We start from the raw sequence: 69,951 nt of genomic DNA on the forward strand, positions 1-69,951 counted from the left end.
GATGCACGTAGAGAGAGAGAGAGAGAGAGAGCCTGACGCAAAAAGAGAGAGAGGAGAGTGAGAGAGGAGGTCTGATATTTTTTTTAAAATGTGTAGTGTATTTGTGTTGATGTATTTATGGGTAATTTTTTAATTTTAATCTTAGGGGCAGTTTGTCATTTAACACAAAAATTGACCATTATTTAATTTTTTTATTTGAGTGGATAAATTTTTAATTTACTATAAAAAATAGGCTAGTTTGATATATTGACTCTTCAATTTATTACGTTTTCCCTTCATTGCACAATTGTTTGTCCTATTTTTGTATAATTTTTTTTTGAGATAAAATATGCAATATTTAATTATGTATGTTAGGTCCCGGGGGTCTCGAATAGGTGTATGGGAGGGGGGGAATACACCTATGGGATATTTTTCTTTTCCTCAAAGTGAGGGATCTCAAGATAGAGATCTAAACGAAACTTTACACGCAAACAGTGACGCCTGTTAACTGAAAACAGTTTTGACCTCACAGGGTTGACGACTGATACTGAAAGCTCTTCAGTAAGGAGTTATCAGTTAAGTTGCTGGAACTTAACTGATGCACTTATGGGCTTCAGTCGAGTTTGCTAAAACAGAGATGATAACACTCTTCCTGACTATCAAAAGATAGATCAGTCAGACTGATATCATACGCAGCGGAAATTAAACTTAGTTTCGCAATAGCCTCGGTTGAGCACGTTGTTGGTCTTAGGTTTCTCTTTGCAGTTATTCAGTATTCAGTTTATCAATTGAAACAACACAAGTAGGAAAGTAAAACTGAAAGCTGTAAACAACACAGAGACTTTTACGTGGTTCGGAAAAAACCCTTTCCTACATCCACGGTCGGTTGATCAGACCAACAATCCACTCCGCAAGTGCTTAACAGGTGCACTGCAAACCAAACCGTGTGCTTGTCGGGTGCACACAACCGTACCACTGAAGAAAACCCTTCTTCAGTACCCACACTTCACTCGTGTCGGATTTCTCTTGCTTAGCACAACCCGCGCTAAGACTCTCAGAGTCAGAGTACCTTCCTGAACTCCGAATCACTCAAACACTCAAATCTTTCTTCTGAAAGGAGGTTTGAACGGATGCCTACTATACTGCAAAGAACAAGTTCTTTGTAGCAAGTTTGACCTTGGCTTCTGGGTAAACAGAGGTTTGCCTAAGGTCTAAGAGACTATGTGTAATCAGCAGTGACTGATTTTGGCTTTGGAATTCTCTTCTTCGATTCAAGCTTTAGGGAGGTTAAGCTTTAGCTGAGTAGCAATTTTGGCAGAGCTTCAGCTTATGTCGTTGAATCGGTGAAGGTTGAAGTGATCCTCGAGCGCTATTTGTAGGAGAACTCTTGAATAGATCCGTTGGTGTAGAACGTCCTCAAGATTTCTTCCGTTGGAGAGCAATTCGAATTTGGGCTGAGGCTTCAATCTTCGAGGTTCCTTGTCTGGTGGAACGGCTCTCTTGAGGGACAAGAGATGTGACGTCTCTGATAAAGTAGCCACCAATTATAGGAATGACCTCTGCAGAGATAAGATCCTTAATGCGGCTGTACTTTTGTGAATACGTGGCTTCCTTTGAACGTTGGAAGATCAGTCCAAGGAAGAATGTTCAACTGATACTTAACTTTAGTATCAGTCCGCTGAGTCCACGTGGCACGCATTAAGTACTCAGTTCCAAACTGATTCTTCAACTGATACTTCAGTTGGTATCTTCAGTCTTCGGTCTTCAGTCCTTCGTCCTTCAGTCTTCAGTCTTCAGAACCGCAAGCTAAACTAGAAACGAACTCTAACACTTGAGTTCAAACAGTTCTAGTCTATTACAATTACGACCTATGAATTTTGGTATCATCAAAACAAGGATTAGGATATTCCACAAGGTTCCCAACAATGTATATAAAACAAAATAAAAGATCATGAATAACCTTTAACTTGATACATGAAAAGTATAAATCAATTTTAAATGAGCAAGTTATGACCATTTAAAATTTGTATATTAATTTTATTTTAATTTTTTAATGATTTTTCTCGAAAATTGACTACTGACGTACTTGAACATCTTTTTAGTGTTTTGTTCTTTTTTTCTTTGTTGTTTTCTTATTCATGACATTTCAATTTTCATAGTACGTACATAGCCCTATTTTTTTACATTGAAAATTTGTTAGTAGGATACAATTTCACTATTATAATTAGATAATATTGTATATTATCATTTATGTCAAGAAGGAAACTATATATGCAGTTGTCAAAGTGAAATAAAGAAGGTTGTGTAAATTTTATACATAAAAAAACATCTAAAAATATGCTGTAAGATATTATTGTTTTCTTAATTTTTATTTTAATTTTCTATATTTATTTCATCATCAAATGAATTAAAATTAAATTCAAGATTAAATAATCCAATTTTTATAGAATCAAAAGTTATAAGAGACAAAGAAAATTATACATGTTTGAATTTGTTCAAAATTATTGTTGCTTTCTAAATATGACAATTTTTTATATTTTTTTATTAATGTATGTATTTTTTGTATCCATACAATTATCTTTGATAGGTATTACGAATATCTTTGCATGCATGTCTATTAATATTTCAAAAATATGTGTTGAGATATGGTCTTTCAAGGACCATATGTTTAATAGGAACTATTTTCATCCCTTGTTAAGATCTTAGTCGTGAAATTATAGCTTTGGTGAATGAATTTTAGGTCTAGAGTTTGAATTAGATAGGTTGATTTTTTTTCTTCTTTTAATTCATCAATTTTCACAATAAATTCATAATGTTACATATACAGAAAATTCATAGACAACTTATTTTATACATAAAACTTTGTATAATTATACAAACTCCCTATATAAGTGATACTATATCTATATATAGACACATTTAATATTTTTGTATAAATTATATTGATTATATTAGAATATTAGATCACTTTACAAATAATAAATTTGGTATCAAATTTTAATTTTATTAATTTATATTAATATTATAAAGCATATAATGCACAACTTAGGTGAATCTAAAATCACATTCATCGCGCATAGCGCGGGAGGTACACTAGTGTGTGTGTATATATATATATATATATATATATATATATATATATATATATATATATGAATGTTATGCTACATACCTTATGTGAGCACCTTATGTTATGCTATATATATATATATATATATATATATATATATATATATGAATCTATCGAAATAAAAAATGAAACTACAGGAACTTGAGAATGAATTTCTCTAAAATGGAGAAACATGTTGTCGAAACTAAGTGAGATATCTATAAATTATTTTTATTTGTATAATACTAATATATTAAAAATATATCTATAATAACCAAATCATATTCACATAACTTTTTTCGTTTATATTTATGTGTAACACAAAATGAAAAGGAAATTATTTTCATCGTGTATAAAATGATAAGATGGAAAAAAAAGTTATGATGAGTAATTACACATTTCTTTTAATTACTATGAGGTTTTAATTTGTGAACTGATAATTGATAAGAATGAGAATAGAAATGGAAAGTTCAGACCCAGCATACCTTTTAATTATTGAATATGAAAAAATAAAGAAATTGATGATGCATGGTTTGCTATCTATTTAGACTATTCAAATATTTTATGTGAAATCACATGATAATTGTCTTTTCTCAATTTTCTTTATTAAATCATGTATAATTTAATAAATTAAAAATTAAATATGATAGCACCACTACAAAAAAAAGTTCCATTAGTGACATGAGGTTTGGTAGCTATTTTGTGTGTCATAAAAATTAGTGACATTTGATGATATGGCTAATCACTAATAGTTACACTTTCAAACACCACTAATTTTTATGACACGAGCTACCAAGCCTTATGTCACTAATGGGAATTTTTTTTGTAGTGCACGGAAAACAATTTAATTGAAAAACTGATTTGCAATGCATACATCAAACGTAGAAGTATATGGCAGCGGAAGATTATTTAGGTCACTAAATTACAATTTGTTGAACTGTCAACAAACATCTTTCCTATCATTAGTAAGGGGGGACGCAAAAAATTAATTTGGAGGGAGGTGAAATTGAATTTTTGCGGGCACAAGGGTTCTAAAAAAAGAATAAATAAAATAAATTATGATAGTGTACAAATTAATTAAAGCTTTATTCTGAGAAAAATTAAGAAGGTGCAAAGTATCAGAGAAAAACGCGAAGCAGCGCGAGACCAACGGCAGCAATGGAGGCAAATGTACCTACACAATACTTGATCAACTCGTATTTCAATGCTTCTATAAGTGCCCTCAATCCATGAGTTTCCTGTCACACATTAATTAGTTGTAAGAATCTGAGATCATCTGCAAATTGTATGAGTTTTTGATCATGAGCACTCACTCGATCTATCTTGCTATTGAGGTTAATAGTTTCTTGATGATGATGGTTGAGCTCATCCCGGATTCGCCTGATCACCCACAAATCATCAGAATTGCAGATGTATCCATACATATATATATATATTCTTTAATTAATTACCCTTTTTCAAGATTAAGATCCAAACGCAAGCCTGCTGTGACTTTGTCGACTTCATATCTGAATATATCAGACATTCAGATTAATTTATAGAAACATGATCGTGATGGAGGTGTAAAAGAATTAGGTAGGCGCGCACCTTAACTCACTGCGGATTTTTTCAATGTCGGACTTCAATTTCTCATTCTCCTGTTGTAGTAAGGATACATGGTGAATCTGCACCAATTTAATTTCTTCATCATCATCTTGGTTTGGATATTAATCAAAATCATAAATGTATGAGATGCATATATACCACAGAACTTTTAACTTCGGTTTCGAATTTGGAGGAGTTGGATTCGAGCATCATCACGCTCTAGAAATTAAAGGGCGAAGAATGAATGAATTTAATATGAAGTAAAAAGAAAAAAGCGAAAAGAAGGTGGAAAAGGGGGCGGGGCAGACTTTCTCCATGTCAACTTTGGAGGCGAAGTTGTGAGAGACATTGTCGTAGCTGTCGTTCTGAACTTCCTTCAACGCCTCCGTGATCGCCTCCGCTTGCTTCGTCGGCAACCCGTTCGCCTCCAATCTCCTCACCTAATTATTAACCAATAAATGCACTTTCTTCTTTTTTCAACAAAAAAAGAAAATGAGAGAAATAATTTACGAGAGCCAAAGTGTCGACGAGGATGAGGCGTCTGCAGTCGGGTCTAACGAGATCGCAGGAGGGTCGGGAGACGTGATCGGAGAAGGTTCTGGATGCGGATACTCTGAATCCGAATCCGACCCGGTTGGCGCCATGCAAGCGGGGGGCCATTAGCAGAGCCCGCCTGCAGTATGCGGCTGCCATTTCAGATGATAATGCGATTAATGCCCGCCGAATTCCGACCAAGAATTAACATATAAGAAGATGGGCTAAACCAAAACAATTACAAAAACTAAAAGGGAGAGAAAGAGAGAGAGCGATCGAGATATATATGTAGATGGGGTAACGAGCAGACAACTAAAATCGGAAGATATTTAGGAAGCCAAAAGTGGAAGATATTTAATGGCTATAATGAGTAGACAACCAAAAATTATGGGGAGCAGTCCAATTGCTCTAATGGAAGATGACTTAATTTCAAAAACAACATTGAAACTAAAAGAAAAAAAATATCGCCCACCGTGGGGCTCGAACCCACGACCACAAGGTTAAGAGCCTTGCGCTCTACCAACTGAGCTAGACGGGCTTATTGTTAGGCATAGGAATAAGTGTTTTCATATAAGATCAAAAATGCTAAATCCATGTAAACACAAGCTTGTTCAAGAATTTTAAAGCACATTTAAGCAACTACTATCAGTTTCGAGATCTGCTTGTTAAGATAACTTACAAAACAGTTAATTCCAAGCAGTCCATATATATATATATAAAAAAAAAATCATTCTTATATAACAAAAATAAAAATTATAAAACTTTTATTTCTTATATGAAATTACATTATTATTCTTATTTTTTCTTTTGTCAATTTTCTCACTTTCTTATCATCTAAGCGGAAATCGACAGTCTTCTAGCAACACATCCTCCAACCCCAATCGAGAGAGAGAGAGGCAACGTGATCGTTCGAAGCTATTGAATTTAAAGTGAAGAGCAGGTAGACATAGAAGAGAGAGAATAAGCAATAGGATTTGAAGGAGGATTTCATTGATTCGAAAACTGATTTACAAATTGAAGATCGAAGCTTTTATACAAGACAAATGAAGCTTCTAGATCTAGGTCCAGCTTAACTAACTTTGACTATTCTATTAACAACTTGAGCTGACAAAACAACTACTTTAACAGAATAAATAACTAATAAGTTTAACATACACCAAAAAAAGTTTCTTCCTTAGCCATTATTGCGAGAGTAAAGTCGGAGCTTATCCCTTAGAAGGCAGAATCGCGGTTCAGCAAGGGGTTTGGTGAAGATGTCGGCAATTTGGTCGAGGGCAGGAATATGGCCAACATCAAGAAAATGATCTTGCACTTTTTCGCGAACAAAGTGAACATCAATTTCTATATGCTTTGTTCGAGCATGGAACATAGGATTTGAGAATAGAGCCACGGCACTTGAATTATCACACCATAATTTGTGCGGTGGAGAGAGTGATAGTCCAAGCTCTTGACATAAAGCATAAAGCCAAGTAATTTCTGTGGTAACATTAGCTAAGGATCTATATTCAGATTTTGTGCTGCTACGTGATACAACATGTTGCTTTTTAGAACTCCAAGTAACAAGATTATCACCATAGTACACACAATGCCCACCAGTTGACCTTTGATCATCCAAGCAACTGTCATAATCAACATTAGAGAATTCAACAAGTTGTTTGGAAGTAGATGAAGTGAAATGAAGAGCTAAATCTGGAGTTTCTTTGAGATATCTCAATAGCCGTTTGCAGGCTGCCCAGTGTTGAACCGTAGGATGATGAAGATATTGACTTAACTTGTTTACACAAAATGAAATGTCTGGCCTTGAATGTGTGAGATATTGCAAAGCACCAATCGTGCTTCTGTAAAGAGTGGGATCATCAAAAGGAGGGCTACCTGACTTAGTGAGCTTGGTGGCTAGAGTCATAGGTGTTGAGTAAGGGTAACATTCACTCATATCGGTTTTCAGTAGAACCTCCTTTAAGTTTTTGGTCTGAGACACAGCAAGTGAAGAGGGAGACCTGGTAACTTCAAAACTAAGAAAGTAATGTCCTTCTCCAAGACTTGTGAGAGAAAATTTATCATGAAGAATGTCAATAAGTTTGAGAACCTTTTCTTGGCTGTCACCAGTAATGAAAATATCATCCACATATATTAGAATAACAATGAGAACACCATTGATACATCTATGAAAGAGAGAGAAGTCAAAAGTAGATCTTTCGAACCCAAGGTCAGATAGGCAGGAATGCAATTTATCATACCAGGCACGTGGGTCCTGCCTTAGACCATAAAGTGACTTCTTGAGCTTACAAATATAATCTGGATGTGAAGAGTCTTCGAAGTCTTTAGGCTGCTGCATGTAAATGGTGTCCTGTAAATCACCATTTAGAAACGCATTATTGATGTCTATTTGCTGTATAGACCAGTTTTTAGAAGTAGCTAAAGAAAATATCAGTCTAATAGTGGAAGACTTAACCACTGGACTGAATATCTCCAGAAAGTCAACCCCCCAGCAAGTTGCTCGAATCCGCGAGCAAGAAGTCTTGCTTTTAGTTTGTCCAGATCACCATTCGCCAAAGTTTTAACACGAAAAACCCATTTATTACTGAGCACCTTATAATCAGAGGAAGGTGGAATAAGCACCCAAGTTCCTTTAATATTCAGAGCTTCAATTTCTTTACTCATGGCTGGAAACCAATCATGATCAGCCAAAGCCTCAGTTTCTGATGTAGGGAGAGGAGGTAGAGACTTACTACTCATCACAGCCAATGCTTCATTATTTGAATCAACAATAGCAATTATTATCTCATGCTCAAACTCTTGGTGAACAATGTAACTCTTAGGTTTGAAATTTTTGTTTTTGGCTCTGGTAACCATGGTGTGGGTGTTGGTGATAAGAGGTGGTGGATGTGGTGGAGGTGATGGAGGGGATGGTGAGGCTGGAGGGGTTGATGTAGAGGATGAGGACTGTTGTGGTGAAGTAGGGATGATAGGAACACTTGAGGAAGAGGAAGACATGGTTGATGGTGAAGAAGATGAGGATGAGTGATGTGTTGTGGGGGCAGATGATAAGGAAGAAAAGAGTAGAGGCTCTGGGAAAGGCAATATAGGGAAAGGCTGATGAGAGATGGGTGAAGGGGAGGATGAAGCTGGGGAAGAGAAGAGTGTGGTGTAGGGAAATTCCCTTTCATTGAAGTCAACTGTATCAGCAAGATATATGCGATTTGAGGGACTAAGGCACTTATATCCCTTGTGACAGTCATTGTAACCCAGAAAGATACACTTAGTGGATCGATATTGAAGTTTGTGTTGATTATATAGCTTTAGGTATGGATAATAGGCACAACCAAATACCCTGAGCATAGTATAATCTGGAGGTTTGTGATATAAAGCTTGAAATGGAGAGGAAAAGTTGAGGCTGGGAGTTGGTAACCTATTGATGAGAAATGTAGCTGCTTGGAAAGCATCCCACCAGTAAGTAAAAAGAAGAGTAGATTGGGCTAATAGTGTAAGTCCAGTATCAACTATATGTTGATGTTTTCTTTCCACTTTGCCATTTTGAGAGTGAAGATACGAGCAAGGGTGTTGGAAGTGTATACCAAGTGAGATGAGATGATTAACTAGAGATCTAGATTCACCCCTCCCCTCCCCCCAATCAGTTTGGAAAGCTTTAATAGTGACTGAAACTAACACCGTATTAAGGTAATGAAGTTTTTGACAGTTTGAGATTTGAGTGACAGAGGATATATCTAGGTAAATCTAGTGAAATCATCAACAAAGATGATGTAGTAAGTATAACCTGCTGTGGAATGAATATAAGTTGGACCCCATAAGTCAAAGTGAACTAATTCAAAGGGAGATTTTGTTTTGATGGGTTGAGATATGTGAGCAGACTGATGCATTTTACCCAATTTGCAAGCTTCACAAAAACTAAGTGAATTTGCTTTAAATGGAATATGAAGTTGAGTACAGACTTTAGCTAATACAAGGGAGCCAAGATGACCCAATGATCTATGTAATGTGTCTAAAGTAGTACAAGTTATATAATTTGGAGAGGCAGCTAGCACACAACTAAGATCAGAGCTAGGCTCATTATTACAGACAGACTTTATAGATGATAGAAAAGCAGCTATAGGGGCTTGAGCTGATCTAGATGATGCAGTCTTGGTGTATAGAGGAGATAGATCAAGCTTGTACAATCCCTTAGATAAGGTGCCCCTCAGAAGTATCTGGTGTGTTTGGTTGTCCTTAACAAAACAGGAAGTTTGGTTAAATTCTATAGTGACTTGATGGTCTTTGGTAAATTGACATATGCTCAGCAAATTCTTTGTGATATTTGGCACATAGAGAATATTATGAAGCAATAAAGGAGTGCCTGAAGAGTGAGAGAAAGGTAGAGTATTTGATCCAACAGAAGTTATGGGGAGAGAGATACCATTGCCAACAACAAGCTTTTCATTCCCACTATAGTCACTGCTCACAACAAGGTTTTGCATGATATTTGTGATATGTGTTGTGGCTCCACTGTCAACATACCAACTTTTATCATGAGTGTTGCTATCTGGAGAGAAGTGTTCTGTAGCAAGAGCCTCTTGATCATTAGCATCTGATAGATAGGCCTGAGGAACAACAGTAGAGTTGATAGAGTTGTCAGTGAAATGGATGTCAAATCGTTTAAAACATTTGATAGCAACATGACCCGTTCTACCACACAGTTGACACACAATTTCTTTTGAGGATCCACCACCACGAGCATTGGTGAAGCCACCTCGATTTCTAGTAGTAGGAACATGATTTAGGCCTCTGCCTTGTGCTTGCCCTCAGTAAGCAACATGCGCTGCATGGTTAAAAATAGCAGTGAAATTTTGTTGTTGAAGGCGAAGTTCATATTCTTAAAACGCATATTGAACTTCTTGGAGATTAGGAGAATCATAACGATGCATCATATTTACCACAAGAGCCTCATACTCGGGGCCAAAACCAGAGAGTAAGTAGTTTACTAGTTCATCATTAGAGATAACCTGACCAACGGCGGTTAATTGATCGGCAAATCTGCGCATTTTGAGGAAGTAATCCTCCACAGACATTGCACATTTCTTTGTGGATTGAAGCAAGAGACGTAGTTGCATAGTTCTGGCCTTGGATTGTGACATGAATAGGCGCTCCAATACTGACCAGAAATCACAAGAAGTTGAGCATCGGACGACGTGACCAAGCATCGATTCACTTACAGAAGAGAGCATCCAACTTAGGAGAAATTGATCTCGTCGCATCCAGACTCCATATGCAGGATTTGGAGTGTTTTGACCGTTTGCCGATGGTGTGGGAAGAAATAATAAAGGTACAACTGCCGTGGAAGAGATGAAGTCTCCGTAGCCATGAGAACGAATGGCTGAAATAGCTTGTGCTCTCCAGAATGAGTAGTTCGAGCGATCCAACTTTAGAATGGATGGAAAGTGGGGAAGGTGCGGTGTAGTGGTTGGTGTTGGTGTTTCCATGGTGGAGAAGTGTTGTAGAGCAGCGGAAGATCGAAGAATTGCCGAAGAAAAACCACAAAGAAACTAGAATCAGAGGAAAAAAAATCTCTAGATTGAAGGAATTTTGCAGAGATGTGGATTAGCGACTGATACCATGTTGAATTTAAAGTGAAGAGCAGTAGACATAGAAGAGAGAGAATAAGCGGTAGAATTTGAAGGAGGATTTCATTGATTCAAAAACTAATTTACAGATTGAAGATCGAAGCTTTTATACAAGACAAATGAAGCTTCTAGATTTAGGTCCAGCTTAACTAACTTTGACTATTTTATTAACAACTTGAGCTGACTCAGCAGAGTCAGCAACTACTTTAACAGAATAACTAACTAATAAGTTTAACAGAAGTTGGAAAGGCCATAGCTACACTATTGTTTATTGTTCAATGTAATTGAATTTGATTTAATCGAGTTTATATTGTTAATGTTTTTGAATTTATAACTAGTTTTGAAATATAGATTGACTGTGAAAACAAGTTTTTAAAGCTAACATTCACAACTCGAATATAAGTTTATTGTGAATTTAAGTTTTTAAAACAAACTTCACAATTATAAATATTTTTACCTGCGAATTCAAATTTTAAAATTTGTATTTATAACCAACTCAAGTAATATACAATAAATACAATTATTTTTATGTTTTGTTATATAAATGAATATCTTTTATTTTTACTATCTCAATTTGGAAGTCCACTCTAATTCCAAATCTTTGTCAGACAATCTACATTAAGAGAGTTACCCAAGATATTTTAAACTAATATTTAAAAATTTCTTCAAACAACTATCTAACATATAATTTGATGGTTCTCAAAAAAAAAAAAAAACATATAATTTGATATTTACAATTAAGGTTCTTCTCTCGAGTAGACTTCTAAACATTAATTATCAATTCCATCACTTTATCTTCTCTCAAATTTTCCACCGAATTTCGTCCACCTTTTTTTTTTTTTTCATTTATAACAAATATACATTCTCAATTTTTCGGTAATGTTGAACACAAATATCATTACTTTGACGGCCCAACTATATAGGCCCGATTTTTTTTCGAAGTCTAAATTCTCATAAATCTACCTTTATGCACTGACCAATGGGCTTATGCCAGCACGACTCGGCCCGGTCCATTTTAGCCCGACTTGACCGGGCCATACTAAGACAAATGGATGGGGCTGGTATAGAGTATTTAAGACATATTGTTTGGGGCTATAGACTAGAAAATACTGGCTGCCTACAAAGATTGTGTGTTTATTACTATTTTCGCCCGTTCATAAAAATTGTGTGTTTTCCTTTTTTAGAAATCTCATTTATACTTTAAACTTCACTCACACTCAATATTTACAAAATACTCAAACTTTAATTTTACAATTTGGTAGGCTCAATACTACCCTTTAACACTAAAATGATATCTTTCAACTTTTTTATTAAAACTCCTGCCCTTCACTCCACCACACACTCTTTGTGGACGGAGGGAGTATTTCATTTGGGGCTAGAAGCTACTTTTTCCGTTCCATTATTTATGGGATGTATTTTTTTTTTTTTTGGTTGTCCTATGTAACATGACTTATTTCTCTTTTGGGCCATGATTAAGACATAATTAAAGTTTTTAAACCTCTAACAAACCCTAATTATCATTTCATCTACTCCCTCCGTAGTCCACTTCACTTTTTCACACATATTTAGAAAATGCAATAAATAGTGCTTGAAAAATTCAAATATAACTTGAAAAATACAAAATATATGTAATTATTCAATTTTGTCCTTATTTATTCTATGTTTGACTGTATATAAATAAGGTTACTTTGGTAAAAAAAAATAAAAAAATTAATGCTAATTTAATTTAGAAAGTGGACTATATTGTGGGACATCTAAAAATGAATAAGGGACTATGAAGGTGGAACGAAATTGAATAATTACATATATTTTTCGATTACTTAAAAATATTTAAAAAAAAAATTGCTACTTTATTTTAATTTTTTAATCAAAATTCTTATGAGCGTGGACAAAATTATTGTCCAAAATGATGATCAATCGTCACGAAATCAAAACATAATGTTTTCTAGACTAAATGAGATTTTCAGCGGTAGTAATCCACCATCGTCAGACCTACGTTTAAAAGTTAGCTAAGTTGCAGTAAATTTCTAATGAGATTCCAACCACATCAGTGATCCGATGACGATGGACTAGTTACTATTGAAAATATTAGGCTCTGTGTTTCATGACTATTGATTATCATTTTAGATGTAATGTAATTTCAACAAAGAATAATTACTTCAACAGTTGCGAATTGATTAATGATTATAGCATTAAACAATTAAATAATTTCTCAAATTTTAAGATGTGTATATATATAAAAAATCAAACCGAAGTTACAAACTAAAAATTCGTTGAAAATCATGATATAAACTATAATTAACCCTATATATTTGTTATTAACAAAGTCTATAAACATTTAGTATAGACCATTTAAAAAATCATACTCCATCCGTCCCATAAAAACATGCATAATATAGGAGGACATGAGTTTTAAAAAATGATGTAAAGGCATCATATTTTATGGAATCCTTAATTATTTCATTGAAATTAACAGCCAACACCTTGAATAGCAATTGACATAGGAATTTAAGGCTTCAACCTATTTTTCTTACGGCAACTGCCGGTTATCGTAGCCGTTGAACACAAAATTCCCCAATATTTACAACAAGCATCCAACGTGTTTGAATTTAAGATATCTGATGTTGCACCAAGCGACAATCTAAGCTTCTCGGTTGAAAACTGGGTAATAAGTATCCAACTCGAGCTGTTCTAGGATCTGCTGCGTGCGCCATAGATAAGACGAGTGGCCGTCTATAAACTCTGTTGCGTCCACCTGTGTTAGATCCAAGATTCGTATTGGAATGTATAAACATATCATCAAACATTGAGCAGAGTTGCAGAGCTTTTACATTTTCGATACCGGGGACATCAACAGGCTGAATTCCGGCCAATCCTCTGGTGAGGAGACTGTACAGAAATAATAAGAGAAAATGAGAACGAATCAAAAGCACATATTTCAACTCCTACGAGGGCTGGGATCATACTTGGCACGAAATGCTATTCCCAGCATCCAATCATTTGTCGAATATACATTCACGTATCTCCCGGCTACCACCTGCAGAATATTATGCGGTTTAACTTCAGTCAATAGAGAAATTTTATCCCCATAATAGGTAACAGTCACTACCTTCCGAGTAGCTTCCCAGTTCGTGTCTTTAATCGCTATAGGAGCTCCAAGAAGAACAACTCTTTCCACAAGCCCAGCTGATTAAAATCAAGGAAGTGAATGGTTATTGCAGAAAACCAAACAAAATGAGAAACTAATAATTCCTCAAGTCTAGCCAAGGAGTCTGTTTGGGCTCCAACGTGCACAAAATGCATAAGTTTCAAACCACGACCTCCATGCATTGCAAGATAGCATCTGCCCTCAAACCGCTTACCATTAGTTTCACTTTCAGCCAAAGTCTCAAGGCAACTCATAATTACTCTCGCTCCTAATGAGAAACCCACTAGAGTCACAGGCCTGGAAAATTGTCAACACCAAAGATTAAGAATTTCCAAGGATAGCAAAATTACAACTTTTCTGAATCAAAAAAGTAGCAGGTATACCTGTGCCCTTGCAAACCTTTAAGTAATACTTCTGCCAGCATTTTTCCTGCCTTATCAGATCTACAGAGTAGCAGAATATAACACACATCAGATTCTTTGAAAGGAAAAAAATGGAGAAAGGCAAATTTAGGTCCCCTTACTTTTAGTTCTATAGAATTGGGTAAAATTAAAGTCTCTACTTTTATTCGTGTTAAACTTGAGACCCTTGTACAAGACTTGGGTCCCTATACTTATATTTATGTTAAACTTAGTTCATTGTCCTCACCAAAAACAAAGACTTGATTTTTGCATAGGAGGAAGTTTGGAGACCCGGTCTTTACAAACGAAAGTTTAGAGATGCAACTCAAAAGAAGTGAAGGTACATACAAATAAAAATGCAGGAATACAATTTTAAAAAAAATAAAAACTGGAAGTACTTGACTACATTTTTTTCTTTGCAGTTGAGAGTGGGGAAAATTAGGGATCGAACTCCCGCTTGTGGTAAAACATATTAGGACTTTAGTACAATTTATTCTTAAGAAAATCGCAATGATAGAAGGGAAGTTGTATTGACACATACAACATAGATGAAACCTACAAATAAGGTTTCTTTGGATAATATTTATACACATTAACAGCGATCTAAATAGGCCCAACCGCCCTTCTCACCACCAGCCTCAGCCCACAATTATCAATAATTTCAGCATTATGTGAGTCTAGCAAAAACGTCATCTATTTCTCTTGCCTCAATATGACAAACACAGTATCTGAGTTCTCAATATTTTATGTCATTGTCAAAATTTAAGTGTGAATAAAAACCTGTCAATGGCAATTGTCCATTTGCTGTCAATAAAACTAGTAAGTGAAAGCAATGTTGTTGGCCATGCTAGTGCTGCCATAAGGGTGCTTAGTACAGTCATCATGGCCCCTTGTTTCATCATTTCAGTGGCGATTTCTGCAGAAAAAATGTGATCATGTTTATAACTTAAGAGTAAGTTTCCAATGGCCTTAGCTGATATATGATTTATATTCAGCTTGCATAAACAAAATCCTTTACTTGAAGTAAGCCAGTCTTGAATAGCAGTGCTTACAGCAATTAGATGCTCCGACTCCCACTGCAGTGCGTACCTAAAGAAACAAAAGAGTTCAACAGAATCGTAACAGCATGAAACAGGTCATAAGAAAGTAAGTATGCCATTGCTGCCAGTGAAATCATAAATTCACAGAATAATTAAATCTTGGGTCAAGATTATTTATTCGGATACTACAAGACAAACAAATAGATTGTGTTATAAGGGCCCAAAAAATGAGGCTTGGTCAAAACTATTTGCATTTAACCACCATAGCATGGTAAAATACAGGTAAAAAGAATGTGAGTAATGAGATGTTAAATAATCACGGCAAGCAATAAATAGTAGGAAAAGATGGGTCTACCTTTCCAAGTTTTCATGTTGTGCTTCCCAAGGTCTCGTAAAGTCTTCTTCCTCAAAAACGAATCCTGAAACTAAGATCTCAACAGCTAGTCGCTGATAAGAAAATTTAAGTAAGGAGATAGGATACTAGAAAGAAACAAAGAAGCACCAAATATTTTAGCTATGTATGATGATTGATCACTGCTTCAAATTCCACCAAATAATGTTAACATGACAACAAAAACAAATATGAATACCAAAAGCTATTTTCTTTCCTCTTCTGTTCTCCATTTACAAATTCTGTCAAGCTAAAGAACTCACTCCTTGATTATGGTTGTCACCTATTGCTTTGAACTCAAATTCTTCAACATCACCAATTCTCCTAGCCACTTTGCTCCCTGTAAGTCCAGCTCCAGCCGCTGGGCCAATAGTAAAGTCAGTGAAATATAAATGGGAAGACAAAATCTTTCAGATAGTTGTCAGCTGAAAATGCAGGGGAGCTCACTGAAATGATTTATTTAGCAGCAAGAAAAGAAAAGCAGAAGAAATAGCTAATTTTATGGACAAAAATACTTGGAAAATCTAACAAAGTTGATTGATGATGACAAAGATCACATACCACCAAAGGAAGCTGCAACTGCTACAGAACCTGCAACACTTCCAGCAGCAGTAGCTACTGCAGCAAACCCACTTGCTCCAATAACAGGGACAATGGCCCCTAATGTAGGTGCTAAAGCACCAAACCCAGCTGCAATTGCTGGAGCAGCTAAACCTTCAATGACAAAAACTCGAAAGTCAGTATACCCACCCAACATAAAATTCCAAAATTTGTGAAATCATATTTGCCATCATCCATCAGATATAAAACAATGAAGAGAACACACCTCCAGTAATTGCCATCAAGGTACCTCCTGTTAGTGCAGCAGCACCGATGATGCCTCCGCGTTTCCACTTCTCCCATGAGCTTTCTGAAGATTTGCCTTCTTCCTTGGATTCCTCCTCTTTCAGAATTGCCATTGCAGTACAAGCAACCATAGTTTCAATGGCTTCCTGCAAAAGTACCATCCACTTTTAGTAAATTTATCAGAATCATTTAGTTTAGTGAGAATTAGCTGAGCAAAGACCACCACAGCTGCAAATATCACTCTGAAATGTTGTGAGAACACTTGGAGCTAACAGTAATATACATGAAACAGGTCTGAGACCCTGTAGTCGGATGTTCACTTTCTCCAAGAGGAAGATTATTACACAAAAGACCAGATCCTTCAGGAGAAATCATCGGATAATATATAAAGCAAAGAAAATGATCTACTGCTGCACGGAGATGAATAAATTATTTTTCTACTTTCACTCCTAAGATGCATGCTAAATTTAACGGGACGTTCCAGGGATAATTCCAGTATATCTGAGGATCAAGGAAATAAAAACTTTACACAATGCATTTAAAATGAGCAGTGACCCACAAAGTTCTTTTGGGGAAGAATGTACTCAAGGAGATCCAGAACATAAGTAATTATACCATTATTATCCATTTCACATCAAACCAGGTTGCCAGCAACCTCAAGGCCACACGATGTCTGGAATCATAGCCCTTTCTTCTTTTGGTGGACTTCCCGTTATCTTCAGGCAGATCTGCCAGACAAGCTGAAAGAAGCTCATTAAGAACCGTAACTTTCGTCAGGTAAGTAACCATTGCTGCCTCTTCAATTGGCCTTCCATCTGATTCAATGATATTTTGTCTAACTGCTTGCTCCGATTTAGATGTAGCTACATCTTTTTCCTGCTGTGAAATATCAGATGAATTCCTCTCTTCAGGTTTCGATTCTTGAGTTGCCTCGGGGGTTGAAAACTTCTCCCGACACGCATACTCATACTTTAGTTGTCTTTCCTTTTTGGAGTCATGATCAGCAGGAGATAATTCCAATTTTGAAGACATAGCATCAATAGCGTTGACTAGAGCAGTTCCATTATCAACAGCTTCTGATGACACATCACTACTTCCCTCCGCAAGTAACCTTAGGAACTGGCGACAAAGAAAAAATCAAACCATTAGAAATTTAGAACACACCCACTAATTCCAGCAGATCCTTAGCACCTGACAATATTAGGACAACATGGGAGTTGTACAATTTCTCAAGGGGCATTTATTTTTCATCATTGACAATATACATGATTGAGTATTTTTATCCTCATTAATAAGATGTCTCCAATCCTACTCCTCTCAAATGGATATGAATCAAGCAAATTAGCTCAAATTGTAGAAATTATCAGGTTCTTGGGATATCCCAAAGACCCAATCCATCTTAGTTAACAATGGATTAGCCTATGCTATTTTTATCTATCTAGGTTAATAGTTAATAGTAAACGCCCCCTAATTCTATTATGAGAGGGACTAATATAAACAAGGTGACGAGAATACAATGCAAATCTTAATGCTTCTGGATTACATAAGAGAATACATAAATATTTAGACAAGGGATCGGCAACGACTATAAAGGAATGCTTAACAAGCTTCATTTAACTCCTCACGACCAAAACTGTTTCTCAAAGAAAGAACATCCTTATATTATTCTCCAGGGGCATATACTTTGGGCAATAGTCTAATCCACCACATACTTAGATGGATTGAACAAACTGCGAGCTTGTTTGACCATTCAATCCTTCATATACTCAACCCTATCTATTGTAATCCAGTTCATCAATAAAATTAGTCGCTCCAGAAAAAGATTAAATTTGTGAAGAAATGTTACAATCAAACTCATGCTTATTGGCCAAGAAGCCGCACAACAATCACACTCCGCAGAACAAACAATCACATGTTTAATAGCTGGGAGTAAAATTGCAGTGAAATGAATAAAGTAGCTCACAGCTGCAAGATGATTCTTTGCTGGTGAAGACCCAGCAGTTTCCTCCAGCCCACCCCACGCTCTGCTATCAATTTCAAAAAACCTGAAATCACAAATCAAGACATCAACACTTTTTTCCCAAATGTTTAGTAACCTATACAGTTGTACATTGGCAGACATGATTATGTTTCCCCCCCAAAAAAGGGAAAATGTATTACTTGAAGACAGGTCGAAGGAGTCCGGAGGATTGGTGGGCCCACAGCTGAGGGTCCTCGGAAACAGAATCGGAGCTGCTCCCGCTACTGACGCGTTCCTCCGACGGGGCGCCGTCTTCGGCGGCAGCGGGAAATCCCAGTGGCTGAGTTTGGTGGATTTGGGCCTGGTTCAGAGCCATCGCAAAGAGTGCTGCCGCCGCGTATTTCTGCGGCGGCGTCAGCATCGACTTTGATGATGACATTTCCTTTGCCTTCTTTTGCAGTTCGAATTGGCGCTAAGTGGAATTAAACGTGCAGAATGACATGAAAAAAATTGGAAAAAAAAAAAAAGCAATTGGAGAGAATTTTCGAGTGAAAGAAGAATTTGATCAGATGAAATGATGATGAGCAGTCGGTGTGTTCGTTTTCCGGTATTCCTTTGTTTCCAATTAGTTTTGACGGTTTCCCGAATATCAGTACGACGCCGTATGTCATATTGATTTCTTTTTAGGACACAATATTATACTACTATATTTATTTTTTGAAATTGAATAAAGAACTAAAACTATACAACGGGGAATTCGCGATGGGATATTCATTTCTGAGTGACGAATTAACTCTTCTTAAAAGAAACTTATAATTTTCAAAATAAAATAAAATAAAATAAAATATACAAAATAAAATATCAGGTGTCAATTTCCAATAATTAAATTGACTAATGCATGCAGATACATATTTCAACAAAATCCTGGATATGCAGATTTATAACTTAAGTCAATCTTTGTGATATATATACAGTTCTGATTGTAAGCTTCTAACCTTAAGGCAATATACACAGCAATTCTTGGATAAATTCATTTCAGTCGTGTTCTTGACACTATGAGTCTCATGTAAAATAAGAAATAAAGACTTTATATATTGAACACTTGAACTTTCATTCAATTTTTAAGTCTTAAAAGAATAAGAAGTCTGTTACTAGTTGAAAGAGCCAAAAGAGCTAGCTGCTAATTAATTTTTTCAATATAACTATAGATCATGTATGGACCACTTGGAGTCAAGCTTAAAAGAAGAGTAATACTCAATAAAATATGTAATTTTTTTTTCAATATAACAATAGATTTTTATTTTGCCTCTTCTAGTTTTGGGTTGTAGGCGATCAACCTCTCGCATACTTTAAATGGCCATGAACGATTATGTAGGTATATATGGAAAATGTGCATGCAGCTAGCTCGTAGAAAGTTGTCTAATTTATTACTCCATTCTAAATAGAATTGTGAAAATTTATGCAGTCACATTCACGTGCATAGAAATCTGAATTATGAAACAGTAGCAAGAATACAAAGCAAGTAGAATATTAAAATGATGGTCATAATAAATTGGTGAGCCATTGATGGCCATCAATGAAAGTAAGTGATAAAAATGGTTGAGCCTCTTGCTTGGTGAGCTCCCTCGCCCACTTCACCCTACCTCCGAAACCCGCCCCGGGCCCCCAACACTTGAACTGCCCGTAGAACACCGTCCTACATGCAAATATTAATATTAGAATTAATTTGGTGGAAAGTGTAAAATAAACAATTACTCCTACATTTGCCTGTCCTTGTCGCCCCAGTCGTTCCAGCCTCTAGGAATGATGATCTTATCCATGTAGGTGTAAGCGAAGACAACCCGAGAAAATGTGCCCCATGCCCGCCCCAGATAGAGCGCGCCCGACCCGGTCACCTTGCAATTCACAAACGAGAAGCCCGTTTCCTCCAGCATGCTTCCCCTCTTCTGCGCGGTTAGGGCGCCGTACGTGTGCGCCTTGGCGTGGAGATGGCACCCCTCGTAAAGCGACAGCCCGTTCCCGAATATGAAGTCCACCGACCCTTGGATGTGGCACTTGTTGAAATAGTGCCTGCCCTTGTGGTCGTACAGCGTGTCTTGCGCCCCCACGAATTTGCAGTTTATGAACGCCGCCATGTCCCCCGATATCCGCAGCGCCACCGCCTGCTTCCCGGCCGCTCCCGCTGCCGGAGCCGCCGCCTTGTTCTGTCACCAATAACGACTAATTCATTTTCTTTCTAAAATTGTTTCATTATTGGGAAAATGTGGACAACCTTAAATGTGATGTTCTTTGCAACGAAATGAGGAGCATTGACGGCGAAGGTGGCGGAGCCGTAAGTTCCGAGGGGCTGGCCAGTGGGGCCGAGGTGGTCGGCCGTGTCGTCCCACCGGATTGTGGTCTTGCCGCGGCCGGCTCCTTCCAATGTGAGGTAAGCCATTGTGATAGGAATCTCTATCTTCTCCCTGTATATGGAGTAATTAATATCAAGAATATAAATAAATGTGCATGTATATATGTATGGGAAATTGAGTAATTTTACCTATAGGTCCCTGGAGCAACGGAAATAACTACCCGACATGGATTGAAGAGTGGGAGGGAAGCAATGGCATTCTTGATAGTGGTGAAATCTCCTTTGTTGGGATTCTTGTGAACCTTAATAATCTTGCAAGGATGGACGCTGTTGGTGGCCTCCATTGAAATGGAGTGGTTGCGCCAGCTCATGCGCCTCACCCAATTTAAGTAGTTTTCTTCACTAGTGTTGTGGGAATTTGCAGTGCAATTCATCAAGAACAGCAACATGAAGAGCTTAATTAATGCCATGCTCATTTGAGAAGTGATTAATTAAGGGGGCGGGGCGGGATGTATAATGCAAAACTGCAAGGTCTTCTGGGCTCTATGTTTGTTAGTTATGTGTAATTTCAGTCCCATCACTCACTAACTGTCAAACCCTGTCTTCTAGTAAGGACCAAATTAATTCTCTTGTTCAATTCCCAATTTTGTATTCAACTGCCAAAATTATAAATTTACAATCTTACTATTTTACCACTACTAGTTTCTCAGAAATGCCTAACTGTGTGAACTGCATTTCTCTGCCCTCTTTTCATTACTGTTAATAATGTAAGGTTGCCACTTTTCACTCAATTTGCAATTTCTTTTTTTAAGTATTAAATCATTGCAATTAATTAAGACACTATTTTTGTATTTGTAGCAAAATATACACCTTTTAGTTCTTTTCGACCGTTGATACGTAGATTTACCATGTACAACCAAACAACGAGTATTTAATTAAACTAAATATTCAACAAATAGATTTTGTGGAATTGGACGATTATGTCGTGTATTAGTTTAAAACATCGTCATCAATACACATGCGACATATCTACGTCTCAATTATGTTACTACGTCATTAAAGTAGAAAATATCGTATCAAATTTCAAAGACAGGAGTCTAATTAATTTGCAAGTCAAAAGTAATAGAAATGGCAAAATTAAGCGGAAGGTGGTGCATTATTTGGCAATCAACCATTTTCTATTGTTCACATAATTCTATGTTCATTCAAATTAATTTAAAAAATAGGTCCAGTTCTCCTAGGATGTGTTCTTTTTTATTGATAAATTTATCATAAAAAAATGAGAGATAATATAAATTTATGCCTTTAATTGTCTTCCTTCTTTTCACTTAATTTAAGAAGGAATAATATTATATCATCACACCAAAAATGAAGTGATAATATTATTCCTCCTAAAAGTGAAAAGAAGAAATACAAAACAGCGAAATTCTCTTTTATGGAGTAGAAAATAAGAGAAAAGAAATAAGGCATTTAAAAACACAAATTTTTAATATTCCTTGTTTTTCCATGATAAACTAATTATCAATAAGAAAGAACACACCCTTAGAATATTACAGTGTTAGTAAGAGAGGTGTCTTTATTTAGGTGACGTGTCTTTGATGGGTTGTGGTGATGCAGCCATATGAGCATAATTGCAGAGGTCGAGAGTTGACGAATACATACAAAAAGCTGCGTCGACAGGGGACCATTCAAAAGAAATGAACTTTGGTTTGAAATCCGAGAATCATGCATTGTACCGACGACTTGGGTAAAATAAGTGAAAATTATGTTATGTTTATGATGATGTAGAAAAAGAGAGAAGCTATAGAATAGGAATAGGATGATGCTTTAATTAATGACGTTTCTTTGTATAGTAAGTAAAGCAAAGATTCAAAGTATGTAAAGAAAAGAAGAACAGTTGGGTTCATTTTTGGTAGGAGAATGCATGATGTGTTGCCGGTCATGTTATTGTTCATAATCCAAAGCTTTTAAACTACAAGCACCGTTGTCTTCAACTAGTCTATCACACATAACATGAGATATATATGCTCATCATTCTAAATTAAAATTGGAAATGGAAAAGGTTAATTTATCCGAATTTCTTAGCATGCACACTAACTACATGTTTATACAAACATGGAGAAATAGCAAATAGCCCTCTATCATACAACCCCTAACACATTTATCTTTCTATCTCTTAATTGTGCGCTGTTAGTCCCTCAACATCTCATAAAAAGTGCAAAAAACCCCTTGATCCTGACGGAAGCTTAACATCGTTAAATATTTTTAATTTTTTTTTATTTCTTATTTCATTATAATATTTATTAAGCAAAATACATATTTATTGTCGCTACATATATATTTTGTTGGAAATTAATATGGTTTTTAGACCATTTTTGAAATTAATTATTTAATTAAATATTTGTTATTTAATTGAAATAATTAGTGGATGTTAATCTACGTCTCGAGTAGATGAACGTGGTATACTTGAAGTCTCAAAACCGATTTCCGGTGAGTGAGATATTGTATATCAAAGTTTGGATGTTGAGAAGGGAAATAACACTTGTGAAGTGTTATTGTCCCACATTGGAAAACAAGGGAAGAATACTCTTGTAGTATAAGAATAGCAATGCTCATGGAGCTAATAACTTGTGGGCTTGGATGAAGGCCTTGGCCTCGCGCGCGCCGCCGCCGCCGATCGATCAGACGGGCGGGTCGGGTACGGGCCACGGCCAAGGACTTGGATCTTGGCAATTGGTGCTTTGGGTGGTGTTTGGGTCCAAACTATATAATTTTTTGGATAAAATACTTTTGGGCTTTTTGGATTGTTAATTCTCGGCCCAATTGTATGTGTTTTTCAGCCCAACAGAAGCCCATCCGTTCAGCCCGCCCAAGCCTTGAGCTGTAGCAGCCTCTACCTTTCAGAATTCAAATTGTGTAACATCCAGCAGTTTTTATGTGGATTAATTCCCATAATGCAGACTTAATTTCCCACTTGTTGAGATGCCTATAAATAGAGGACTAGGAGCATGGCATTACACCCCTACGAAAGTCTGCACTTCCTCACTTACTCTCACTGCATATTGCTCAGTTCTTGATCCTAATCTGTTCGCCGGAGCTCGCTGGATTGTGGTGCTACATCCGACGAGACGTCGTCGTTTTACCTTTGGGGAAGATTCGCCAACACCGTGAGCACTATCGGGGCGATAATCTTCTTGCGAGAAGAGTTTCACCTCGACTCGACGCCTTTTATCACGTTTGTTTTATTTTGTTGTAATTTCGTTCTAGCTTCCTTATTACTTCTAATTTGTTTATTTTCTTAGTTCAGTTTCTAGCTTCGATTATTTTAAGTTTTAGTTGTAAAAGTTCACTCGATCGTGTACCCCGTTGTAACATATTTATAGTCATAAAATTATGGTAGTCACTAACATATAGTGACAATAACTATTGACAACAATAAAATTTGTCACTATTACAGTATTTTGTGATGACAAAAATTGGTGTCACAATACAGACGTTTGTAGTGACAAAATATTTATTATCACTCTGATTGTCGTCACAAGAACCTGTTTTTCTTATAGTGTTATTTGGGTTCATTAATTCAAAGTTAGGGTATATAATTTTTTAAAATTTCAATTTTTAGTGATAAATATTAATTAAAGTTCATAATATAATAATATTTTTTATTTTTATAAAAACACAAAATAGATAAATTAAGAGTGGTACACATAAAATATTGGGACAGAAGATCTCATCCAGCTACCTATATGCTGAATCAAAAATACGGTGAGTATTATTCTATACTTTTTCAATTAATTCAATTCAACTCATCGCTCATCAAATCAAATACTAATCTTTTATCGTTTATATATGTGTTCAATTTTAATTAGGATTCATCAATTCAATAAATTAACTATTAATTGTATCTGAAAATATCATATAAACTAGGGAGAAGTAGCAAATAGCATCCTATCATACAACAACCTTCTATAACACATTTACCTTCCTATCTCTTAATTGTGGGCGATTAACCCCTCAATATCTCATAAAGAGTGCAAAGTCCCCCCTGTTCTTGACGAACGCTTAACACCAAACAAAACAAAATTACCTCAATTAATAGTCTAATACCCACAAATTCAGCAAAATACCTTTCGGTCTCTGAAATGGAATGGGATGTGGTGCGAACTGCGACAGCCGACGGTGGTGGCGCAAGGTGGGTTCAGCAGTAGCAGCAGGGTGGGTTTTGTCGCGGCCAGGGTTTGTGCTCCCGTTTCTAATTTCGTTTTATTCATATAAAGAGATTATTTGAAAAAATTGAGGAAAATTTCAGTTTAATGATTGTTCTGTACTATGTTCATATATTCCAGGGTAGAAACATGATTCTTGGGAAAAATATATCCTTAAATGAGACGAGATTTTGTGCAATTAAAAAATCATTTGGACATGAACTCCTGTAATACATCACAATAGATGAGCTGCCTCAGAGAAGAAGATTTGGATGTTCCAAATATTTTAGAAGATATGTGCAAATCTTACTATGTAGTTTTTTCTTTTGTATTTGATTAATTTTGTGAAGTGAGCTGATTTTTGGCTCTAGTGAAGAGGTTTCAGCCTTATATTCTATTGTTATAGTAATTGGGGTTTGGTTGGGATGAAATTTTGTGGATACATACTAGGAATATATGGGTGGTTACAATAATTAGATTTGCAAGTTGTCACTGAGATGTTTTAGTGACGACTTTGGCACATATAGTGATAAAAACTGTCGCCATTAAAAGTTTTTTTTTTTTTTTTGTAGTGTAATCAATTATTAATTCAAATAAATATAAAAAATAATTATAAATCCTAATTGGATGAGTGAACCCTTGTTAATTATATCTTTTTATAATATTAAAGCATAATAAATTAAAATTGAAGAAAATATAATTAAAAATTATAATAAATTAAGAGTGGTACACGGTGATACACACAAAATAATGGGGTCAATTGTGCTGTTAAAATATTCAGAAACTCTTGATTCACAATTTTGATTTTCAATTTATTTTATAAATTATACTGTATAATAACTACACATTTTTTAATTTAATTGTATCAAAAACTAAATATGTCCAAATTTTTACCAAGATAATTATAAACAAAATGACATGGCGTGATTTTTTTCCACACCGCCATATAAAACATACACTCACCACATATCACTAAGGAGACGATATTATATGAGGTCGAAATTAATACTCCAATAGGTTTAATTTGATATTCCCTCCGTCCCACGAATCTTGACACGTTTGATTTCGACACGGGAATTAAGGAATTGTAGATTAGTATTTTAGCTGTATAGATGTCCTATTTCTTTTCGGCACAGAGATTAAGAAATGTGTATAAAGTAGATAAAGTGGGTTTGTGGAAATTATGTAAATATTAAGTATAGAGAGTGAGTGTATTGCCAAAAAAGGAAACAAGACATTTCGTTTGGGACAGCCCAAAAAGGAAAACATGACATTTCGTTTGGGACGGAGAGAGTATAAAAATGATAAAGTAGGAGAGAGAAGTTACCTTATTTGGAAATGTGTCAAGATTCGTGGGACGACCCAAAAAAGAAAACGTGTCAAGATTCGTGGGACGGAGGAAATATATATTAAAAAAATTGTTGTTATTTTAATATTAATTTATAAAAACATGTCCAAAGACAAAATTGAGTTTATGTTTGCGATTCTTTTAGCAATGAATCCTTATATATCTATGCATGAGGAGAAATGACATCGAATCATTAGAATTTTTTTTGGGCATTGGGCATATGGATACTTCAAACTAATATCTTCAATTTCGGAAAATTGTTTCGAATATTTTAGATCATTCCTTCACGCATAGATGTCATATCAATCAACTTGTTAAGTTGAAAAGGTTAATGGTTTCATTGGGAAAGTCAGACGTTAGATTAGAATAAAAATAAAAAATTTAAATATTTGAGCAAATATATTTTTAATTTAAGTTGAAAAAGTTAATAGTTACTGAAAAAGATTGTTGGGTATCTTCGCCTAGTCAGGGTTACACCTCTTGGTTCCTGAACCTCCTGTCTTCCCCACTTCGTGCTCAAGCACTTGGACCTTCTTCTTCTTGAACTCTTCTGCTCTTCCTCTTCTGCCTCTCCTTCTCCTTCTTCAAATCTGTACCTGCAAAAATCAGAGAGCAAAAGCAAGTAAAACAGAAAAAGGAAGAGAAAGAAAAGAAAGCAGGAAGGAACAAATTTGAATCTAGTGGGAAAAGTGTGCCCTTTAAGACACAGAGGCTCAGATTTTCCCACTGAGGCCACACACTCCGGCAGCTCAAAGACCAGCGCTCAAAGATGGAGGAGGAACTCGGATCGGAGCCCAACTCAGTCAGATCCAGCCGCCTAAACTCAGGAATCCGATGGACAGGACTCCGGCGACTCAGCAATATCACCAAACAGGAGACCTTTTCAGGAATCCGGTGATAATGCTCTTGTGTATTCTGTGTGTCGAGCTCTGCTCTGTGTTTGAGCTCTGCTCTGTTCTTGTTGTTTGCCTGTTGTTTGCTCCTGTGTGTTTTCTTTTGTCTCTGCATGTGTGTGTGTTTTGTTGTGTCTGTGAGTCTTCAATGATAACCTTTCAGATTTGAGAATGTGGTGATTTCCCTTGGGTTGGTCTCTGTGGTTTGAGACTGAGTTAAATATGTATAATATTTCTCTCTCCCTCTATTGTCTTGTCTTTGTGATAGGATGATAGTAAAAATGGCTATGATGATAAATTCAGTTGAAGGCGCACACTCCCTGGTGACATAAAGACTATTGTGCCAAAGGTGGATATGTGGATTGTTGGCCCAATACTCTTTATTCCAGCTCAGGCCCATCTACCCGCGTAAGCCCAACACCCCTTAATCTTTTCTTAAGCCCAAGCCCATCCCCTTTTATACCCCAACCCCCTCTCAGCCAAACCCTAAATCCCTCATTTCCCTTGCGCCGCTCTGATCTGCTCTCCCCTCAAACCCTAAGTCTCCCGACCCTTTGCCTCCTTCTCTCCTCGAGCTCCACCACCATTAATGGATTACATCCCTTTCCCAATACCTCTCTTTACCTCCCTGATCCTGCCCCATCCTGAGTATAAAGCCCTCGACTGTGGGAAGTTTTGTTCAAGACGTTCACAACCTTGAAGGCTCTGCTATTCCTTCTGTGTTTTCCGGTCTGATCTCCGGTGTTGTGGTTGTGTGGAGCGGGCTTCCTGCTGTCGAGAGAATTATCACCGGATTCCTGAAAAGGTCTCCTGTTTGGTGATATTGCTGAGTCGCCGGAGTCCTGTCCATCGGATTCCTGAGTTTAGGCGGCTGGATCTGACTGAGTTGGGCTCCGATCCGAGTTCCTCTTCCATCTTTGAGCGCTGGTCTTTGAGCTGCCGGAGTGTGTGGCCTCAGTGGGAAAATCTGAGCCTCTGTGTCCGAAAGGGCACACTTTTCCCACTAGATTCAAATCTGTTCCTTCCTGCTTTATTTTCTTTCTCTTCCTTTTTCTGTTTTACTTGCTTTTGCTCTCTGATTTTTGCAGGTACAGATTTGAAGAAGGAGAATGAGAGGCAGAAGAGGAAGAGCAGAAGAGTTCAAGAAGAAGAAGGTCCAAGTGCTTGAGCACGAAGTGGGGAAGACAGGAGGTTCGGGAACCAAGAGGTGTAACCCTGGCTAGGCGAAGATACCCAACAAAGATCAAACTCATACTATAGAGTAAAAGATTACTAGGAACTCATAGCAATATGACGAACAAAACTATGATTATACAGAAAGCAATAATGATAAGAGCAAACATATACAACTTGATTACCCAGTTCAGCGTAAACACACTTACATGTGGGGCCATGCGTAGGGAAAACTTTCCACTAGCTAAAGATGAGTTAATGAGGACTTACACGGAATTCAATTCCTATGCTCAAGCAACTCCCCAAATATTGACTAGTGGTAAAAGCTAGCAATGCCTAAGCATACACTTGCCTAGGTGTGAGTACCGACACTAACCCATAACCCCTCACGACAAACAGAAATAAATAAAAACTCTCAAAGTTCCAAACGCACAGATTACAACTCAACTAGGAAATACAGAGGAGTAAACCTATCTTTCACAAGCACAAAATATGCGAATGAGAAACAATAAATCTATGCAGCCACATTGTGGCCACCCACGCACTAATATAATAAGGATAATATTGATTTATTTAATTTATTTTTTTAAATAAAAATAGGATTTAGCAATATATACTTAAGGTTATTTGAAGAAACTCCAAATATATTTTCAAAAGAGACGAATAGAAAATCTCGAAGGCTAGAGATATTCCTCACGAACATGCTCCATTAAAGTCAAGATAATCTAAAATGATAGACATGCACACTCCAGAGATCTTGTAATAATTAGTACCAAAAATCCTCATCAAAAGTAACAACTTGGCACAAAGAAAGTTTCGAACAACTTCAATTAAAAATAGTAAAATACTCGCACTATCACTCAACATGCAAAGAAGATCTGTTAAATGACAAGTGCATGCGAAGATACTTGCACTTATAATTTCATTGGAAATAATCAGACATTAGATTAGAATAATAAATACTAAATGACAAGTACCTTCGAAAACACTTGCGCTTACAGTATCATTGGAAAAAAAAAAAGACATTAAATTAGAATAAGAAAAGTTTAAAATATTTTATAAAAAGCATACTCTTAAAAAAAAATTCCGTTGCCGGGACTTGAACCCGGGTCTCTCGGGTGAGAGCCGAGTATCCTAACCAACTAGACTACAACGGATTCACACAAACAAACTCAAAATAAGATATAAAAAATATAAATTCAAGAAACCAACCAAAAACCCTTCTTCCCAGTTCTCACTTCTTACTCTTCTCTCCCCTCTTTTTCCAACTCTTCTATCCACAGCGGCCTGTTCTCTGATTACTTCTCTGCTTCCAGGTACTTCTCTAATTTGCTTCTTTAATATGTTTTGCTGTTCCTTTCATTTTCATTGTCTGACTACATAAGAATTGTACGGGGTTGCATTTGTAGTGCGATTGCTCATTTTATTTGGCTGAAGTTGAGCTAGCACAGGTTCGATTACCCTCTTGTGCAACGCTGATGGAGAAATCGTAAATTCTAGGTTAAATTTGTGTGCGGGAGTCGTGGTTTGTATGTTGTAGCTTTTCACCTTTGGGGGCGACGACATAGGATGTTTGAGCTCCGTTGTTCAACTATACTAGTTTGGGTAATAGTGTTTATTTGCGAAAAAAAGTTGATCAGATGAATCAATTAGTATAAGGAAAGAGCATAGATGTTAATTGATAATAACACAATAGAAATTGAGCTAGGCTTACTGGTTGTGAAAGAGTTTGGGAAGAAACAAGATATTAGCAAGTGTGAGCTTCGCTTTCTGGAACAAAGAGTACATTCTTTATAAGGCTTTACTGTTTTATGGGGAGGAAAAGTTGCAATCTGGGAGAGCTAAAGGTTGTGATTACTGCATTTTCTTGTCAAGATTATAAACAAATAGAATAGCGAATGAATTTTCTATTGATATTGTGGTTAAAGGAGTCAGGATGCAGTGGTATGCATTTTGTGTATTGGGACTTCTTTGCGTAGGGCGATTTCATATGCAATGCAAATGTGTTGGAAGTCATAAAGGAATTTTCAAAGGTGAAGAATATCCATGGCAAGGACCAAATCTGTTGGCAATGGCTAGCAAATTTTCACTTAAATGTTACTTTAGGCACAGTATTTTGATGATTGATGGGGCATCCCTCTGATGCATGTCATGTTAGCGATTTTCCCAACTTGTTTTAATTTGCATTCCTCAGTTTGTCTTACATTTCATTGTTATTGATTGTATTTTACACGTGATATTATTGCCAGTATAAGGGCATGCCCTCTTATTGACAACATGTTTATGTTTTTCCTCTAAGCTGAGTTGGTGCACCTTAGGTTCTTTAATCTATGTTTTGCTTCTCTTGTTTTATTTTTTTCTGGTTGTTCTTTGCAGCCTTTCATTTGTCGCTGAAATTAGCAACAGCTTAAACTTGCCTAAGAGCGATGTCATCTGGGTTAACTTGTAGCCCCTTGAGATATAGCATGGGCTTACCTGCAAGAGGGCTAGGATCACATAAGAAGCAGTTCTCGTTTGTGCCTAGTTTTGGGTTATCTACAAATCTTCTTTTTTTGGAGAGGTAATATGTCTCAATTCGCACATAGATTTTGTATGCATAACTTGTCGTCGCTAATATCTTGTAATTACAATCATGTAGAAATGGTTTGGCTGCATCAACTTGGAGATATAAACAGAGAGTGCCTTCTGTCAAATGTGCAATGGACGCTACCTTTGGAGATTCTAGTAATGACTCAACTGGTAAATTTTATGATATTTTCTTGGCCCGTTATTGTATAATCTTTTTATATATCCTTTTTTATCATGTGCTCCTTGAAAGAGTTTTGTTTGATGCAAATGACTTTTTCTGGAAATTGTTATGAGTTTCTCTGAACTTAGGGCACAAAAGATGGTTAGTGCTTTTACAAGGATTAAGAAAATTATACCAAATTGCATTAATGTATTTGAGCCTCTCATTGAGTCAAGCAGAGGGAAAGATTTATACTTTCTATGCAACTTATGGGTTTAATGTCTATGGTAAATTTGGACTCATGTGCTTATTGCTGGCCCCAAATGTTATATGTGAAAGCATCCCCGAAATTTCTTAAATATTGAATAGAATGCCTATTATACATGCTCTACTGCATTTACAGTATTGTTCCAGCTAGGTTCATTTAAAAAATTGTAAATATTGGATGTGGAGGTCCAGATTGTAATACTTGGCATGCTCTTCAAATTTTTGGTTTCACGAGATGGCTTTTGATCACATGTTTTGCACCTATCTTATTCATTACTGCTTGTTGCACTAGCTATATAGTCACATTAGCATTATCAATACCCCTCAGTCTCCAGCATTATGAATTTTGGATGTGGAAGTTGGTCTTTCTGAATCTTCATTCCATTTTCTCCCTCTTGGTGCAGTTATATTTCCTAGAATTAATGTCAAGGATCCTTACAAGCGACTAGGCATCAGTAAGGAAGCTTCAGAAGATGAAATTCAAGCTGCTCGGAACTTCCTAATACAAACATACGGAGGACACAAGGCCAGTGTGGATGCAATTGAAGCAGCACATGATAAAATCATTATGCAAAAATTTTACGAAAGGAAGAACCCTAAGATCAACGTCAAGAAAAAGGTCAGGGAAGTAACCCAGCATAAATATGTCCAGGCTGTCACGAGCAGGTTTAGAACCCCATCCACTAGGGTCATTGTAAAAACTTCCATAGCTTTCTTGGTACTTGGAGTGCTGAGTGTACTCTTTCCAACGGAAGAAGGCCCAACACTTCAAGTTGCTATCTCTCTGATAGCCACAATGTACTTCATTCATGATCGCCTCAAGAGCAAATTACGTGCTTTTCTCTATGGGTAAGTCCTCACTTTTTCCCATTGAAAGAATGTTATTTTCTTACATCAATTACACAATAGTACTATCATCTGTTTTCAAAGACTGATGTCTTATGATGAAGAAAAAGAAGCATCAAAGCAATAATGAAAACTGTTGTGTAGTTATCAGATAACTATTCGACTTTTGGAAACAAATGCTTGGTTTCTTACTGATAACTGCTCCAATATTTGTTCAGGGCTGGGAGTTTTGCTCTTTCGTGGCTTCTAGGAACGTTCTTGATGGTTTCTGTGATGCCACCAATACTCAAAGGGCCAAGAAGCTTGGAAGTGACGACGTCATTGCTAAGCTACATTATCCTTTGGGTTTCATCTACTTATCTTAGATAATCACTTCTTTTATACATAACCAAAGTTTTTCAGATCAATGGTAGCTTCTTGCAGTAATGGAAGAATCAGATGTGCTCCCAGTTGCTATTCTTACGGTTAAAAAATGTCGGTACAGATTGATGGATAGATTTCTCTGCAATTTGTTTGAATTTATCACGTAGCGAGGACAATTTTCCGTAGATGAGGCTTAGAAGGTTGTTGAGTTTTGTGAAGATGGCTTTACATGAAACCTTGAGACTACTGTTATGAGTTAATCTCACTTGTCACCAAGGGCTAATTCACTGTTTTATTTATATAATTAATAGATAATCTTTTTTCTCAAATAAGAGGATCAATGTTGTTGGACCAGTTTCAGCAAGGAACGTGTCTCCTTTTGTAGGATTATTTGGTTTGAGCATGTTCTGTTGTATCGAAAGAGACAAGAATTCTTGTCTAGTTGCAATGTAACATGTAAATGTTTAATGAGATGATGGAAAATATATTCGTTGGTGAATATTTTTGACAATTATCCCAATTTAAAGGCATGATTTCTGTCCAAATAGTTCAAAATACATTTTAATAATTTTAGTTAAGCAAATAAAAATAAAAAGAAATATCAGTCATCCTGATCTGCGACGCCACTAGAAACGCTGCATGGCTAGTGGCGGCGCCGGGGAGATGAGAGGAGATATGAGCCTCCAGTCATCATGCATTGCAAAATTAGGGATTATGTTGTTTTATTGACCAACTTCTATCCAAAGAAAGTAAATATTTATATAGATATAACTAAAGAGCTTGTCATGTCCTTCCTCTACGTTTTTCTTTAAAATAAATTCTCAAATGAAATGACAAAACTTGATCTAATAGTAATAATTAACCTTTTACTACTAGCTAAATTATTTCGAATAAATGCGGTTAAAAGGTTGGGTAAATTGGTTATATTACATTTGCCTATGTTAACAGAATCGAAAAGATGTACGTGTGTTTTTTGTCGTGGGTTCCAGCATCATATAAAGCTTCGGAATTTATTTCACAATCCGAAAAACCCAATTCCACTGCATTTCCATTGAAATTGAAGACCCTCAAACTCTCTCTGTCTCTAGCCCTCCCTCCCTCCCCTTCCATTTCCACAACGGCTAAGAAGGAGGGGAGTCTGTATCATCAACCTAGTTTCCTAATACCAATAACAATCCAACATTTTATGGAAACAATCGCTTGATCAGATTTTCCTTTCAGGTATATTTGATGAGCCCCACAACCTTAATATTCTCATGATTCATGATATTTCACAATTCATTAATCCAATAAAATTTAGAAATTCATGATAATGCATGAACCGAAAGGAACATGCAAAATATAGGATTGCAAATGGTCACAATGTCATCAATATTGGTTGTTGCAAGATTCACGTCATTTTCATTATTTTCCCTTTTCGGGAAATTAATAACGTTGAAGATTGTGATCAGGAGTTTAGGGGGCAGCTATATATTAGCTATACAATGGAGAGTGGAGGGGAGTTGATCAGAGAGAATGGGGAGAGGATTTTGGTGAGTGTGAGATTGAGGCCGTTGAACGATTCGAGCAACGATGTTTCAGATTGGGAATGCATCAGTAGTGATACTCTTGTTTACAAGAATGTCAGCCATCTTGCTTCTGGGAAGTCCACCTATCCCACTGCCTACACATTTGGTAACAAAATTATACTTGCCTTTCATGTTAAATTTTGCATCAATGAATCATCATCAGAATAATGGTGCATATATTGTTTGTTTAATCTTTGATATATATGTAGATCGCGTATTCAGGAGTGATAGCTCCACCAAAATGGTATACGAGGAAGGAGCCAAGGATGCTGCTATTTCAGTTGTCCATGGAGTAAATTGTGAGTAATATGTTTTGTTTTCTTCTTTTTTGGTCGAATCTGTGTTTGTACTGATGAGTGTTTCCTTAGCAACTATTCTGGCATATGGTGAAACGAGCAGTGGGAAGACGTATACGATGACTGGGATTACTGAGTGTGCTGTAGCAGATATATATGAGTATATACAGAAGGTTCTCTTTTTATGTATGTTGATGTTTGGTTTGCTTATCATTAGCTCTGATAGCTGATGGTTTTCAGCATCCGGAGAGAGAGTTTGTTGTGAAGTTCGCTGCTATGGAGATATATAAGGAATGTGTCCGCGACCTGCTTAGCACAGATAACGCCCCTCTAAAACTCGTAGATGATCCAGAGGTGAGGCCCCCTTTCCCAGATTAGTCTTGTTTTGGACTGTATGCATGACCTAGATTCAATTACACTACCAAATGCTATGTGAATTGTGTTTTGCTGGTTCATCTTGAAATGCATTTTCAATTGTCTAATAGATATGGTTTTCTGTAGAGAGGAACCGTGGTAGAGAATCTCACCGAGGAAATCTTGAAGGACCGAGATCATCTCACCGAGCTGCTTTTTATCTGTCAAGGTAAGGAACATGTTCATTTGCATTATTTCAATCTTCATCTATGACACAAACACCAGCATCATCAAATGTGGAGTACCTTGGCTTCTGAATGTTTCTTTCTGTCTATGGTTGCTGCAGCTCAAGGGCAGAATGGAGACGGATCGCCTAATGAACTGAGCCCGCAATCTCACCAGATTATTAGACTGGTATTACAAGTTTTCTGCATATCCTGATTCATGGAAATAATAATGTATCAAAATGTGTTGGCCTTTTAGTTGCGAACCGTTACCTATTTTTCAGCATGGCATTTGATCACACTATGTCTTAGTTCTTGCAAAAAACATACTGATGATTTCCATAAATGACGACTCTGTTGCTGCAGACGATTGAAAGCTCTCCCCGCGAGTATTTAGGGTGGGACAGCTCCAGCACTCTTGCAGCTGCTGTGGTACACAATATGTGTAAATGAAAACATTAGTAAGGCATTGATTCATTGCTTCCAAGTACAGAATTTCTCATTTGCAACATTCTTGTAGAATTTCGTTGATCTGGCTGGAAGTGAACGAGTATCCCAATCGTCATCTACCGGAACAAGGTTCAAAAAGGGCAGACACGTTGATCGCAGTTTGGTCACTCTGGGAGCTGTGATTAGCAGCCTGGGGTAGGTAGCCAGCCATATTTATGTTTAATCTGTTTAATTGAAGAGCTTAAAAACAAAATGAGGAGCTTAATTCTATTGTTTGCAAACTATACAGCCAGGGAGGAAGTGAACACATACCTTATGAAGACTCCAAGCTAACTCGAATCCTGCAAACATCGCTTGGAGGAAATGCTAGAACTGCCATCATATGCACGATGAACCCTGCTCGTAGCCACGTTGAGCGATCAAGGAACACTCTTCACTTCGCGAGCTGTGCAAAGGACGTACCTACCTATGCACATGTCAATGTAGTTGTGTCCGACAAAGCATTGGTGAAGAATCTGCAGAAGGAGCTAGCAAGGCTAGAGAATGAGATGAGAAGTAGTCCCTCCAAAATCACCCCTCGAAATTTCTCAACATTACTCAGAGAGAAAGATGCACAGATTGAAAAGGTAAAAGAGATGCCATTTCTTGTGACAGATTTCTTGTATCTTACGAATCTCATATATTAAAAACCAAAAAAATTGCAGCTGGAGAAGGAGATCAAAGATCTAATTCTGCAACGAGATATTTTCCAGTCGCAAGTTAAAGAACTAGTGAAAATGGTTGGGGACACTGCAAGTTCAGTCACACAGGTAGGAGTGGGGAACTACCCTCATTTACGAGTGCAACGATCACCGGATGTATACGTCCAAGGCAAAACCAGTTGTAAATTGGATGAACCTCCATACTCCGATGCTGATACCTCTGATGTTCTGAGTCGGAGTAATTCAGAATACCAACCTGTGAAAGTTGCGTTTCTTGATTTTGGGAACAGCAATGCATCTCCAGATATCATATCAAATACTCCAAACTACACTGAGAGTGAACTGTTTTATGGTTGGCACGAGATTGATAAACAATCTAGTGCCGATTTGGACGACTTATGCAGGGAAGTTAACTGCCCCGACAAGGAGTTCTGCAGACACGGAGAGAATACTTCAAATTTCTCGTATTTTCAGAACAACACTCGATTTCCTGCAGGCAAGGTGCATGTAAATGGAAGTGAGCAAGGAATCACGTCGTCTTCTTTGGAGGATGACGAGGAAGTGAAGGAGGAAATACCATCAAGGACAAAGCCTGCCAAGGAAGGCCAAGAACCTACTTCAGAGACAATGATCAATGGCGAAGAATCAACTTCAGCAACGCCTGCAAAAGAGAGAGATGATCGTAGCTCCAGCCAGACTCCTGAGAATGCTAGATCATCTCTTCGAAAGAATTCTCTGACGCGTGATCAAGCTAGAATTGCGTTTCTCAACAGTAGTTTGCGGTTGGTGAGAAGTCTGAGCTGCAACTCTAGTCTTGTCTCCGACTCGCCCTCTCCATGGTTCAAGATCACAGACTACACACCAGAAAAAGAATGTGAGAGGTGTAAGAGGAAACTGTGTGAATTAAACTCTGGTTCCAGTTCGGAGAGACACAAATCTCGCTCCGAAAACTCACGTGATATAGAGAGCGCCACACCGGCAAGAGAAACTTCGAGTGGTGACAATTGTTCTCCCGACACAAAGGAAAAGGCTGATGATCTTCCCACAACTGAAGAAGAAACAACTAAGACATCAGTGAGTTCAGTTTAATTTCTGAAATTACTACGAATCTTTTTATCTTTCAAATGCATGTTTGTGAGAAGGAAGATATGTGGGGTGCAGGAGAAGGTGAACGTTGTGAAAAACATGATCACATTAGAAGATAAAGGCAGAGGTCTAACAAGTTGGCCAGTAGAATTCAAGAGGCTTCAAAGAGAAATAATTGAACTTTGGCATGCTTGCAATGTTGCATTAGTCCATAGAACATACTTCTTCATGCTTTTTCAAGGTGATCCCACTGATGCTATCTATCTCGAGGTAGAAATAAGGAGGATGAAGTTGTTGAAGGACAAATTCTCTCGAGGGGAGAAGATTGATGTCGATGGACAACGCATATCGCTCTCCTCAAGGTTCGCTTTCCACGTCTATTACACAGTTTTTGAGTAAATTTATTCAGTTTCTGTTTTTCTCTTGATGAACAGTGCAAAGACTCTTCGTCATGAGAGGCGGATGTTGAGTGAGCAGATGATGAAGAAGATGTCAGAAAGGGAAAGAGAGAAACTCTTCGTGGGGTGGGGAATCGGACTCAACACCAAAATGAGAAGGCTGCAGCTGGCTAATCTGGCGTGGTCCAAGACAGGAGACATAAACCACATCAACGAGAGTGCGTATCTTGTTGCAAAGCTAGTCGGGTTTCTTGATCCTGGCCAGACTCCGAGCAAAGAGGTGTTCGGGATGAATCTAACGCCCAAGTACTCCACCGGAATCTGCACTTATAAACGCAGTCTTGGATCTCTCCTACGATGATGATGTTCTTCAATACATATGGTTGCATCTCGATGCATGTGTAATAGTTTATTGATTTGTGATAGGGGCCGTCTGAAATTTTGCACACATTGCTCTCTCCTGTTTTTGCATTGAAGAAACATCACAAATTTACATGATATTTGTAGTGTTTCTTAAGTGTCTGCATGGGCAGGAAATAGAGAATGGAATAGGGAAAAAAATTAAATAAAATAATCAAAATGCAAATTTTCACACATCAGAACTTAAAGTTTCAATCATGAATAACTAATTCAAAGCCTTTTTGCTGATTCTAGATAATATTGTGGCATTCCTCAATCACTTTGCCTTCTCTTCTTCAGCCTTAGTTTTTTCTGCATCCGAGGATGGTTTCGGCTCCTCCGTACACGTCTCTGGTGCTTTGCTGGGCAAAAGGTTTTCTGTGGTTTGGGGCTCCAAAACATGTTTGTCTTCTACTTTATCTGATGTTTCAGTCTTGGAATTCTCAGCTGGTTTCTCTTCCACCATGTTCTTATCTGTATCTGCAGCTTTCTTCGTCTCAGATTTCTCATTTGATATCTCACATGGCTTCTCTTCTGAGTTCTTCTTTTCAGCTTCTGAAGCTGGTTCCTGCTCCTCAGTTGCTTCTGGTTCCTTGGGTATCTTCTCTGTTGTTTCCATAATCTCAGCCGATTTTTCATCTGTTTCCTTCTTCTCTGCATCCGGAGCTGGACACTGTTCCTCACTTCTCTCAGCCTCAGCAAGTTTCTCTTCTTCTTTCTTTATTTCTTCATCCGAAGTTGGTTTCTTCTCTGTCTCCAGAATTTCAGGTTCCTTATCATCAGCACAAGTTATCTCGACTGCTGCTGTTTCAGGCTTCAATGTCTCGGCAGGTTTGTCTTCTACTTCAACTTCAGCATTTTGTTTGGCTGGTATATCCTCCTTTGTACATTTCAACTTTAAGCCATCAGCAACGGGTGCTTTCTCTCTTTCATCCTGTGCTGCAGCATCGGCAACTGCTTCGAGCTTCAACTCACCTGCATCAACCTGATTTGAATCCTCTGACGCTTTGTCATTACTATCTGCTGAGCCCTTCTTATCTTCACCCTAAATAATAATTCTCTAAAAATTAGATCCAGCATACAAAGAAGAGGTCAACAAGAAATTAAAAACCACAAACACATGGAGTATTTGATTTTGGAACAGATAAGATCGTGTCATGTTACATTTACTCTATTCTATATTCAATTTATGATGTAAAAGCATTAGAATCCAAAGAAATTTGTTGAAATAAATCATTTCCAATAGTTGTAAACAAGAAAAAGACACATTGATATTATCCAAACCATGCAACAATTTTCACCGGCAGCAAGAGATACAAAAATAATCAAACAACAAGGTGAATACATGTGATGTTTTAGTCGTTGTAAGACAAAACAACGCAGAAGATAAAGTGTCAAAAATTGCAGCTAGAACTCCAGTTACATTCTAATCAAGCAAACAAAGCATGCCAATATCACATATAAAGCAATACTGAATGCTTAAAAGCCACAGAAAATCACTTTTGAGTCGGAAACATCATGACTCGTGAGAGTTGTGTGATTCTTCATTAAATTAAATTCAGATTTCAATCGGAAACATAAAATGCAGTTCACATAACCAAATCGTAATCTCGAAGTTACTAACTATGAAACGATAGTGTAAAATCCTAAAACAGCAGAGACAGTAACGAAATAGAATACAGAGAAGATAAACACAGAATATAGTCGAATTCATATTTTACACAGTAATAAAATGTAAAAATGCATATACTTTTAACAGATTTCACCTCTTGGAGCAAATGACCAAGCGATTGACGACGCTTCGCTTCGTCATCTACCGCCGGCGCATCATCCTTTTCCACCGCCACTTCTTCAACCAGATGCACCTCCCCGGACTCCACCTCACACTTCACGGCCGGCGGCGGCGCGGTGGAGGCGTTCTTCAGCACCGTGAACTTGCTCGCACACGCTCCCATTCTGTAAATTTGTGTGTATCAATTATTTAAGTTTGAGTTTGTATTTGTGAAAACAAGGCACGAAACTCACGCAGCTGTGAAGAGAGAGAATAAGAAGATGAATGAGATGAGAGAGAAAGAGAAGAAAGTGTGTGTGTATATATATATAGGGATAGGGGCGCCAGAGAAAGGGTGCAGGTGCAGCAATCGCCTCTGCTCCGACATACATTCTATAATTTCTGAATATAATGGTTACACTTTCCTCCATAAATTCGTACACTTTGACCGACGCCTAAAATATTCAACCATTTTTCATTCAGCATGTAACGGGAAACAATATGAAATCCAGCTAATATCAACCTAACAAATGTATATTAATTTAAACAAACTTGTCACTTTGTATATTAGTTTCAGACTCTGCAAATATTTCAAGTATAATATATCTCATTATCTGGTAAATGATTTTTCCTTCAGTTTGAAAATTTCGTAGTTCTTTTTAACTTCAGAAGGTGACAGTTGGATTTGGACTAAAATAGCAAGAGTTTATATCCGGTATGAATTTTTGGAAAAAAAAATAAATTGATTTTCTCGGATTCTCGTATTAATTGATATCATAGACATGCTAATATGGAAGTATTCATTAGGATCAATTTGTACAATTTTTAAATGATGTCTTATTGGCTTCCCAAAAAAATGATATTTTATATTGTACTACTATATATGTTCAGTATAAGCAATAATGGATTAAATACATATAAAATCATAAATTTTGAATGTTAAAAAAATAACACAAAAACTCCTGTAAAATCGGTTTCATGGTAAAATCGACTTCACAATGACACTACTTCAACATACAAATGACACTTAATAATAAGTGTCATTTGTATGTTGAAGTAGTGTCATTGTGAAGCCGGTTTCATAGTGAAACCGGTTTCACAGGAGACCGCCTGAAATAATAATTACTACAAATTTTGGTCGAAATATGTTTTGCCTACATACTTTGAAAAATTCAATTTTTTTTTATAAACTTTCACATTTGTCTATTTTCTTCATTATTTTCATTTTCCCCAATTCAAAATCGACATAGCGCTGATGTGACTCGTCGATGCGCACCACAATTATTGTTTTTGATAACTTAAATGCAATATTTGGTTTTTGTATGAAACTACATTGTTTTATGTTAATTTATTATTAAAACTTTAGAATTAAAAAATCAAAACCCTAAATTATCCTTCTCTCTTATTCATTCTAGCGTCCTGCAACTAGAGAAAGTTCTTCTCCTTCTTTCTTTTTCATTCTCGCATTTTGCAACTAGATAAATGTTGTCCTCATTCTTCCTTCTTCATCCTTGCATTCTGGTGCAAACGATGTTACAAACACTCCAACTAATATTATAGGTCGAGTACCTGTTAGCAATATTGAAACCATGGCGACCGTCTACCACTTGTGGTGATGCAAGAAGACGTCGGTGGAAAGAAGAGCGCGACTTTCGTTCGACCGGGGATTGGATTCGACAGATGCAATGTGACGAGGTCGTGTCTGAGATTGGGGGGGGGGTAAGAAGAAGAATGGGTTGCTACCGTCGCAAACTGATTCCGACAAGCGTGGAGTTAAGTCAATGGCTTTAGGTGTGATTTTAAGGATTTAGGAATTTAGGCATGATTCGGGGATTCGGACTTATTTTTGATTTTAGGTATTAATTAGACTACGTTGAATCCATATCAGTGTTACGTGTTAAAATTAATTCACATCATTGCCACGTCAATTTTACGGTAATAGGAGATGGAAGTGGTGGTAAAATTGAACAAATGTAAAACTTTTTATATAAAAAAAATAGAATTTTCAAAGTTTGTAAGTAAAATGTATTTCGATCAAAGTTTGTGATTTTACATGCAGTTAACCCGCAATAATTTATAACATTCACAATGTACTTTAACATACAATAAATTATAGCCTTATAGGTGTACAATAAGAATATACATACATATATAAGTTAAACCTCATTATCAATAGATAATATAGATGACGCCAATAAGGCCTAACTCAAGTGGCTGAGGCACCCAAAAACTCTCATTTGTGAGAGATCTTGGGATCAATTCTGTCTGCGTACGGGTAGTTTTCTCAGCTTTGTATGGGTAGTTTTTCCATTTTTGTGTGGATAATAATTCCACCTGCATGCAATTATTTTTCCACCTTTATATAGTATAGAGATCCCGCCTGTGTGCGAGTTGCTTATTTAATTATATAATAAATACCTCTTGTAATTCTTTAAAAAAAAGATAATATAGATGACAAAACATAATTCAATAGTTAAAATGTTCCATCTCCAATCAATAACATGATATTATTATATGGTCTTGCATGCGGTTGACTACATAGTAGGCGGACGGTTACTTTTAATTTCATAAGATATACATTTGTTCGCACAAATATATACTTACGTAATAGTACAAGTTCTCATGAATAAAAGTAACACTTATCGTGAATAAATGTAATAATTTAGAAATATTACATTTCATTGTAACAATAATTACTTTTTATACGACAATGATTACTCGACCAAATAGTTAAGAATAAAAGTATTAATGAGTGAAAATAACTAAAAGTAAAAAGTTACTCCCTCCGTCACACTTCAATTGGCACTTTTACTTTGGGCACGGAGATTAAGAATAAAGGGTTGAGTGTGTAAAGTGGGTGGGGGCCATTTGTTTAATGTGTGTAGAGAAGGTAGGGACCACATGCTATTTTTGGAAAGTGCCAATTGAAGTGGGACAAACAAAAAAGGCAAGTGTGCCAATTGAAGTGGGACGGATGGAGTATTATGAATAAATTAAAAATAAACATTATTGTGAAGAAATGTAAACTTTTAAACCGTTCCGTATTGTATGCGGTTGACCGCACAGAAGAATTTGCGTTATACGAATATCAACTCTTTTATCCTTAATCAAATTATAAAATAAATTATTTGTTAGTACATTTACATTAACGTGCTGGCCATGATTTCATGGAATTATATGAATATGAATTGTCACATATATAATTATACTTTATGCAACGTAAAGATATTTTTATATTTTTAACTTATGTATAAAATAACTACTACTTCACTTATCATATAAAAAATAATACATATAATAAAAAATACAATTTTATTACATCTTCTATCCTCAAGTGAAAATGAAGATTTAGTATATGGATTCACCTAGATTTTTCATATTTCGAGTTATTTTGTGTAGATTCACTCATATGATTTGTAGTTGTATTTGTTGAAAAATGAATAAAATATTTACTCAAATTTTCTTCAATTATAGTTTGATTTGCTAGAACAAACTGCATGTCTGTTGTTTTTCATTTCCTTGTTTTTGTGACACGTAGAATGGTACAGAATGATATATTCGTACCATTCGTCACAAGTGTTGGCACAAATAGTACGAAATGACATATTTGTATCATTCATCACAAGTACTGGCGAGACAGACCTTGGAGTGAATGGTACGAAGTGCGAAATAATCTACTCGTGCCAACACTAGTGCGAAAGACTTTGGCATGAATGGCACAAATAAGCCATTTCATACCATTTGTCCCAACAACAGCTGGGATAAATAGTTCAAATTCCATATTTCGTATCATTCGTTACAACACTTGGCCCGATATGTGTGAAATGAAATATTTGTACCATTCGGCCAAACAACACCTGGATCGAATGGTATGCATATGTCATTTTGTACCATCCATTCCAATACTTGACAATAACAACCTTGTGATGAATGGTACGAAATGAAATATTCATATCATTCGTCCCATGTGTTTGCGCAACATAAAATTGAAATAACACAAATTCGAAACAACATTTTGTCAATCTTCTTCATTTTACAACAAATCCAATCACAAATACAAGTACAAATCTTATAAAATAACACCAAATAAAAAATCGCATAAATCTAACTATATGCCAGAACTAAATCTATAATGATTTCAAATGGATACCACCGACTGCGCTGGTGAATCTATGTTTTGGGCACACTTTTATGGCGAAGCGTCGAGATTGATTTTGGTAAACCCCAAAAAGTATATGCTGATAAACTTGGTATGAATGATACGAAATGACAAATTATGTACTATTCATGTCGCGCATATGTCCGACGAATCTCTAATGTTCTAAGAATGAATGATACTATTGGGTAGATTTGAACCATCCATTCCTCCGACTGACACGACAAATTTTGGTATGGATGGTATGAATTTTCCGTTCATTCCATATCTTCTAAGATCTGAATTTGCATCTCATAACTCTCGTAGATCTTGAACTCCTGAAACTCATAGAATTCATATATACTTCATTGGATTATGCAGAAGATGAAGTTGACGAAAGCGACGCCTAAATCAGAGATGAGACTATTGAAGAAAGAGAGAGAGCGGGCAAAGGGAGGATTAGGGCTTCAGAGCGGTTGAGGTGTAGAGAAGAAACTAGGGTTGAAGAGAGAGAATGAGAAAACAGATAATAGAGTGAATGTCTTTTTTTAGTACGTATAAGAGAGATGAGCGAGAGTAATTCCATCTAAAACACTAAAATTGATTATAATTTATTGAAAATGCCGGGTAGATAACTATTGATTTTCACTATCCCCATATAATATTTCGCACTATTAACACTAAATATCGAATTAATGCTCTTATCGCAATTTTTAATTCAAGATACATGTCGAATATATTTTCATTGAAGAAATAATACAGAGTATGATTTTGTAAAAGAATAGAATGAGAAAAAGAGAGAGAGCTAGATTTTTTTTTTGACGAGAGAGAGAGTTAACTCCTAAAAGATTGACATTTTATTTGGAAAAGCAAAATTGTCATTTAATTTCAAACTGATTTTAAACTGAAGTTGCTTTTTTAATAAATTAATTAAAGATGACCGCCAATAATAAATTCTTAATAGGAAAAGAATATTCAATTACGTGATATAATTACATGACTAAATTAAACTTTAAATCTTAAATTATCAATGTATTTAACAAAACCAAATGAGCTATTGACAATTATAATTCAATCACATTAACTATCACACAATTAATAGAAATATTACAGAGTTTAATTTTCGACATTAAAAAACTAACATGACATGGCGTCATTTCCACCTTATTTTTAATATAATTTATTTACAATTTAAGTTGTCATGCGATAAGTCACGTCAACTTTTCGATTGTAAAAATTAATCTTTATGATAATTTTATTAATTTTATTACTAATATTTTTGTATATTTAATTATACTTTTTAATAAATCAAGACAATTTTTTATCTGTGAATAGGCGAAAGTACCCACTTTTATAACTTGTCTTACAAAAGTACCCACCCAAGCCAAAGTCAAAAAAGTCAAAGCCGACATGCTTGATTTTTTGGAAAAGCAGACCTGACATGCTTCGGTTTTTGTAAAATGTCTAACTCACGTCAATTTCACAAGTTAAAAATGTGATGAAGAGACAATAATTGCCCAACTCACGTCACTTTCACAATCTAATGTATACTGTATGTTTGAAAATTTATAAAAAAATTAGCTTACGTTTGCGTTATAAAAACATTAGTAAGAGGACTAAAAATTTCACTATTATGTATATTATGCAACAAAAAAATATTCAGAAACCAATGAAACAATTAGCCGCCGGAAATTCATAGCCGTGAACAGTAGCCGGCGGTCCAAAATATACACGGCTACTGGTCAGCGGCTATGAACTTCCGGCGGCTAATTACTCCATTTGTTTCATAATATTTTTTTGTTGCATAATATACATAATAGTGAATTTTTGAGCCCTCTTAGTAATATTATATTATAACACGAATACCTTAATTTAGAGTTTTTATTTAAATTTTTAATTTTATTTTTTTATATTACAAGAAGTATACATTGATGTCAAATATGAGAGATACTGAATCTGCAAAAAATTGGATTATAGTGGGGTAAAAATACTCACTTTATGCATGATTTGATTGAACACAAAATAATACAGTAAACACATAAAATAATAGGCTATTTTTGAAGAAAACACTTGAAACTCCTGAAATGTAATCAAAAAATTATTTGAGCTCTAAAAAAACAATTAGCCGCCGGAAATTCATAGCCATGAACAGTAGCCGGCGGTCCAAAATATACACGGCTACTGGTCAGCGGCTATGAACTTCCGGCGGCTAATTAATCCATTTGTTTCATAATATTTTTTTGTTGCATAATATACATAATAGTGAATTTTTGAGCCCTCTTAGTAATATTATATTATAACACGAATACCTTAATTTAGAGTTTTTATTTAAATTTTTAATTTTATTTTTTTTATATTACAAGAAGTATACATTGATGTCAAATATGAGAGATACTGAATCTGCAAAAAATTGGATTATAGTGGGGTAATAATACTAACTTTATGCATGATTTGATTGAACACAAAATAATACAGTAAACACATAAAATAATAGGCTATTTTTGAAGAAAACACTTGAAACTCATGAAATGTAACCAAAAAAGTATTTGAGCTCTAAAAAAACAATTAGCCGCCATAAATTCAAAGCCGGTCGTACTAGCCGTGTGAAATTTTTCACACACGGCTAGTGAATCCGGCTACGATTTTGTGGCGGCTAATATTTTTTTTGGGAGCAAAAAATCATTTTGAAGTAATACATATGGTTGTAAAATTTTTTACCTTGTTATGAATGTTTGAAAGTAACATATATATCCCTTTTTGTGTATTTCTATTTATTTGTTAATGTTTTAGTCAAAAAAGTACATGTCCACATGAAATAAGAGATAAGGTGACTGCACAAATTTGGATTGTAATGAGGCTTTAATGCTCACTTTCTGCATGCATTTGATTGCACATTGAATAATAGATTGAAGTGTACTGAATGAATGAACAATACATTTCACGTGAATTTGTACAAAGGAATCTAATATTAGTCTATAATGGCTACATTTGTGAATGAGAAAACATAAATCCAAATACTCGTAAAAAGAGCATTCAGTTAAAAAATTGAGAAATTGAAACCCTCAAAGATTTGAGAAGTGGTTTGTGCGATAGTTGGTGCAATTGGTGTTCAAATTCTACTTGAAGATGTGATTTTCTCATATATTGTTTGTGTAATTAATAGTTTGAATGTTTTATGTTATATTTATGAGAATTTTGAAAGTGTTTATGTATATTTTAATACTACATTTTATGTGTTTTTATAGATGGAATTCGTTAGATACATATATGTGAGATACAACGGACTCGTCGATGGTATACACTATGTTGGTGGGGCTACAGAGGTCCTTCCCCTCGTCAACGAAACTATTGAGAGCCTGATGTGCAGCGTCAACAATATTATGAGGACGCATTCGTTGAGCTCGAGCTACCAATTGTATTATTTGGCGACCAATCTATTTGGTAGGGAGATGAAATGTGGCTTGGCCACAGACGATGACGTGGAAGCCTTGTTGGCAACTGCCGACTATCCCATGGTGTACGTTGAGCACTACAACGATCCGATTGTAGAAGAAGTCTACATCCCTACTTTTGATTTTGCTGAACCTTCGGGACACGTAGATGAAGCACAATGCAGTCAGTATGAGACGCCGTATTATCATCATACGTCGTTTCATGGTGTCCAGAGCTCGCTTCCACGACAATATTTTACATGGGATGGACGACCGCTAGACGAATCTGCATGGAATCAAACCGAAAGGCTTAATGAAGTATGTGGGAGATTGAACGATGTGCGGACAGATGATGAACCTGAGCACGAAGCTGAAGGCTCGGTTGCATCAGGAGACGATGATGATTCTGATGACGAAGAATTTGACCCTGCGCTCGAGGTGGGCACTGCTTCTGATGCCTCTGAGGATTTATTAGACGACGATCTAATCGATTTCACGGAGACCGAGCGAGCAGGTTGGATCCGACAAAGTACAACACGTGACGGACATGGGCCGGCCGAGACCGGTGATCTAACTAATTGGTTAGTTCCCTTGATTCCAGTGGACGCCTCGGCTTCGCTGGTTGCTCGCGAGAGTGACCCTTCTAGAGTTGATGATCTGCAGAAGAATTCTTTTTACAACAGCAAAGACGACCTGATCATTGCCGTTGGTTTGTGGAACATGAAGCGAGGCACTGAGACAAAAGTTGTCCGCTCAGATCCGGGACGAGTCTATTTCTCGTGCAAGCACTCTGACAACTGCAATTTCGATCTTCGTGCGTCTAGTCACGGCCGAGGGATGTGGAGAGTGCATAAGTTGAAAGAGCATTCATGCGAAGGGGACTTGCGCACAGCTAAAAAAATCAAGGCGTACTCGAAGGTGGTGGCAGTGTTTGTGGCAAACAGAATACGCGATGATGGAGAGGTCATTAAGCCGAAATCCATCATGGCTGAGTTAGTACGCGATTTCGGCATCAAAATCAAATATGATGTCGCGCTGCGTGCAAGAAATCTCGAGATGGATATGATATACGGTCGAGTTGATGATTCGTTCCTCCTGCTCCCAAGATATCTGTATGCCCTGAAGGAAGCGAATCCTGGCACCTTATATGATTTGGAAGTAGATGTAGACTGCCGGTTCAAACATTTGTTTGTTGCTCTGTGGGCTTCCATCTCACCTTTCTACTTTCACCTTCGACCAGTGATTGTGGTTGACGGCACACACCTGAAGGGCAAAAATAGTGGCATTTTGTTTGTCGCCGTGACAAAAGACGGAAACGAGGCAGTTTTTCCCTTGGCGATCGGTGTCGGTCCGATCGAGAATGATGAGTCGTGGAAGTGGTTTATGTCACATCTGAGAGGTGCTTGCGGCGAGCCCGATAACTTACTTATTGTATCTGATGCGCATGTCTCCATCGCTAATGCTGTGAAGAGCGAGTTTCCAAATGCTACTCACGGTATTTGCTACTACCACTTGTTGAACAAGATGAAGGGTTACGGGCCCGGTGTTGCTGAGCTTTTCCGCCAAGCTGCATACGCCTACGAGCAATCAGATTACACGCGTGCAATGTCAGCCATGGCTGCTCTGAAGCCAAAGGCGTACGAGAAGTTGTTGCGCGTAGGCCCGGAGAAGTGGGCACGATCACAATGTCCTGTGTCCCGTTACAGTTTCCTTACATCCAATGCCGCCGAGAGTTTTAATGCACGTTTGCTGTAGGCCAGGCGTCTTCCAATCTGCTCGATGTTGGAGGCAGTCAGATTAGTTGTCGAGCAGTGGTTCAACGACAGGCTTGCGGCCGCACAAGAGAGCGATGAAAATCTGACTCCGGAGGCAAAACAGAAGCTCAGTGCAGAACTTGTAAAAAGTCGTCGTTACACAGCCAAGAGGACCACCGAGAGAAAATACAGGGTTCGTGCTAGTGGTCGCCATTATATGGTTGACCTTCAAAAGCAGAGCTGTGAATGCAACGAATTCAACGAGGACCAGATGCCGTGTTCTCATGCGATTGCAGCCATTACGTATGTCATTTCTATTCATGACCTCAATTACCATTATTAAATAACAAAAAGTATAATCGTTTGTTTTGCAGTGAGGCGAACGAGTCAGTGGAGGATTACGTGCACTCTTACTACTGGAACAGTTCACTAGTTGACACATACTCTGGCGACGTTAACCACTTGCCTCCCATAGAAAATTGGAATATTCCTTTCCAAATTGCATCTCAGCTTGTTTTACCAAATCTCTCTCGGCGACAAGCTGGTCGTCCAAAGGAAACTCGAGTTCGATCCGCAGGTGAAAGGCCGACTCAAAACACATCAACAGCGGAGGCATCAACTAGTAGCAAGAAACGAGCACCCAAAACGTGTGGTCTCTGTGGCGGGTCTGGTCACACACGTCGATCGTGCAAGGGTACGGCCACCGATGCGTAGTCGTATTTATGTTTAAATTGAAGCTTTTTTAAATATGTTTAATTATAAATGCTTTCTAGATCAGCATAAAGACTTGCTATATTCTTTAATTATAAATGCAATTTAGAAATAGAAATGAATTACTACATAATTTTGATTGTTAAGTAAGTATGATTTGTTGTTTGAATTTGTCAAATATTAGAATTGAATATCCTTAACAACGTCCATCAAACCAAAATAGAAGGATTAGCCGCCACAAAGTAGAAAAATAATACGCGGCTAATCCTCACGGCTACACTTTTATGGCGGCTAATCCTTCTATTTTGGTTTGATGGACGTTTTTAAGGATATTCAATTCTAATATTTGACAAATTCAAACAATAAATCATACTTACTTAACAATGACCACCATTTACATGTCACTACAATTATGAGTTGAAATTATGAATGAGAATTTGGGAAAATGCACAACTTGTACTAATAAATTTATAATATACCATTACAGAGCTTGAAATTATGTGGTTATGCATTAAAAATGTCATTAAATCCAAATAAACTAATTAGCCGCCACAAAAGTGTAAAAAAAGTGGTAGCCGCTAGTAGTGAATTCCGTGGCGGCTAATCTTCACGGCTACACTTTTGTGGCGGGTAATCAGTTTATTCATCTTATCTTACAGTTTTATATGTATCACAAGTCATCATGGAAGTAAATATAGATAAGAAGATACTAACATGTCGGGGTAAAAATGTTGGTAAACAAAATACTCATAAAGATGTAAATAGTCATAATGTACATAGAATACAAGTTCAAAGTACATCGGGGGATGAGCAAAACTCGTAGATGGCACTGCCTATCTTGTGCCTATACAGCTGAAAATTATTATTGCCCCACTCCAGGCTCGGCGAGTCTGCGATCAAACGCTCCACGGTCATGCACGCGAAAACACCAGAGCTAACTCGGTCGCTCTGTGCAAACTGCTCGGCAGGATCAGCATACTCGATCTGCAGCTGACGCCATTGGAGATTCTGATTCGGGTTCTCCACAATGCGTGTTCTCTCGAACCAAAGGAACACCTCAAGGACCCGGTAGAAAAGACAGCCCAAAGGACACAGAGCGCGCAGCATGTCGTGGCGTGACTGTGCCCCAATCCGATACAAGTTCGGATCGAATACGCGGCATTTACCCGTGAGCATATCAATGCTACAGATAACGATACGCCCCTCGACAAATACAGGAACAATGACCTGTACAGGAAGAAATACTTGATCAACAATCCTTTTTATTTTCAGTCAAAGTTATTTATGATGTAGGTGTAATTGTGTACCGCAATGGCATCCAACCAATCTCCCTGAGTCGATGAGGTACCCTTGCCATACACTGAATACATCAGCTTGGCAGCCGGCTTCCACGACAACACCGGAGCCTCAGAGCTTATAAGACGCTGCTCTGCACGAGAGTTAAACATACGGCGCGCATTCTCCATCAGCTCCTTGTATTCTCTATCCAAATAAGCCTGCAAAGAAGAAAAACATTATTTCAACAATATTTTATTATAAACGCAAAATATGTTAATGCTTACGAAGAATTCCGTATCCAATATGATATGCGTCCTGTGATCGATGTCCTGAAGCAGGTCTGTACCGGTCACCAGCCTATGCCTCAGCGTCATCATGTACGCATCTACATGCTGCACATACTTTAATGTTAATATTAAGTAAACAATAATACTACATGTAACAAATGCATCAAAAATATTAGATACCTGTGGCTCGAGGTCTTTAGTCCTGCTCATGAGAGTTTGCCAAAACGTCCTCTTGATCGGGTGTCCACTCTCTGTCACCACCAACTTCCTGTACCTCCCAGTACGGATACCCTCCTCCATACGAGTAAATCCCTCAATATACTTCTTGTCGACGGGTTTTGGCTCGTGGCTGTGAACGTATGGGGATCTCAGCGCAGCCGAAAGCTGCCGCTCACGGTGGCTTCGGCGCAGTTGCGCGCCCTCTGGTGGTGGTGGTGGACAAACACTGACGGGAAGGACAGGTGTTGCCCCAGAAGCAGAAGCTCCCTATATTTACATTAAAACAACAAAAGTTAAACATATAAACAGTTTAACAATGACACGTAATTTCAATTAGAAGTTAAATTTAAAACAAATACTGAGCTTTTACCCCAGTAAACTGCTGCCAGAAACGCTCCATATCTCCCTGAGAATAACCAGCCTCGAGAAGAATCGGCAGCGAAGAACGAGGCGGCTCGAATGGGTGTGCTGAGCTCGAGGGCTGCTCAGTGTACGAGTAGCGTGGCCCCAGATATGAGGTCAAGTGTCCGCCAGCCCCAAAAGTCGTGGGCACACCAAAACCAGTATGCGGGCCCGGTGGGGTTTGATAATCATCACTGGCAGAGTGACCCGCGTCCCTAGCAGGCGACTGGTGTGCAGGGGACCTCTGCTGTGATGGCGCATCCTCGTGCTCGGGCTCCGTCTCGGGCTCGGGCTCACGTCGCCTGTCCGATTGAGGTCTTGGAGCAGGCATGGGCTGACGTACATCGGTGCTATGCGAGCATCGGCAACGCATACACCCAAAGGTCTCCTCGGCCCAATTCTTCAGCCTCGTGAATAGGCCCTCCTCCACACGCCTCGCCACCCGGCCCTCACTCTCGCGCACCATCTGTTCCATGCGCTGCCACTCCTGCTCGCTCAAACCAGAAGGCCCATGAGCAGCACTGCTCTCTCCCCCGTATCTGGGCCTCCTTTGACTCTGTGACCTCCGCCCGGAAGTCACGGGGCGATCGCCGCCGCCACTCTGATCCCGCTGGCCACTGCTCGACGAGGACGAAACCACCTGTGGTCTCTGCCGCTTTCCCTGGTCTCTGCGCCTCGAACTGCGACGTCGGGGTTCCATCTGAATAGATGCGTCAGAGCGGTCCCCACCCCCCGTATCCGGTCGAGGATTCCTCTGGCCGAAGACGCCCGGACCTGGAAACTGGACATCTCCTTCATTCGCGACCGATAGCCACCAATGCGTCTCCAGCTCCTGCTGTTCGGGCTGCAACTCATAAAGCCCGGTCTCCTGCAATAAAAAATATATGTACATGATGATTAATATTCATAACATCAAATATAATTAACTAATAAACACTTAAATTATTACCGGTGACTCAAATAGGGGCTGCAAGTCTGCAATGTTGTGACTCAAGAAGGTCCACCTCTTGAATCTAGGTAATATCCCGGCATTATGTAGAGCGATGTGGCTGCCCAAGGCGGGAATAACCTCAAGACCCCAAGTATATAGAGCCCAAGAAGGCCCATAGAAGTGGTACTTCCATTCTACCGACATCTTCTTCATCCTGAAGTTCAAGCGATTATATGTCGCTGCACCCCAAGGAAATGTGGAGAACTCCGACAAGTCCTCCGCCAAAGCCCACGTCCAGATCTCCACGGGTCGTGGCGTGTCCACGCCCAAAATAAATGCGTGTAGCACCAACAGGTGGGCCACACGCAGTGCTATCGAGTCGTCGGGGTCGTCAATCTCCGTCCACTGCTCAAAAAAAATGCTTGCCAACTCCCTAACTGACAAGCGCCGCCCGCCACAAACTCGTCTGTATGCTACATTACTATTCAAATTGTGGCGGGCTGTTGGATCGAAACTATGTTGCCCAAATGACAATCCGGTCACAAGAGCGAAAGCGGCGTGATCAAGGCAAACCTTCTGGCCGTTGATGTAGAACCACATCACATCGTCACTATCCAGCAGATGACGAGAGACAATATGATGCAATGCCATGTTGCACCTGTAGCCCGGCTCCCAATCCAACAAATGTCCAAAGCAACCCTGCCTGAACGTATTCTCCAGTGCGTGGCCCCCAATTTCCCTCAGTCGCTCGGGTACCAGGGACAAATAACTGGTCTTGTAGTAAGAACTGATCTGCGTCCCGGGGCGATTTATTGTGTCGGGCCTCCGATAACCGATCTATTCAATACCAAAAATTTATCAATTAAAAAGCCAACATATAATTAATTAAATCAAATAATTATCAATTTAATAATAACATAACTAATTCAACCAAATAGAATTATTATTAAATCAAATAATTCACGAAAATAATTATGTACATGTAGAGGATCTTCGCGTTACTTTAATAATTATGCACTACCCAATTCAATTCTTTGGCATCTCAGCTTATTTAAATAATTGAAATGATTTTAAAATTAAACTAAATCAAATTATATACTAAGTAATTCACAAATAACATAACTAATTCAACCAAAATGACTACAACAAAATAACATAAGTATTTCACGTCCCAACAAAATAATTAAACATAATGACTACAACCAAAATGAATATACAACCAATAATTAATTATTTTCGTCCCAACATAAGTAAATTCCGTCCCAATAATTAAACAATGTAATTTTCGTCCCAACATAATTAATTCACGAACACAAGTAATTCGAATTAAACAATCCGGTCCAAAAAAATTCACGAAAATAACATGCTTCTACTTGTTGTGGAAAATAACATCCTTATTCAAGAATTTAAAATCAACGAAATAGGATACTTACTTGATTTGAAGAAGAAGCCATGGTCTATGCCTTCGGACGTTGAAAAAATCGTGGATGCTCTCCTTCAAGTTCAAAAAAAATGATTCTCATTCAAACATGGACAAACAAGAAAACCAAGCAAAAAACAAAAATTCATTCCAATTTACCTTGGGTTTGGAATGCTCTCCTCTCTCTTAAAAATGAGTAGCCGATGCTCTTTCTCCTCTGTCTCTCTCTTTCTCGGCTGCCTCTCTCTCTCACTCTCTCTCAAAAAATAAACTTTACCCGTGCGGCTAGGTTAAAACTTCTACTCAATTCTTATACATGTAAATGGGTTTCTTGGTCAAACAAGCCTTTAAATTGCCGTGTATATCCCCCCAATAAAGCTTCCAAGATTCTCGCCTATCTGTATAGCCGTATGAATTGTCCAATCACCCTTTAAGCTTATAATTTAAAAAAAAAATAGGTTTTCGTGTATAAATAGAATAAATAGTAGTAAATTAAGGGTAAAAAATACGAATATTATATAAAATGATATGAAAAATTATTTTAAAAACATTTAATAGCTTACCCGCCAGTACTGAGTATCCGTACGCTTTAGCCGTGAGTAGTTTCTTAGCCACGGCTACTGCAGCCGGCTACATATTTTTGGCGGGTACCCACTTTTTAAGGTGTATTATGTTTCACTGATTCATAATATATGATTTTGTAATTTTTTTATGCACCATTTGCTATTATTTTATGTGTTACAATATTAATTCATATACAATCAAATAAACTAAATAAATTTAGACTTATTGAGTTTATTTTGTCAATCTCCTTCTCGTGAATTTACTGCAAAGAGATTCCCACCCTATAAAGCTGCATTGTAGCCGTATGAATTGTCCAATCACCCTTTAAGCTTATAATTTAAAAAAAAAAAAGGTTTTCGTGTATAAATAGAAGAAATAGTAGTAAATTAAGGGTAAAAAATACGAATATTATATAAAATGATATGAAATATTATTTTAAAAATATTTAATAGCTTACCCGCCAGTACTGAGTAGCCGTACTCTGTAGCCGTGAGTAGTTTCTTACCCACGGCTACGGCAGCCGGCTACATATTTCTGGCGGGTACCCACTTGGTAAGGTGTATTATGTTTCACTGATTCATAATAGATGATTTTGTAATTTTTTTATGCACCATTTGCTATTATTTTATGTGTTACAATATTAATTAATATACAATCAAATAAACTAAATAAATTTAGACTTATTGAGTTTATATTGTCAATCTCCTTCTCGTGAATTTACTGCAACTAGATTCCCACCCTAGAAAGCTATTATACCCGTGAATTGTCCAATCCCCCTTTAAGTTTAAAATAATAGAGTAATAAAAATTAGGTCTGTTTAAAAATTTAAAATCAAGAGTATTATGAAACTAGAATATTTTATAAAGCTAATTAAGTATTTACCCGCCTGTTAATCCTAGCCGGTTAAAGTAGCCGCCGGGATCCATTTCCGGCCGGCTACTGCTAACGGCTACGATTAACCGGCGGGTAATTGTTGTATTAGCTTAAAAAAAATACTTGTTTCATAATACGCTTCATTTAATTTTTTTTCAACTTTCTTATAGATGTTTAATAACATGAAAACCTGTCTTTATTTTTTCGAACTTAAGGCATTTAGGGTTACAAATAATGACGTAAGTTAGCAAATAATGCCATTTCCTCAGATTTAGAGTCATATTTAACTACCTCTCTTACACATTTTCTTACACAAGTGTACTTGTGTAAGAAAAGTGTAAGAACTTTTACAGAAAACGATGCAAACCTATCACCATCAATTGCAAAGTGGGTAGTTTTATAAGACATCTTATATGGGTGGGTAATTTTGTAAGATAACTAACCAAAGTGGGTACTTTAAATTCCACCCCATTTTTTATTATACCGGTAGTATTTTGAAATTTAATTTGTAATTTACACGAATCAAAAAAACTATCGTAATTTACACCATTTGCATAACTAAATATAAATGTGGAGGAATTGATAAGTAATGAAGCTGGTTTGTGTACAAGGAAGTGCATAAAATACAGTACTCCATTTCAAACCAAAAGTAGTTGTGACAATAATGCCAAACTAAAAGTAGCGACACTTTCCAGATATGTGCCAATTATTCTACCTTTCTCCGCCTATTCCGTCATTCTATTCTATCACCTTTTTTCTCAAAAGAAATACTAATACTTTTATTTTTATTGTACAATTTTCTAAATGTTAGGAATTTGCAGTAGAGTCCTAAAGAATAATACTCCTTTCACGTTGTATAGACTTTTTCGTGCTCGCACGATTATCTCTGAAATGGGAAATGATACTTATGAAAAGTGTTCCAAAATTCAACCTAAATGCTCGTTATAATTATAATCACAATAACTCCAAAATGATACTCCCTCTCCCTCCATCCCAGTAGAATAGTCTTGTTTCTTTTCAGCACAGAGATTAGAAAATTTGCTTTTTAGGTCACATTGTTTGTAATGTAAAATCATTACCAAAAATAGATACAAGACTATTCTAGTGGGACGTCTGATAACACTCATATTTCCATTGTTTTTAATGTTATTATGATGTTAATTTTATAGGAAATTGAGTGTTTGGTGATTGTTTTGTGCTTAAATTGCTTTATCTTGTGAAATATGTTACTTGCTTGGACTTTGATGATTTTTACAGAAATATGGAGTTCGAATTTGGACTGTTGATTTTAATGAAAGTTATATTTCGTCTCGATATGAGTTCGTAGGCGCAAACGGTTCGCAAATCCGAGTTCGGATGAGAAAGATATGGCCGAAACAAGAAAATCGCGCGCAACAGTGAATAGTGTCCGACGGGAATTTCCGAATTGTCGTAATTTTCGAATTTTATCAGTATTTTTGAATTATGCACTGTATTTATCTCATGTGCTTATATATAGGTCCTTTCTCTGACCTATTAGACACATCTCTTTACCTCTTTTCTCCATCTTTTCAGTTTTAGACTTAAAATTTTATTGTTTTCATAGATTAGCTTTATTTTCTTACAAGATTCAAGCTGTCATTCAACATTCTTTCCGGGTTTTATCTATTTTATTTATTTCAACGTCCCGAAAAAGAAAACATGACTATTAGAGTGGGACGGATGGAGTATATAATTGGGTTAATTGCATATAAATTATTAAAATTTCAACAAATTTTTATTTTACACATGAACTTTATAAAATTGAAACAATAGGGCCAAATGGCCCTATTCAACATACAACATCAAATTTTGTCCACCATTTGAAAAAACATAAATTTTGGCCATTTTTTGTATGTCATGACTATTCTACCCTTCTCTCTCTCTCCTCTCTCTTTCTCATCTCCCTCTCTCTCCAGCGGCGCCGAGCTTGGAGAATTCGCCGGAGCTCTCGCGGCTTGGGCAGACTTCGTCGGAGTAGAGGATGAGGCGGCGGCGGCGGAGGAGATCCGGTCATCTGAAATCGGCGGCGTGGAGGAGGTCGGTCAGGTGGCGGAGGATGAGGCGGCGGCGGCAGATCTGATCTGATGAGGCGGCGGTGGATCTGATCTGATGAGGTGACGGCGGTGGATCTGATCTGATCGTTGCGCCGCCTCCTCCATCGGCAGATCTGATCTTCGCCTCCTTCGATTTCAGCCATCGACAGATCTGATCTGTGCTGCACGTATGGCACTTATGGCACTAATAGTGCCATAAGTGCACACTTCCCCCTAGGGTTTAGATATTCATTTAGGGTTTAGATTATTCATTTGGGGTTTAGATGTTCCATTTAGGATTTAGATTATCCATTTAGGGTTTAGATGTTCTATTTAGGGTTTAAATGATGTTGTTGTTTCTGTATTTGTGCTGATGGCCATTTTACTTAGTTTTATTTTGAATTTTGTTGGCACTTATGGCACTAATAGTGCCATAAGTGCCAAAATGACTATTTTACTTGGTTTTATTTTGGATTTCCGATGGCACGTGCCTAACCCGACCCGGCACGCGACCCGCGTGCCTGATCCTACCCAGTCCGCCTCATTAAGGGCAAAAATGTCCAAATCAATAAAAATGGCCAAAATTTGTGTTTTTTCAATGTGTAGCCATAAATTGTGTTTTATGCTTCATTTTGGCTACTTCAAAATTCTACTCTATAAAATTTATTAAAATTACTCAACTATTAATTATTTCTCATTTTGCATATTTATTTATTTATTGGCCAAACTTTGGAACTAAAACAACGTCGTTTTCATCCAATTATACAATACGGTCTCAGTTCTACTTTTCCATACGAACATATATATTTATACTACACAAGTATACTTATGTCATATCACCACGACGAAAAATTGACGAATATGTAAAGTGAGAAAAAATTAATAGTTGAATAATTTTAATAAAAATTTTAAAATTCATATGCAAAATAAAAATTTATTAAAAATCAATAATTTATATGTAATTAACCCTATATAATTACTATAATAATAAATTGATAAGAGGACGGCCAAGCATGCATGAGTTGGCCATGTTGCTATGGTTGAAATTTTGAAAACATGTCAGTTATGTTGTTGGACCCATGACCCAATTCTTTTGTCAACCGCAAATTTATTTAATTATTTATTAGCTACTTTTGTTTAATTATTTATTTAGAACTTAAAAATATTCAAATACCATAGTATTGTTATGAAATAACACACACAATCATGAAAATGAAAAGAATACGAGAATCGGTTACATAGTTCGTCACTACACGAAAAAAACACAAGATTGATTACGCAGTTCGTCACTATGAGAAATCTAGGAGCTATCCCAAGCAAAGAATATTTTATTTTTTCATTATGTTTTTTTTTTTTGAATAAAACAATAGAAGAACAACTATTTATAATCAATTAATTGAGCTGTAACTCTTAAATTCATTAGGATTTTGCTCCGGCCCAAAAATAAACTGTACAGACAGTCCAATTGGAACCCAGGTTAAAATAATTTTATCAGTAACTTTGATAAGAGCACTCTCAACAGATCATCTAAATGCATCACTAACTCTAAATTTAGGCTAAAATAATTGAAAATGAGATTAAAAAAAAACGCATCCAGCAGATCCCCTAAATTGGATGGGGCCCACAAAAAATTTTACACCAACCTAAATTCAATCTTAAATTTACACCCACCCTAAATTTATTTTAAGCTTATAATTAGTAGGGCTCACATATAATTATTATTTTTGTGTAGAAAATAGGAGATCTGGTGTATGCATTTATAAAATCGAGATCCTAAAATTAAATAGGGAAGCTTTAGGGAGAAATATAAAAGCATAATTTTGGGATTTATGCTGGGAGTGCTCTAAATTTAGCATAAACTTTAGTGCTTTTGGAAACGATGACATAAAATCAAGTTACTGATTATAATAAGCCAGGCCTACCTGCCCTCACATTCTAGCCTTGAGGCCCGATAAAATTTTGGGCTTTAAATTTATCATTTAAGGTGTGTACGCGCTGAAATATAAGAATTAAAGCCCAATTGTTAAGATATTATTCACTTAATTGATCCCTGAAAAAAGAAACTCGATAAATTTGCTAAAAAAAAAAAAAAAAACCTCGATAAAGATTCTCCTTTTTCGTCAATCGCGATAGATCATTACCATACAACTAAGCTTCTTTTTAAGTGTTTGCAAATTTCTACGGTCTATAAAATATTTCAAGAATTTATAATTTTTCACAACATTTCAATAATTGAGTTTATAAGCTAGAATACTATATAACGAATTTTATACTAAAGAGGAAAAACTATTTATTAGAGTAAGAAAATTGAAAAGAGATGTACTTGAAATGGTATATGATAGAAATAACAAAATATAGTTAAATAATATTTATAAAATGATTGTTGCATATAATTAAGATTATGAAAAAAATAAATTGAGGTAAAAAAAATCTTATTTTATAAAGATCTTATTTTTACAGTTTTATAAGTTGTTTAGAAATTTATTTTACCAAATACTACTCCCTCCGTCCACGAAATGAGTATTCATATTTCCTTTTGGTTCGTCCACCAAATGAGTACCCATTTCCTTTTTTTGGTAAGTGTACCCCACATAACTCACTCCCAATAAAATAAAAGTGGACCCCTTATTCCACATTTCCACTCACACACACTTAGGGCTCGTTTGGTTTTCAGTAAATGATTATGTAGGATAATTTGTAACCAAGATATTTAGCGTGGATAATGACAGATTATTAATACTGAGTTGGTGTTTGCTATCATGGCTAAATACAGAATATCCTGGTTTAAATTAATCCTAGAGGGAGGTGGTATTATTAATCCTAAGAAATCTGGATTAATAATACTGGGTTGTGGGATTAAACCGGGTCATCCGCATTATTACTAAATAATACCAACACTAGACTGATCTGTACTAAATTAACTAATACAGTGTATTAACCAATACCAAACACGCCCTTAATCAATTTCTTAAAACTCGTATCACCCTTAAATGGGTACTCATTTCGTGGACGGAGGGAGTATAAATTATTATAAAAAACCTATAAACTCAACCAAACTCCCTCCAAATAATTAATGACCTAATCTCTATTTTCTAGGGTTCAACCTCAAGAAAAATTTGGAACGTTACCTTATGGTAAGTCGTTATAAGTCTAATCAAGAGATAGCTCTCTCATTCTCTCTTAAATAAAGTGTATAAAATGGATATAACATGTAAATTATATATTACAAAAATAATACTATATATTAAACTAAAATACTATTTCTTGTGGTGTAAAATATTACTATTGAATTAAAGTGTATTTGTAAAACAATTTTTTGTTATAGGTATATATCTTATATATTTCTTTTTATTGTATCAATCACATTTACTAACAAATCAAATATTTGATTTCGCATAAAATAGCATTAAGTGGGTTGAAGCGATTTATAAAGGCGTTGTGCAAGAGCAAGACTAACATATAAGGCTGTAAATGAATATAACTACTTGCAAGTTATTATTCAAGATTCGGCTCTAAAAAAGCTCGTTCGGAGCTCGATTCGATAATAAACGAGCCGAGCTCGAGCCTGACAGTGCTCGACTCGTTGAGCTAGTGAACATGTTCGGATTCAATTGTTCGCGAACATCGCGAGCCTGTTCACAAACCTTCAATCGAGTTAATGTAAGAACCTTAAACGAGTCGAACTCGAGCTCGAATAACATATTAATTAAGAAGATTTTCTTATATTTATAACAAATTCGAGCTTGAACATCATATATACGAACATCTAACGAGCCGTGCCGAGCTCGAGCTCAATCTCGAATTCGACATTATCGAACATCGCCCGAGCCAAACTCGAACCGAGCTTGAGCTTGGTAAGTGGGTGATGAGCCGAGCTCGATCATCAAGATAGAAGCTCGAATCGAGCTCGAACACCTGAATATTTAAACGAGCCGAGCTCGAATCTGCTAGTATTCGGCTCGGCTCGCCTCGTTTACAGCCCTATTAACATACTACCAACAATCACACATATAAATGTATATACGTGATTCAAAAGAAAAGGAAAAGAAAAGCCACTAATTTGATAGGGGAAAACAAGATTTTTTTTTCTTGTTACATCCAAATAAAGAAAAAACACATTTGCAATTTAGTCTTTTAGGTGACTCGAACCCTCCGACCTATTGATTGAAGGAGAAGCGTCTTACCAACAGACTGCGCTTCATAGTCGGAAAAACAAGAATCTAGACCTATTGCTAGTATTCATAGTTTAAACCTAATTAAGACTTAATTAATTATCTCTGGCGATGATTCTTCACATGGTTTCTCCTGATCAAGATTTGGGTGGCATGCCATTTTTGCCCTTTGTTCCTCCTTGGTCTTTCCCCACAACACAAAATAAAGCCCTCCAACTAGTAAAACTGCCCCCAAAACACTATCACAAATCAAAATATCAAAATCAATAATCATCAATATAATATGCAAGCATGGGCGCCACTCAAATTTTTGTCTTCTTCACATCTACATGTAAAGTCACAACATCGGTTTATAATTAATGTTTGTCCTCTCAAAAATAACTTTTTAACTCACCATTCATCTTAATCGTCATGTTTCCAACAGTAGTCTTTTAAAGTTAACTAACTAGCAGTATGTGCGCTGCATATATGTACAACCTTATTTAACATGATAAATTTATAATCCAATACTGTATTATTATAATCGATTAATTATATAATTAATAGAATCAGCTCGTAAAGGTTCCTACTCCTACAAATACACACCCATTTTAAACTCGGTGGGTGATTGAATTATGGACCCACTCTCAAACCTATTTAATTAATCAAATTAATTAGGTCATACATATTTCGAGGTGGTAATTAAATTGAATGAAACAAATAATTGAAATTATACCTTCCCAAAGTGACAGTTTCACCCAAGACGAATACAGATATGAGTAGTGTAATGAGAGTGATAAGTGGAGTGGTCATGGCCAAGAACACTGGACCTCTTTTCTCAATCACCCATGCTTGCATGTAAAATGTAACGCCTGTCACAATTATTCCCTGAAATTATAATCATTAATTACACAATTGAATTAGTAATCGTTAAACTTCCCCGATCCCCTCCATATAAAAGATTTTAAAAAACAAAACAAATGCTTTACTTCTTTGATCAATGCCCCCTTGTCTTTTCAAATAAATAATGTCCAATTAAGCTGTCAATTTTGTCCAAGTGATTCGTGTCCCAACTTTTTTGCTTAATTAACTTATCTAAAAGTAGCACTAAGCCAACAAAGTATGATTTATCATGTCACAACTCCACAATAGTATTTTCCTTTCGAACTTTGAGTTATTATAATAGGATCACAGTTCAAAAAACCTGGCTTGTCGACAACAAGTCAATCGATTTGATGAAAGATTAGTTATTTCAATTAGATATTGATTTTTTAAAATATATGCCAATTCAAGCCTTTTTTAATGTATCAAAGCAACGCATAATCTTTAATTAAATTAGGTGCGTGGTTACCTCAAAAGGACAAAAGAAAAATTAATTAGGTGTAGTATGATTGTTTCTAGTATATGATTTGTTCAAGGGTTAACTATATGTTATGGACAACCTTTATGGTGGAGTTGTAAAAAATGGGTATGCCCTTTAAAATACTTCATTGTGTCATTTCCTCACAAAAATACATACATTCTATTTTTGAACATTAACTCACCCCAAAAGTTCGATCATGATTTTTTTTAATTATTATTACTATAAAGATCATAGAATTTTCCAAGTCGGCCCAAAAGACTAATTCACAAATTAAGCGTAATTAACTCTTGAATCATCAATTTGAAAAGTAATTATGTGGGTATTATATAATTAATAAACGAAAATGAATATAAAAAAGAAAGAATGAAAACTTACACAATAAGCAACTGATAGAAGTCGAATATTCCATCCAATTTTCCAGTGAGCAGGGTCCCTTGCAAATGCGACAGCAGCTACGAATGATTGTATTGTGCTTAGAAAACACTGCAGCGTTGTTAACAGCAGCTTCGAAGGATAAATATTCAGCACTCGTCCCTAAAATTTCTTAAATTAATTAAAATTGGATCAAGTTCATTATTAATTTTAGCAAAAAACACCGATATATATATATATATACTCGAAATGTATTAAAAATGAATAAAAGGTAATTAACCTGGAAAAGAAGCCAGGAAGCCCAGGTAGTGTTGGAGAGCAGCAAGAGAAAGACACCCTTAATCCATGTATTGGTTGGAGTTATTTGAGAATGGAAAGTGGTGTGAATGTGATGAAGGTGCCATAGTTTGATAAAGGGTCCTCTATAGAAAGCAATGGCTGCTACTCCTCCCATGCACAAGCTTACTCCTATCATTTTCATCATTCCTGGGCTTGTCCTTATCTTCACCTTCTCCATTCTGCACTTACATGCACACATATTCACACTACAAGAAAAATGAGTATTACATAACACTGCATACATGACGGTTTTTCATAAAAAGCGTCATGTATGAGCGAATTTTCAGTGTATATGACGTTTAAATGTATTTGTGAAAATGTTTGATCTTGTTCTTCTTGAATGACTTAATTAGTCTCTTTTTTTAATTAGCATTTCATTTTACTCGAGTTTTTAATTATCTAAGCCTCTGCCATGTCTAATATTTGTAATTGCAGAAGGGTGAGTTACTTGGTAATGAGAACATTAATAGAGTTATAATGTGGAAGAAAGCTAGAGTGAAAAAAAATAAGACCATTGAGAATGAAGACTTAAAGAAAGCAAGGTTGGAGTGTTGAGAATAATGAAGACTTATAGCTTTTTGTGTGGATGCTAAAGATGTAAAATAATGGATCTTTTATGGATGTTGGATGATTGATTACTGGAATGTCAGATATAGAATTTCTAATTTCATTAAGAATGTAACTAAAAATCTAGCGCTAATTCGATATCCAAACAAAAAAAAAAATCTAACGCTAATTTCAATGAACATTTAGCTATAGGGCAATCACTTCCCAACTAGGATACTTTTTTTTGTGCCAATTATTGGGTGCGGCCGGGTCGCCCTGCGCCCAAACCCGCCCCCTGACCCGCACCTCTTTGACCCGCGCTCCAAATTATTACATTTGTTTATAATAATTTTTACTTTTAATAAGCATAAGATATACATTTGTTCGCACAAATGTATACTTATGTTAATATAAGTAGTTAACGTCAATATTGTGAAGTATAATGTTTCAAAAACATTAGCTTTCTTTATAATAAGCATAATTACAATAAATCTAATATTTTTGAAATATTACATTTCTCCATATCAATTATTACATTTGTTTTAATAATTGTTACTTTTAATGAGCATAAGATATACATTTGTTCGCACAAATGTATACTTATGTTAATATAAGTAGTTAACATCAATATTGTGAAGAAATGTATGTTTCAAAAATATTACCTTTCTTTATAATAATAATTAGTACTTTTTATTATAACAATAATTACTTTTTATTACAACAATAATTACAATAAATATAATATTTTTGAAACATTACCTTTCTCCATATCAATTAGGAGTAATACTTTTTATTATAACAATGATTACTTTTAATAGACATAAATAATTATATTATTATTTGATCAAATAATTATTATCGTAATGAAAAGTAATTAGTGATATGTATAATGCTTTATATTGAATGAAGGTAAATATTATACTAGCATAAGTATATATTTGTGCGACCAAATGTATATGTTATGCTTATTAAAAGTAAATACTCCTATTGGGGTTTAGTTTACAGGGTTTAGGGTTTAAAAAATATAATACTTTAAATTGAATGCAAGTAAATACTTATATTTTACATAAATATACATTCGTGCGAACAAATGTATATTTATGCTTATTGAAAGTAACAATTATTATAAACAAATGTAATAATTTGGAGCGCGGGTCAGGGGACGAGCGGGTTTGGGCGCGGGGCGACCCAGCCGCATGCTATGAGGCCGGCCGCACCCAATACCAACCCATATATTTGTGTAAGCTTTGATAGTCATCGTTTCTCGTTGAGCCGATCTTTTCAGTTGACTATATTTAGATATTTTTTTTCTTTTTTTTAGAATTATAATTAAGAAGTATTTATAATATAATTAAATAAACAACTTGCACGCTGACGAAATCTCTACACCACATAAAAGTGAGAAAATTATGTATCCGCACGTAGATATAATAGAATCCATGATCTATTATAAAGAAAAAAAATTAAGTGCTTTAATTTTGCCATTTAAGCTAAGTCTTATTGACGATATTTAAATATTTGATCGTGCTGAGCTAATTAAATACTAGACATATGTATCATTAAAAAAAGTCTGAAAAAATCCCTTCAATTCAGAATCAAGTGGTTGATTATCGCTCGCATCTTTAGACACCCTTGCTTTGCCGAAGATTCAAATTTCACCATCCACAAACAACTAATTAATTAAAGAATAAAATATATCTTGACGGTCTTAATAATTAATGGAAACCATTGATGATAATATTAACAAAAGACATATGTTATTAGTAGCCAGAAACAAAAGAAATATTAATAAATTAGTACAGCCACGATTCTTCTTAAATCTTCTTGAAAGCACGATAATATTTACTTGTCCCCTTTTTGGTATATAACGTGCTAACTCAATTCTTTTTCAATTGTGTAATTTAATCAGCTATGGTTTAATTTATGTTGTGTTCAAATAAAATACAATAACTTAAAACGAACCGTAATTGAGAATATATATAGAGGATCTCAACTATACACGAGTGAAAGATGCTTTCCCAAATAAATTATTAAAAATAACAAATCTCATTTTATGCATACCTTAATAAAACTGCAAGGAAGAAAGTGATAACTGGAAGACTGTTGGAAATTGCAGCTCCCAAAGATGCAGTTGTTGACTTCAAACCTACTCCAACAACATCTAAGCTCATCGTAATTCTACAACAAATTAAAAAATAAATATAAAATTAATTAATAAAAAGTTCGATTGTCTACCTTTATATTTTCAAATTATTTGAAACTTAAGATCACATATATGTTGAGACAAAAAAAGAAGATTAAATTCGAATTACATACCCAAACAAAGAAAGGAAGAAAATCTTGATGAATGTAGAGAATGAAAGCCGAGGAGCTGTCTTCCTGCGTACTCACATAAATTAATTAATATTGTTTTCATTAACAATATTTATCGAAGGATGAAAAAATTACTACTCCATCATATGCTTCTTCAAAAAACATGTGGCGGTTTGGATGGCACATATTTTAAAAAATGTTAAATGAATGTATTATGAGTAGAGAAGAGGTCCCACCTTAAGTATGAGATAGAAGTAAAGATAATAAAAGGAAAAAAAAAAAAAGCATTATGATGGGGTATTGTTTAAAAATGAAGATGCATATTTTTGAGAGACCATCCTAAATGATACAATATGTATATTTTTCGGAGGTATGTGTACGTAAACTAACTAGTATATGTATACACAAGTGATATATAGATTGCCAGATTGATGACAATGCATATTTATATCTATTTATTATTGAATCTCTGCACTAATATCAAATGTGTTAATCTTTCTTGAAATCTACTCGATAGACGAAAATAATCTTCGAAATTCGTAGAAATAATAAGGGTTGTGTAATTTGGTGGATGGTTACTTTTGATGATTAATGACTCACCGAATTTTCAAGTCTTCCCAGTTCCCAATATATATATGTATACATTATAATTAATTAAGTATTGATTTTTAAATAAAATTAATTTTATATAAATCTGGAATCCAAAAGTTTATAACGATATGTGATACAAAATTTCACTTTAAATAACTTTAACTAGAACAACGTGTATTTAATTAGTAACTATTGACCCAAAATCCAAATGGAATTATTTTCAAGATTAAGCATAATTTATATGGTTAATATTAGAAATAGTACAAAACATATCTACATCACCACTCTTATTGTTTATTTTCTCATTTTTTTAGAAATTAGAATGGTATTGTTATCTTATACTATTGCTTTACTTGAGATATGATTGTCTATAATATGTACAAATAAATAAATAAATTTTGTTGTAAAAAGCGCGCCTTTAACTGAAATTAATTATTGTAGTTTGATTTAATGCTAAAACAAAGATTTACATATTTTAATGAAAGTATTTTTTTTCTTTTTAATTACAAGAGATATCTATTATATAATCAAATAAGTCACTCGTATATAGACGAGACCACTACCCACACACAGGGGCGGAGCCAGACTTTCGATTCAGGGGGGTCCAAATTTTTTTTAACGTAACTTTGAAAGTGTGGCGAAGTAAATCACTCATCTTTTTTAATTTTTGCAATTTCATCCCCCAATTTTTTCGATTGTCGAATTATTAACTTGAAGTTTGTGTGAAATATTTCTCCATGTAATATTCGTGTTACGATGTATTTTGCAATAAAATTACTACGTACATATTAAAAATTATGGTGCAAATACAAGATACTGTCTCTTTTCATTTGGAAAAAAAATTTATTTGAAATTATACGAAACGACGTCGTTTAGGCCTCACAAAAACGACGTCGTCTTTACTAATCCACGTGAGCTGCAATTCAACACTCTGACGATCTAAAAAAAAAATAGGGGACGTAATTGAAAAAAATGAAAAAATAGTGATTTAATTCGCCACAGTCCAAAGTTACGTTAAAATTACAAATTTGAAATAGAATGTGATTTTATTTGCAAAAATCTCATAAAACTTTGTAAGACAAAGTAGCTTTCAATATCAAATTTAAAAAATAAATATCTGGAATCCAATCCAATCATGATATGTATAAATTAATTATGTGTTCACTTCTTCAAAACGTCTCAACTCTAAATATTGCATACTAATTACAGTGTAAAATAGCTCAACATAATAATAATGTAGATAAAATTATATGTTTTTTATTTTTAATATAAAATTACGAAAATACCCCTACTATTTTTTAAAATCCCAGGGGGTCCAGTGACCCCCCTGCCCCACCCCTAGCTCCGCCCCTGCCCACACAAAGGTGGAAAAATTACACCGCACGCAGACATGATTGAACTCAAAACCTCTCACAAATAAGAATATTTGGGTGCCTCAACTTTATCACTTGAACTAAGTTTCATTGGCAATGAAAAGGAAAATTTAAGATTTGGCAAGCATTTCTTATATACCAATCACTGATCTATACATTTTGTTTATTTTGTACATACTAAAATTATACTATAATTCTTTTTCAGATATTCGGGATTTTTTTTGCGCGAGCTTAATTATAGAAACGAGGAGTATATATAGATATATATACACTACTGCAACACCATAAAATATCTTACAAACACTAAAATATATCTTTAACTTTTAAAATTTACAAAACTAATGTAGAAATCGCTACTTAAATATATTCGTATATAATCAATTACCGACTTCAGATCTCTTTACAAAATTGGTGCATTACAGTGAGAAAAACAAAGTGGAGCGTGTTTATAGTTTATATATATGTGTTAACAGAAGTGTAGACATGGTTGATAGATATATATATATAGAGTGAGAGAGTGAGGAATGAAAATTAATACCTCTCAAAGAAGATGGCAATGGGGGCCAAGAAAAGAGTAGCAGCAGCTTGTCTGTAGAAAACAAACACAAATGTGTTCATTCCCACATCGAAAGCTAGCTTCGTAAGCAAGAAATTGCCTGCATAAATGGTTTGTATGGAAACTACACACAAAATCACCTTGCTTTCAACCATTTTTGCACCTAAGAATATACTATAATTAAGCTTCAAATTTATGTTTCTGCCTCGAAAAATTTGGGGTATAAATACAAGTTCACAAGAGAGAGAGAGAGAATAAAAT

General features: G+C 36.1%; 7 protein-coding genes and 2 non-coding genes across 13 annotated transcripts; 3 read left to right on the forward strand and 6 right to left on the reverse strand.

Moving 5' to 3' along the window:
- Positions 1 to 3,905: 3,905 nt before the first annotated feature.
- LOC131021663 (protein FMP32, mitochondrial-like) lies at positions 3,906 to 5,505 on the reverse strand. Its single transcript, XM_057950912.1, has 7 exons — positions 5,183 to 5,505; positions 4,981 to 5,112; positions 4,832 to 4,891; positions 4,676 to 4,752; positions 4,540 to 4,596; positions 4,402 to 4,468; positions 3,906 to 4,326 (listed from the first exon to the last, which is right to left on the reverse strand). Exons 1-7 carry the CDS (start codon positions 5,363 to 5,365, stop codon positions 4,207 to 4,209), a joined length of 696 nt encoding a protein of 231 aa, XP_057806895.1. The 5' UTR covers positions 5,366 to 5,505; the 3' UTR covers positions 3,906 to 4,206.
- Positions 5,506 to 5,671: 166 nt separating this feature from the next.
- Positions 5,672 to 5,744, reverse strand: TRNAK-CUU (transfer RNA lysine (anticodon CUU)). Its single transcript has one exon. It is a non-coding gene; the product is annotated as a tRNA-Lys (tRNA).
- A 7,487-nt stretch (positions 5,745 to 13,231) lies between these two features.
- Positions 13,232 to 19,359, reverse strand: LOC131021664 (uncharacterized). Of its 3 annotated transcripts, none has more exons than XM_057950915.1 (15): positions 18,808 to 19,302; positions 18,611 to 18,692; positions 17,263 to 17,766; positions 16,628 to 16,793; positions 16,363 to 16,515; positions 16,065 to 16,162; positions 15,766 to 15,857; positions 15,389 to 15,459; positions 15,151 to 15,286; positions 14,353 to 14,412; positions 14,184 to 14,266; positions 13,931 to 14,007; positions 13,788 to 13,858; positions 13,653 to 13,710; positions 13,232 to 13,576 (listed from the first exon to the last, which is right to left on the reverse strand). In XM_057950915.1, the coding sequence occupies exons 1-15, from the start codon at positions 19,044 to 19,046 to the stop codon at positions 13,463 to 13,465; spliced, it is 2,004 nt and encodes a 667-aa protein (XP_057806898.1). In that variant the 5' UTR covers positions 19,047 to 19,302; the 3' UTR covers positions 13,232 to 13,462. The 3 variants fall into 3 exon arrangements, with proteins under 3 accessions (XP_057806898.1, XP_057806899.1, XP_057806896.1); XM_057950916.1 differs by having other exon boundaries at positions 13,232 to 13,563; positions 18,808 to 19,287; XM_057950913.1 differs by having other exon boundaries at positions 13,232 to 13,710; positions 18,808 to 19,359.
- A 653-nt stretch (positions 19,360 to 20,012) lies between these two features.
- Positions 20,013 to 21,588, reverse strand: LOC131021665 (probable pectinesterase 53). Its single transcript, XM_057950917.1, has 4 exons — positions 21,147 to 21,588; positions 20,880 to 21,069; positions 20,369 to 20,811; positions 20,013 to 20,303 (listed from the first exon to the last, which is right to left on the reverse strand). The coding sequence occupies exons 1-4, from the start codon at positions 21,431 to 21,433 to the stop codon at positions 20,150 to 20,152; spliced, it is 1,074 nt and encodes a 357-aa protein (XP_057806900.1). The 5' UTR covers positions 21,434 to 21,588; the 3' UTR covers positions 20,013 to 20,149.
- Positions 21,589 to 29,660: 8,072 nt separating this feature from the next.
- Positions 29,661 to 29,733, reverse strand: TRNAE-CUC (transfer RNA glutamic acid (anticodon CUC)). Its single transcript has one exon. It is a non-coding gene; the product is annotated as a tRNA-Glu (tRNA).
- A 53-nt stretch (positions 29,734 to 29,786) lies between these two features.
- On the forward strand, positions 29,787 to 33,291 carry LOC131021666 (protein CHAPERONE-LIKE PROTEIN OF POR1, chloroplastic). Of its 2 annotated transcripts, none has more exons than XM_057950918.1 (5): positions 29,787 to 29,892; positions 30,953 to 31,136; positions 31,215 to 31,315; positions 31,976 to 32,420; positions 32,636 to 33,291. In XM_057950918.1, exons 2-5 carry the CDS (start codon positions 31,003 to 31,005, stop codon positions 32,784 to 32,786), a joined length of 831 nt encoding a protein of 276 aa, XP_057806901.1. In that variant the 5' UTR covers positions 29,787 to 29,892; positions 30,953 to 31,002; the 3' UTR covers positions 32,787 to 33,291. The 2 variants fall into 2 exon arrangements, with proteins under 2 accessions (XP_057806901.1, XP_057806902.1); XM_057950919.1 differs by having other exon boundaries at positions 29,890 to 30,027.
- A 505-nt stretch (positions 33,292 to 33,796) lies between these two features.
- On the forward strand, positions 33,797 to 38,355 carry LOC131021667 (kinesin-like protein KIN-7J). Its single transcript, XM_057950920.1, has 13 exons — positions 33,797 to 34,001; positions 34,232 to 34,454; positions 34,558 to 34,647; positions 34,717 to 34,817; positions 34,885 to 34,998; positions 35,146 to 35,227; positions 35,345 to 35,412; positions 35,589 to 35,654; positions 35,743 to 35,867; positions 35,962 to 36,298; positions 36,377 to 37,447; positions 37,535 to 37,821; positions 37,894 to 38,355. The coding sequence occupies exons 2-13, from the start codon at positions 34,265 to 34,267 to the stop codon at positions 38,216 to 38,218; spliced, it is 2,856 nt and encodes a 951-aa protein (XP_057806903.1). The 5' UTR covers positions 33,797 to 34,001; positions 34,232 to 34,264; the 3' UTR covers positions 38,219 to 38,355.
- Positions 38,356 to 49,372: 11,017 nt separating this feature from the next.
- On the forward strand, positions 49,373 to 50,061 carry LOC131023438 (uncharacterized). The gene is made up of 2 exons (XM_057952979.1): positions 49,373 to 49,650; positions 49,722 to 50,061. The coding sequence occupies exons 1-2, from the start codon at positions 49,373 to 49,375 to the stop codon at positions 50,059 to 50,061; spliced, it is 618 nt and encodes a 205-aa protein (XP_057808962.1).
- Positions 50,062 to 62,126: 12,065 nt separating this feature from the next.
- LOC131021668 (WAT1-related protein At5g64700-like) lies at positions 62,127 to 69,944 on the reverse strand. 2 transcript variants are annotated; one of them, XM_057950921.1, is made up of 7 exons: positions 69,673 to 69,944; positions 67,174 to 67,236; positions 66,919 to 67,035; positions 64,253 to 64,517; positions 63,976 to 64,134; positions 62,974 to 63,125; positions 62,127 to 62,497 (listed from the first exon to the last, which is right to left on the reverse strand). In XM_057950921.1, the coding sequence occupies exons 1-7, from the start codon at positions 69,843 to 69,845 to the stop codon at positions 62,350 to 62,352; spliced, it is 1,077 nt and encodes a 358-aa protein (XP_057806904.1). In that variant the 5' UTR covers positions 69,846 to 69,944; the 3' UTR covers positions 62,127 to 62,349. The 2 variants fall into 2 exon arrangements, with proteins under 2 accessions (XP_057806904.1, XP_057806906.1); XM_057950923.1 differs by having other exon boundaries at positions 64,253 to 64,490; positions 69,673 to 69,942.
- Between the last annotated feature and the right edge of the window lie 7 nt (positions 69,945 to 69,951).

Source organism: Salvia miltiorrhiza, chromosome 4 (genome assembly GCF_028751815.1).
Source record: "Salvia miltiorrhiza cultivar Shanhuang (shh) chromosome 4, IMPLAD_Smil_shh, whole genome shotgun sequence".
NCBI lineage: Eukaryota > Viridiplantae > Streptophyta > Magnoliopsida > Lamiales > Lamiaceae > Salvia > Salvia miltiorrhiza.

Excerpts from the sequence above, each read along its gene's own strand:
- LOC131021663 (XM_057950912.1), bottom strand. The coding sequence starts at position 5,365 with ATGGCAGCCGCATACTGCAGGCGGGCTCTGCTAATGGCCCCCCGCTTG. Across the intron at positions 4,892-4,980 it reads CCAAAGTTGACATGGAGAAA|AGCGTGATGATGCTCGAATC; the intron begins GTCTGCCCCGCC and ends TTTAATTTCTAG. Across the intron at positions 4,469-4,539 it reads GATCTTAATCTTGAAAAAGG|GCGAATCCGGGATGAGCTCA; the intron begins GTAATTAATTAA and ends GTGGGTGATCAG.
- LOC131021664 (XM_057950913.1), bottom strand. The coding sequence starts at position 19,046 with ATGTCATCATCAAAGTCGATGCTGACGCCGCCGCAGAAATACGCGGCG. Across the intron at positions 15,287-15,388 it reads TCAAGACTGGCTTACTTCAA|AAATCGCCACTGAAATGATG; the intron begins GTAAAGGATTTT and ends TTTTTTCTGCAG. Across the intron at positions 14,413-15,150 it reads TGGACAATTGCCATTGACAG|ATCTGATAAGGCAGGAAAAA; the intron begins GTTTTTATTCAC and ends GCTACTCTGTAG.
- LOC131021665 (XM_057950917.1), bottom strand. The coding sequence starts at position 21,433 with ATGAGCATGGCATTAATTAAGCTCTTCATGTTGCTGTTCTTGATGAAT. Across the intron at positions 21,070-21,146 it reads GTTGCTCCAGGGACCTATAG|GGAGAAGATAGAGATTCCTA; the intron begins GTAAAATTACTC and ends CTCCATATACAG. Across the intron at positions 20,304-20,368 it reads GGCGACAAGGACAGGCAAAT|GACGGTGTTCTACGGGCAGT; the intron begins GTAGGAGTAATT and ends ATTTGCATGTAG.
- LOC131021666 (XM_057950918.1), top strand. The coding sequence starts at position 31,003 with ATGTCATCTGGGTTAACTTGTAGCCCCTTGAGATATAGCATGGGCTTA. Across the intron at positions 31,137-31,214 it reads AATCTTCTTTTTTTGGAGAG|AAATGGTTTGGCTGCATCAA; the intron begins GTAATATGTCTC and ends ACAATCATGTAG. Across the intron at positions 32,421-32,635 it reads TTACGTGCTTTTCTCTATGG|GGCTGGGAGTTTTGCTCTTT; the intron begins GTAAGTCCTCAC and ends ATATTTGTTCAG.
- LOC131021667 (XM_057950920.1), top strand. The coding sequence starts at position 34,265 with ATGGAGAGTGGAGGGGAGTTGATCAGAGAGAATGGGGAGAGGATTTTG. Across the intron at positions 35,228-35,344 it reads GCTGCTTTTTATCTGTCAAG|CTCAAGGGCAGAATGGAGAC; the intron begins GTAAGGAACATG and ends TGGTTGCTGCAG. Across the intron at positions 35,413-35,588 it reads CTCACCAGATTATTAGACTG|ACGATTGAAAGCTCTCCCCG; the intron begins GTATTACAAGTT and ends CTGTTGCTGCAG.
- LOC131023438 (XM_057952979.1), top strand. The coding sequence starts at position 49,373 with ATGTTGGAGGCAGTCAGATTAGTTGTCGAGCAGTGGTTCAACGACAGG. Across the intron at positions 49,651-49,721 it reads CATGCGATTGCAGCCATTAC|TGAGGCGAACGAGTCAGTGG; the intron begins GTATGTCATTTC and ends TTTGTTTTGCAG.
- LOC131021668 (XM_057950921.1), bottom strand. The coding sequence starts at position 69,845 with ATGGTTGAAAGCAAGGTGATTTTGTGTGTAGTTTCCATACAAACCATT. Across the intron at positions 67,036-67,173 it reads TTCTTCCTTTCTTTGTTTGG|AATTACGATGAGCTTAGATG; the intron begins GTATGTAATTCG and ends AATTTGTTGTAG. Across the intron at positions 63,126-63,975 it reads TTCTATCAGTTGCTTATTGT|GGAATAATTGTGACAGGCGT; the intron begins GTAAGTTTTCAT and ends TTATAATTTCAG.